Here is a 57,997-nt window from a genome sequence, read left to right as displayed (position 1 = left end):
ATTTACAGTTGCTGTACCAAACCTAAGTAAAGAAAGTTGAGTAGGAAAAACACACAATACAGAAATGGTGGAGGTTGAATTTACACTAGACCATGAATATCATGAATACTGACGACTCCAATGGGACACTTGAGAAAAAAAAACAAATAATACTGCACAGAATGACATGATAAGTAAGTAAGTTTCTAGAGATATAGACAGTGGAGGGAGCACAGCAGCAGTGCTAGGATAAGCTGATGTTAAAGAGTCTGACTGCTCAAAGGACCTCTGGTGGCACCATAAAAACAACCGATGTTGAAGTCAGACTCAAATTGTTGACTAAAAGTTAAATGAACTTGTTTCAGTTTCAACTGACAACATTAAGAGCTTCACAAACTGTTACACTCTACATGTGCATCAAATATCCCGGTAACCCTGTGTGAGAGGTTTTAATCTACTTGCACAACTACAGCGATAAAGAGGTTTCCATTGTTGTTGCCGGATCACAGCAGCCAATACAAATTGTGTTTCTGTATATTTTGCAGCCAGTAACCACTCCAAAGATGTACACGTATGCCATGTACTCAGCGTACTACTGATTTGCAAAGAAATAATGTTGTCAACCAGCCATGGCATTCTGGTTAAGTGGCACAGACAAGGCGCGAATAGAACTCCATTTAGCATCAATCCGCCATGAGCACAGAGAGGACTGACTTTGTCTTGTGTATAGCTTTCAGATTACATAAAAGAAGTGTGTTTCCCTTGTGAGACGTTCCCGCTCTTTATTGCAGTAGGCTCCATCTTTTTGACTGCTATAACTACATCACTCCAACCCTTCTCCACCTGCCAAGAGCCTGCAGAGCAGAGCCGAGATGAATGTGGAAGAGTGGAAGACCATGACGTTGACGTAAGAAGGGCAACAGCCTGAAACAAAAGAGCTTCCACAACAAAGCCGAGGGTTAAAAGGCCTTGTTGGTGCTGGAAGGGGATCAGCTGCTGCTGGCAAAGAGCCACAGCAATATCTTCGCTCTCATGCAAACACTGCTACTGGCACCCAGAAGCAGTGACTGTCACACTACACTGACAAACTTGTTCTTAGCACGGTGGGATGTCACCACAGCAATTAGCTCTGGCATTTATTGCTATAAAAATGTTCTCCCCAGGCAACTGCCGAGTAACGCAATCACAAAACCGGCTCACGCAGCCACATTCAGCGATGTTTTCAAGTGTCTTTGTCACTTCTGTAGCATAACAGGAACATGTGAGGATGTGTTTACTGCTCATTAACGAAGCTGCATATAAAGAAAAGAGAGCGCAGACGGAAAAGGTGTTCTCGCATCACGAGGCCGCGTCCTAGCTTTGTGTAGACGCGACTTCAATAGCACAAATACCCAAAATAACTCCACGCTGCTCGGGCATACCAGACCACACAGATAGAGACGTTTATCAGGATGATAAGATGTGTCCCAAAGTGGCTGCCTCAGCATGTGTCACAGCTTGTGTGTGTGGTAGCAATATGTGGCGATGAGTGTGTATTACCGGCCCACTGGTGCTGGATTGTTGATGTCAGTATTATGGTTCTATGGATGTCAAAGTCCAGATTAAAATATCTATACAATGTTAATTTGGTTTCATGGTCTCCAGAGACTGAATCTCACTAAACCTGGGTGATTATTCGCCAGACCCCACGCACACATTTTCTTTGGTCTGGAATCCCATCCACTGGGAACTGATTATGATCCAGCAAAGATCTGCTGAGCCAATCATATAGTATGGGTGGACTTTATGTGAAGATGGACAAGAGTATTGGATGGGGGATTCAAAGTAGAGCGACAAAAGCTATAGCTCGGTCAGCATTGCCAGCAACATTGTCGCCGTTGGAGTCACTCTAACACACCATAACAACAGCGTTGTTATACATCTGAGCACAAATGAGTTGAATTTAAACAACAAAATAGCTCAGAGTGGTTGTGGGATTATCCAGTTGCATGCAGAGGTATTTTTTCCTCTTTATTGGTTGAAACACGCCCCACAATAAAATCCAAATGACGTGTTACCAAACTCATATTCTGATAAGAGCTGAGTCTGGCTACCCAGGCTAGGTGATTACTGGTCTTTCCTATTACACCAACTTGTAGTGGACGTTTGGTACAATTACAGACACTATTATTCTGTTAATAATCAGACAAAAAAAAAAAAAAAAGCCTCATGTAACCCCCCCAATCCGAACAGACTGGCCTGATCATAAGGAGTTCTCGATCAGATAAGATGAATCAGATCAGAGGGGTGGAGTAAACCTTTGAGAATCCATTCAACAGGAGGATCTGGTCTCTAATAACCATGTAAACATCTGATCTGATGGTTTCTCTCTGGTTGGAATAAATCCATTCTTTCTGAGCATGTTTGCTCCACGTGGGGTAAACATTAAGTGATGAGTTTTCGGGAGGAACACAAACATGTGGGAAGCAAAACAACCAGCTGTAGGCAGAAGTGTCGCAATGTTGGAAATGTGGAAAACATCTTGGTCATCTTCTTCTACAGAACTCGCTCAGTGTTAAGTTGGAATCTCTGATCGGAATGATTTATTTTATGGTTTGCCGTTGGTACAAATATTTATGGTCCCTAAAGGATGTATTCTAATTACTTGGTTGAGTCGCTGACTTTTCATCTGAGTGGACTGCTAAACCAGTGTGCCTTCATGTGCTGCAATTTCTTGTCACATATCAGCCAGTGTCAGCATCAGCATCTGTTCAATAAATAAATATAAACGCATCTACGGGAAACTCTATGCAATTTCCGTTATGTGACTCTCTCTGTGCGCGTGTGTGCTCTATAAACTTCTCTGACCTTAACGGTATGTCAGAGTATCATCCTCCCATCATGCCTCTGGACCACTTAATTCCACACAAGCAAATCCGTGCTGAGCTCAAGTGTAAGGCAGGAGCCAGGCTGGAAGATGTGGACTCGTTGAAAAGATCCAAACCCCAGTAGCAGATGGGTATTTGATGGCAACCGCAGTGGAAAGCACAACCAACAACCATCCATGGTCTGCCCGTGCCCAAAATATCAAGCTTAAACCGAATGCCCTCCCAGTCCTCAAAATAAACTCACACAACACAGCCAGTAAATTATAGCTGGGCTGCTACCTCTCGGGATAAATGTAGCAGTGAACATCTTTTAGTTTGCCCCTAATTAAATTTTCATTTTTTTCATTTTGCATATTACATGGTGGCTGCTTTTCCATTCACCTTTTCGCGAGGAAAGGCACACACTCATGCGACAACTAAAATAAGCCGTCAGGAGCTGACTCACAGCTCAAGTACACCCAGTCGTGAGTGCTGAGAACAGCCACACTGGCCTCACTTGAGCATTTGTGGAACAAAGGAAAAAATAAAAAAAATGACTCACTCAAATGTCAGTTAGGAAATAATTTGTCCGACAGTTTTAATAATCCATATGATGGGATGGAATGGAGGACGAGTCATTTTCACATCAGCAACAGGGACAAGTCTTCAATTTAACTTCCCAGCAATATTTTCCACAGAAATCAAGATAAGAAGTCAGACATGTTAATGCAGCAAGGCATTCTTGCAAAGCCGGCACGTCTAGACCGATGGATTTTGCAATTCCAAAATGAAGGTTGAAATTTGGGTGAGACGGCAGCATTTCTAACATGTCTTCACAGTCTCTTCACTTTTAACACAGAGCTGTTGGTAACCATGCCTACATCTGGAAGCAGGGGCTGAGAGATTAAAGAACAGTGACGAAGCTGAGCCATGACTTGCGACAGATGACTGTAAAGACGATGGCCTAATATGACTAAGATGTGCTGCCGTATTAGCACACAGCCGCTACAGAATAAAGCAATTATCATTCTGTAATTCAATGAAAAAACAAAGAGCTCCACAGAACTCGTGTGTCACCCTGTTTTTCATGTTAGATTTCCATTCAAAGGAGTCTAAAAAACGATTCATAAACAGGGAGAGTGCAAACAAGGGAAAGAAAAAAAAACACAGCTCAAAAAAGGCTTGGGGGGCTCGAATGTCCCAGATAGCAAGAAAAGACATTGTAAGTCTGTTATTCCCACCGAGGAAGCGGGACTTTAAAACTAAAGTTTTATTTGTGCTCGGAAAGAAAAGACAGAAACATGAATTCTTATGATGGAACAAATTGGAACTCTGATTATTTCATCATGCTCGTCTGAACGGGCTTTGAATATTCATGCCGAGTTTACAGCTCAGTTTATGTTTCCCCTCTCCCTCTCCTCGTGGAATTGTTTCCATAATAACATGAACGTCAACATAATTCATTGACTACCGGAGATAGCGTATGTCAATAGACAAAAATTACTTACAGTTTCGGAGGAAAGCCAGGACCCTGTTCAAGAGAAGAAGGCAAAAGAGCAGACTGCTTGGTGGGGCAGAGAATGTGGGCCCAGCCACTAACTGCAGCGAACCCCGCCTAAACTACTATATTTGAAGAAACCTATAAAACAGACAGACGACATACTTTCAAACCATGAAAGGGCAAATGATCTAACTACAAAAAGTCAGGTTGGAAAAACTGCCTTTGGATGGGAGTCATGTCTTTCCACATGGAGCCACAATTGGACTAAATATACTCACATGTCTAATATGGTCAGTTTAGCCAGGGAGGTTCACAAATGACAATAAAGCTTTACAAATTCTTCTAAGCTGTTCCCCGGCGAGCCAACAGAAAGGTCAGAGTAGTGAAATAAACTGTAAGACGAGCTCATTCACAAGCTTTGGCAGGGGGTCTTTGAAAAGCCACAAAGACGGGAGTTTTTGAATCGGCAGCCAAAACTGTGGCATTTCCCAACCACACACCAGGCCGACGCATTGCAACGGACCGATCCACCCTTCTGCGTTTGACCAGCAGGTACACGTCCTCCTTGGTACCATGTCAAATTAAAGGCTGATGCAATGTGCAAAGGCACACAAGTTGTGCACTCACATTTGTCACTTTTTTTTACAATTTGAACACTGCTTCAAAGGTACAGGTTCCCACATGAAGTTTGAATCTGGCTAACAGCATTTTTTTATGTGAATTACAAAGGAACATCAGACAGCTGACAAACTTCCAAGCTTCAACCAAACTGGAGGGGCAAAAAACCTTTAAAATTACATTCAGGAATAATCTGTGGCAAGCAGAGATAAACTGCAGAAGTTGAGGAAGAGCGTTGCTGACTTTAAATAGCAAGGATTAGTATATGTCTATTTTCACAGGTGACTGCAGACACACCAAACCAACATCAAGGAACTACAGCCCGACTGTGGCGTCATTTCACATCACATCACCTGTATCTGGGTCAAAACGTTGCACTTTAGCACACCACAAATACTACAGCCAATAGGCAGTTGGTCCATACGTTCTGCAGCTTCCGAACGTTACTTCCGGAAGAGCTACTATTAGCTGGGAGGCTAGGCTTCAGGCTAGGCTTCAGTGAGTGTGCGTCCTTGTCTGTACTTGTGTTCTTGTGAAAAGTCATCAGTCTCTGTCCAAGTGCTGCTCCAATTCAAAGTACCATCTGACCAAATACCAGGCTGGGTTCTTGCCCTTGATGATATCTAGCATTTCGCAGATGCCATCATGTACGCCGCTGTTCCAGTTGCAGAATGGATCATGCTGATCAATTGGTCTACCCTTTATTTATAGTAGATGATCGCGTTGTTGTGATCATATTTGCGGATTTCAATTTTCAGATGAGAAGAAGATAAAAATCAGAGATTGTTTACTTTTATTGGTTCCTGTTTCTTTTCCCACACTCCTGTTCTCCAAGCTGATAAGCCTATCTGAGAGATCTCTCTAACCGACCACCGAATCAACATGCTGGATCCTCTGGAAACCCGGCAAAAGAAGCCGGACTAATGCTGCCAACAGGGTCGACATACGCTCATCGATGGCCCGTTGGCCTTGGTTGCTTTGGCAGAGAAAGACAGTATTGAATTATAACTTTTTAGGCAATTTCCCTGACTATCTAGTAATCTCATAAAGAAACTACCAAGTATCTCCATCTCTCTTTCTTGTCATCCGTTCTCTCTCACATCACACTCATCAGACCAGGCTAAAATGGCAGGACAGATGCTTGGAACAACCTGTTCAGATAATTTTCCCACAAAAAAAAACAAAACTACAGCCATCGTAGTCCAGGCCACACATGATGTCCACACATGCTCCATCTCTCGACTCATTTCTGACTGATGTAATTGTAATCGTCAAGCTGTTCAGAAGAATTCCAGGAGGAGCTTCAGGCCACGTTCAAACACTCCAACATGAGTTTTCAACCAGAGAACTACCAGGAGACATCTTTGTTAAAACAGAGCTGTTGTAATACATTTAAGACTTCTGCGAGACACTAATAAAACCTTCTGTAATCACAAACAACATCTGGCACTGAAGACATGAAAACAACCTCCAGCGTGCGTGTGAGGTCTCGGTAATAACAGCGCGAGGGCGACAGTATCCACCTCTTTTGTCAACCCCTTGTGTCATCCGTGCAACACAGATGCACAGAGTTTCGCAAACTGAACTTCAAGCACATCGACTTTACAGACGTCACTAAAGCCCGTGACTCACCTTCTTCTTCTTCTCTTCCTCACACTCCCACCAAGACATTGACTTCCAGATACTCATCAAACTAAACAATGACTGAGCCACAACCCCAAAAAAAGCCACCCACGTAAACCCCCTGTCTTCCCCAGCTGGAGGTGAAAACGGGACCCTTTGCACTGAGATCTCACTCCGTGTTTGATAGGCCAGTAAATATCTGAGTGGGGAACAGCTCTCTGAAGAGATGTTTTATGGTACCAAATAACAACAACGGCCTCCAGTCTGGGCCTTTGCGCAGCACAGTAGTCTCTAGAAAATGAAATGTTATGGGACTGGGACTTGTAGTGGAAACAGAAGCTTAAAGTAAACATGGTTATGCCAAACCCAGCTTTTTTTCTTTTATCACCTCTTCCTCCTGCTGCCAGACAAGCGTGTGTGTGTGTCTAAGATGTATGTTTGCGACTCAGCGGTCGAGCTTTCCATACGGTCCGATGAGCACTTCCCTTTGACAAAAGCCCCGAGTCTCATTCTCCCCCTCCTCTCACGGGATAAGCATTTCCAGCTGGTTTCACAAACATTACAAATGGGATTCAGTGGTTGCCACAGATTGTGTCTTTCTCTGCTTCCCTCGCTCTCTCCCTCCTTTTTCTTCTCACAGTGACTAGCCTTGTCTCTTGAGACCTGGGTAGCTAAGGAAACAAGGCCACAGACCAGCCTGCTGAGACAGAAGAGCTCAAAGCACAGTACAGCTCAGCTCTGAGAGCTCCTGTTACACCTTCGCTGTACATACACCGATCAGCCACAACATTAAAACCACTGACAGATGGCAAGTGAATAACATTGACCATCTTGTGACAATGTTCTGCTGGGAAACTTTTGGACCTGGCATTTGTGTGGATGTTACTTAGACATGTACCACCCACCTAGACCAGACCAGGCACCCCCACCCCATAGCAATAACACTCCTTGATGGCAGCAGCCATCCCCAGCAGGATGCAGCCTGACACAGACACACACACAAAAACAGTTTAGAAACAACAAAAAAAAAACATGAAAAACAGCGCAAGGTGTTGACCTGGCCTCCAAATTCACTAGATCCCAAGCTGATTAAGTATCTGTGGGATGATCCACAGAGGCCCCTCCCCTCAACCCGTGGGACCCAAAGGCCCCCACTAACAACATTCTGTTGTCAGACACTACAGTACACCCTCAGAAGGCCCATGTCCATTATCTGATAAGTCAGAACTATTTTGGAGGCACAAGGGAGACCCACACAATATTAGGAAGGTGGTCATAATGTTATGCCTGATCGATGTAGATTAGCCAGCTGCTGCTCCACTATAGAGCTGGACTCATGTGGGAAGCTTACATCATGAACTACTAATAACTACTAATACGTATACATTGTATGAGCAACAGCAGGCCACTAATTCAACGCCTCAAAGCAGTCCTGACTGTGGGTGCATCAAGTCACCTGCTACGAATAATTATTTGTTATTAGTCTTATTAAACAGTAGTTAGAAGTACACTTATTCCCTTTCTTGCTGAGAGTGAGATTTAGAGATAGATCTTATGACCATAAGTATGGAGCTAAAGCATGAGGCAATTAGCTTCAGTTTTTATATGCTAATTAGCATAAACCTGGAGGCAGCCAGGCTCTGTACAAAAGATGAGTTATGGAAACCTCATCTTAGCATTTTTACTTGTGTATGCTTTTACAGTTAATAGGTTACAGTGATGGTGCGTTTTTACTCTCAAGATTATATTTGAATGCTGGACAGAGCCAGGCTAGCATTTTCCTAGCCCTTAGGCTAAGCTAAGCTAAGCTATACTCACTCCCTCCATATCTAGGGTGTTGTTTCTTTATCTAGCTATTGCTTTGATCACTAAACATGGGTAAGAGTCACTGTTTTAAAAGGTACACTCACATGCCACTCCATTAGGTACACTAGTGTAAATGAATGCATTCTAATATAACAGTCCTGAACTAAATCTCTATTCATGATTGTTAAAATGTTCAATTGATGGTGAAACTGTGTCGGAAAAGGTTCATTTTGTAGGATGTAGTTTGTGGTGCTCTTTAGCCTAGCCCGCTGAGTAAAACACAATACAATTCAATATCACTACAGCAGCCTCCAAACTGAACATCGCGGTACATACCTCCGGCTTCATATTAAGGGGGGGGGGGAGACCTCAATTACAAATATATATATAAGGTACACTGTCTCTGTCAGTGGAGATATCTGTGGTTAAATGATCCAGATATTTATTTCAAATTTTAATATCTTCAGCTATTTTTCTTTCAATCAACTTGAAACAGACTGAAATCCATTTGCAATGCAGCCTGTCTTTCTAAAACAATCCTTCTTTCTCTGAACAAAATACAAAGTCACATATTTTTCAACTGACTACTTATTTGGAAGCCATTTGTGATCAGTAGATAATGTGGAGTAAGAGGACATGTTTTTACGTCAATTGAACAGATAAGCAGAACTTTTATTCCCCCGTAGTCTTTCTCCAAACTACCTGTTGGGCTCTACTGTAATATAAGAACATCAATACTCACATCCAAAAAATGCCTTTAACCACTGTGCAGTGAAAAAGACACAAGGAAAAGACTTCAGCAAATACTGTTTTTACTGTCTTGGTTTGACAAATATCTCAAACCCAGAATAAATGGGGTGCTGGAATGTTATAAATTCTTGCTGTGACTGACAACATGACTGACAACACGTTGGGTCCCGGCCATTCATAGCTTGCCAGCTTTGTTATCAGGTAGTAGGTGCCAACGAGCAACAACTCGAAGAAAGAATGGGAACAAACAGCGGTGTGAAGGATACTGTGATGTATTTGGTGGGAAAAAAGAGAAAAAGAAACCAAACCCGAGATCTCCACGTGTGTTGTCTGTCCCTTAGCTTGTCTTTTACTTTCCTGTGCAGGAAGAATTCTTTGAGGTAGAAGATAAAAATAATCCTGACATAGTCTTTTGTTGGGACGTTGTGAAGCGTTCAAGACGCAGCATCTGTTGACATATATTATAGAAAACTGAACTAAAACCACTGATTATCATGACCTACAGTCATCGTGGTCGGCTAGTTTTACGTTCGTATAGGGTAGTGGGAACCCTGTATAACCGTGACATCAAAGTACCCAATGGATTCAAATCTGAATCATTTCAAAATCTTGTTGTTTCGTTGAATATTTCTAATTAGTTCTCCGGTAGCTCTAGGGTAAGAATAAACCTTACCTAACAGATCCTTTAAGCACACACCTCAACAGGCTCTAAATTACAAACAATAAATTGTGTATTTATGATTTTTAAAACAGGTAAATCATGTCTGACAAAGGTGTACATGTGGTGAGAGCACAGACAATTCCTCCATACGAAAGAGACTAAGTGTGCTAATTGTGTCCACGTATCATTTAGGGTCCCAAGGGTCTGCAGGAAGCGGATTACATATGAACAAGATCGTGTTCTACTCATGGTGGTCATTTATTATGACTTGTTTATGAGCCCGAAATAGGATCTGAACCCGGGACATGAAATGCCTCAAAACAGACTCTCACTCTCACTTATAACAAGTGTGGTATTGATGGCTGGGGCCACAGGAGGCAGGGTTCAGGAAGGTAATAACAATATAATCACTGGGGCCTTTCATGAGTTTTTGTTTGGTCCAGAATGTGAAAGAATAAAGTGACCTAGCCTGGCGTAGCCGCGCTTGGCCCTTTTGGAATATGAGTCACACTCCATTTGGATTTCACCATGGGCGTGTTTCAGCTGTACCTCTGCGTGCAATTGGATAGTCCTACAAGAAATCAGAGCCCTTTTGTTGTAAACCGGCACTACGTTGCCGTTATTCTTCAATATCTGCATAAAGCCTATCCAAACATTTTGATCTTTGCCAGAGCATAATTGGTTCCCAACGGAACAACTCCAGACCAACTTTCCTTCACGAAATATTTGTGGGCAGCAAAGTTGGTTTGGTTCCCTGGCTAAAAGTGACCTAAAAGTGAGGCTAAAAGTAAGATACAAGAAAATATTTTAAACCCAGAAAGGAGTATGTAACAGATTAAAGGATAACAGTTAATGATTTACACTTCTAAAGGCATCAGAAAACAGGCATCCATGTCCACTTACAGTTAGTTATATTTTTGTACACTGACACAATTTGCGAAAGGTTTGCAATAAGTATACAGTATACTTATTAGGTGGTCTAAGTCCAGACTCTAAACCTTAATTCAAGGGATTGAACACAAATATCTGAAATGGATTCCACTGCTTAACTAATATCCAACATCTCTCTATGAACCCACTGTTGAGTCAAGAGTCTAAGTACATGTGGTCCCTTGAAAAAGGCGGCTGTAAATTTAAGAGCTGTCATTTCTAACTCTTTCCTCCAATCTGAATGTCAATACACTTCATATAAAGCCCGTATCTACATAATATAACTGCAACTTAAATAGTTGTAAACAGCTAGCCTGGAAGCCAACTTCCCCGCCTACAATTTCTTTGCAGTGGAAGGTCTGGTCTGGAGTTATTCCGTTGAGAGTCGATTATGCTCCGGCTGAGACCTTAAGTTCTTTTAGAACTGAATAAGACACTTGGATGAGTAGTGCTTGTTTTTTTGTTTTTTCTTTCTTGGATACTCCGTGTCCTGGATGACTGAGAACCCTCACAGACTTTAGTTAATTAAAATAATTGAACATACTGTAGATTAAATTAACTGCAGCAGATCTTCATATTTTATTAGCTGGAGCCATTAAACATTTTCCTCTTTTAGCTTTCTCTCAGCCTAGATAGCCAGTTACATCTGGCCTTGTTGCTGCCTACACACCACGCAGAATGGTTGCAGTGACTCAACCTGAGTCTGGGAGCCGGAAGGCAAACACAACTGGAGCAAATATGGAAATAGAATAATTTTGAAGGATTGATTTTCATCTGCACTTAATGCTTTTATCAGGACGACCGCTCTAAGCAATCTATAATAGACTACTGTTATTGATAAGTAATGACTGAGGGGTTCACACGTCATAAAAGGGCTATTTTACATTATTCCTATATAGATAAAAAATTTGCATTTGGAGGCTATTGGCCATATCTCACCCACACATGACACAACCGGTTTGTCGCACGTTGGCCATATCGGGCTCGGATACATCAACCTGAAACTGGTTTATTGCACATGGGCCATATTTGGCCCACATACAAGAACCCAAAACTAAAGTTAAAACTGGACTGAATATGACTTTTGCCATTGCCAGAACGGAGTCACAGCTGGCCCAGATAAGGTCTGTTGGGTATTTCAATCAAGAACAAAACATTTCATCCATCAGTGACCAGTAACTTAATTAAAACAGATTGAAGTGCTCTTAGTTTAGCCACATCTGCAACAAACACGCTTTATCATGTCACGTATCAAGTTATATTAATGTCAGGAGGTCAGAATGATGATGATGATGATGGTATTAAGGTAATGCAAAAATAAATAAATTAAGTAACACAAGTCCAGTAGCCCTTGTTCTTTGAATGTACCCTGACCTGGATGAGGGTGAGACAGCTCACCTGTGCTGATGATCTTTAATATTAGTGAGCAGGTATCTGTCTGAATGCAACTCGGGACTAGCCTAGCAATAATCCCAGGTCCTAAATGCTGGGTTCAGGTGTCACGCTGTGACTGTGAACAGGCCACAGAGACACAGCTCACACATCTGAACGGGACGAGGTGGGAAGAAGGTGACACGCATGAAGCCGAAGAGGGCTGTCTACTCACGTAGTGTTTAGACGGATTCCGCCTCTTCTCCACGTCCACGACTTTCACGTCCAGCACAGTCCGAAACTGCATCTTGACCCTGCAAAGGCTCTGCATAAAAGCGGCAGGCAGGCAGGCAGGCAGACAGCTGCTGGGGCTCCAGATAAGCTATCTTTGTATCACAGGAGAGAAATCACAGCGTTCATGGCTTGACAATTCAGCGGTCCATTTGGAGATCTGGCAGGCGCAGACTCCACGGCCGCTGACCCAGCGACCACCGATCTGATCAGGAAACTTATCGATAGTCCGTGTGTTAAGCGTGTGCTCGGCGCAGAATAACCGCGCTAGGAGAGATTTCCCTGCAGCCTCGCCACGGGCTGGCCGGCGGCGCACGCAGCGCAGATGAAGGCGGTCACCTTAAAATAGAAAAAAAAAAGTAAAGCGAGTTCCTTTGTGTCTGCAGAGATGCCTACAAAGGAGGCATCCACATACCTGGAGCTCCCAGACGCTGGCTAAATGTATGGCAGCCGGCAGATCCAGCGCCGAGCGGCTCAGCGGCTCAGCAGGCGCAGAGAATTTAGGAAGGAGTGGGATGGGCTTCACGCACGTCCTCAGGGCTATTTGGAATAAAGCACTCCAGAAAAAAATGCCTCGGCTGTGCCTTCATCGACAAGACCCGCGCTGTCCTGAGACACAATTACGAAGCAGTCTTCACTCAATCATTCGTCCTCCTACAGGGGCCCCATAACTTTTCCTACAGGGTTCAGATAATACGACATAATATGGGACAAACATCTGGCATCTGGACTATGCAGATGTGCGTTTTGGAAACGGCACCTCGTTAGTTTGAGGTCCTGGTCTGTGCAGTGACCTGAAGCGAAATAAAGACCCCCTCGTCGGTGCGATCACGAGTCAGGAGCTGCTATAGTTTCTGGCCGGAGACACGAGCAGCTGAAAGTATGGATACAGATGTTTCACGGGCGACCAATCAGCAGCAGGCAGCTTTACGCGAAGGAGCCAATTAACGACCAAACACTGCCCCCCTGTGCATACAGCGACACCTTATACAGTCCATGAGCGGCAAACACGCGACGATCTCCAGGCTTCTTTATTTCTTTATATACATAAAGTAGATACCTGAAATGACTGGCATAAAAATATCTTTATGACCTTTCTAAAAGCCAGCTTCGGATTTCCTGTGTAACTGCTTCTTGGTGCATGGTAATTTAATTGAATATGCAAAGCTGGATTAAGGGTGGCCAAACTAAGCAACTGCCCCTTAAGTGTCCCTGAGCCCCTGGGGGCCCCACACGGCCCCACGGTGTGGCAATTCGTTTTCGTCAATACACTTAATTAACGCAAGCTACAACAAAAAGTGTTTTCGTTCAAATCATGCATTTCTAATTACACCTGATCAATAACTTTACGTTTTAGGTGGATTGTACAGTGTACCTGAAACTTTGAGCTGTAAACCAGGACATTAGTCAACCGAATACTGTCAATAAGTTGCACTGTGGGAAACGTAGGGCCCAGCATTTTTGGAGCACCGCTGAGCACTAAGTGAAAATACCTTTGCCTCTGCAGCATCAATCTTGACCACTTGACTTTAAATCTCTTAAAAACTAAATCCTGCTCTTAAAAATGTTCCCAATATCCTCAGTGAAGTGTAAATGAATAGTGTCTTGTTCTTGACCGCTGTAGCAGACTGATTATTATGAGCTGTTTTGTATGTAAATCCAGGATGTGTATGTACAGCCCAGCACAATGTATGTGACCATTTGCGACTCTGGCGCCCTCTAGCGGTGACACCATGAATGACACTGCAGTAGACGTCATAACTATAACAATTGTAGTTTGTCATGATGCTTAATTACCACAGCAAGTTTGCATTCAGTGTATTTTTTTACACAGCCTACCGTATATAGTATATACTATACATATATTTGTAAATAGAGATATAGATTATATATAGTATAACGTGATATGCATGGGATCGTTTACTTGCAATAAGTACATGTCATTATAACGTGTAGATGTGAATATTATCATCATGAAATGTGCTCCTAACTGTTATACACTGACTTGCCAGTTTATTAGGTTCTGATATAGCAGCCCCGTACTAAATATCCCTTCAAGACTGTTCTAATGTTCATTTGATGTTGAAACTGCATCAGAAAGGTGGTAATCTCAACTGGATGATCATTTTGGAGGATGTAGTTTGTGGTGCTGTCGAGCTGGATTGAATTAAACGCCAACATTATTTAGCCTAGCCCGCTGACCAAATGCCGTTGTCAAAATACTAGGAACAACACACAGTTCAGCAGACTCAGTAGAAAAAAAAACTCAGTTGAATCAACAGCTCTGTCAGTTATTTGATACAATACTCAATACTATAACCTTCATAAAGATTAGACTAAATGCAGGACTCTTGAATTAGATTTACCTTGCATGTGTAACTTATATACAGTAAATGCATTTTTTGTCAGGTCTTAAACAGTCTTAATAGGAATTCAGAAGACTTTTTTTCCCAATTAGGCATGCTTGCAGGCAGATCCACCCAAAAGCCGCGTCATTGTTCTGTTGTTTATTGTAGTATTTACAACAGCAGAGTGCACAATAATCCTAAAGCTTTACTAAAGTCCTTTTCAAGTCGTATAAAATACATTTATGTTAAATATAACATTTCAATATCGCTCACTTATATACAATAGTAATGTATAAAATTGACAAATGTAGAGTAAGTAAGGACGCAAAGGATTGCAGAGGGCATGATTTACGTAAACACGCTGGAAGCTCAATCAGTGGAGCAGTGAGTGTGTTAAAATGCAGTGTAATGGTTGTCGCTGGTGCTGACGATGTCGCTATTGCACTCCAGTGACTTGAGGACCAGATCCAGAGCTGCTTTGCTCACGTTGAGGCTGTACCGCTGCCTGACTGCAGACAGGATATGCAGGACGTGGCAACCCTTCTCTGCATCTACAGGAGGAGGAAACGAGAGTCACGCTTTACAATTGCCTGTTTTCTGTGATGGGCAGAAGTGTAACATCAAAGTAGTCAGCAGTGGGGGTGAATTAGTTTATGTCTCTGATTGGTTGTAAGGGCAAACCAATTTTATGTAGAGGTATTTTATTCTCTGCATCGGTTGAAACATGTCCCATATGATATCCAGATGGCGTGTTACCAGAAAGAACAACAAGTCTACGTACACTTGTCTCTTTTGGAGTCCTCCCTGATAATGTCTTTGACGGCCATGAAGAGATCTTTGTCCTGTGGAGTCACCTGGTGAAGAACAACAGCGTTACCCACGACACACGGAACATTCTGCCACAACGAGAACTCATAGAAGATTTCTCTGCCGTTTCTTACATGATAGACTTCATCCTGGGATTTGACCTTGCGGTATACAATACCCTGATCCTGTAAGATCTGCAGGGCCTCCTTGAGAAGCTGCCGTAGCTGCTGGACACCAGACGGACCTGCAACAGGCTTCAGAAAGAAGCACCGTCTTTAATTTAACCGACTCTAATGTAAATGTTTTCAACAAAGCCATTAACTATATTAAACTCTTTCTTCAAGATTTCCGTCTCACTTCAACTAAATCTTAAATAAGAATCAAGTTTGCTTTGTTTCATATAAAATCTCAGTTATATTTTAGTTTCACTTTAGCTGGACTCTTCAAACAAAGTCTGAAGTTGGATATTTGTTTCATCCACCCACTGCAGATCTTCAAAAAGAAAATGGTTCCACAGCATTATTCTGCTCTACCTGATCTGAAGAGTCTGTCTGAGGCTGGCTGGAGATCAGAGGCTGCAAGAGGTCCTGGACATCATATGGTCTGAACCTGGTCACCGAATTCTGCTGAAAGAAATCCTTGATGATATCTGTTGCCTTTTTGAGGGAACTGACAGGCGAGTCACTGAGAGACAGACACAAAAAGAAATGAAACATTAGTACAAATTGCAGTACAGCTAAAAGAATCTTTAATAATTCTACGTTGATAAGGCATAACATTATGACCACTGACAGGAGAAGTGAATAACATTAACCATCTTGTGACTATTCAATATTCTGCTGGGAAACTTTTGGACCTGGCATTCATCTGGATGTTACTGACATGTACCACCCACCTAGACCAGACCACGCACCCCCACCCCATAGCAATGACACTCCTTGATGGCAGCAGCCATCCCCAGCAGGATGCAGCCTGACACAGACACGAACACAAAAATGTTTAGGAACAATTCAACATGAAAAACTGCACAAAGCCTCCAAATTCACTAGATCACAAACTGATCAAGTATCTGTGGGATGATCCACAGAGGCCCCTCCCCTCAGCCCATAGGACCCAAAGCCCCCCCCCCCCCCCCCCCCCCCCCCCCACCACCTCACACACACTAACAACATTCTGTTTCCAGACACAACAGGACACCCTCAGAAGGCCCATGTCCATTCTCTGATGAGTCACAACTGTTCTGGAGGCACAAGGGAGACCTACACAATATTAGGAAGGTGGTCATAATGTTATGCCTGATCAGTGCATTTTGTATTCAACAGCTGATCCCATGAGTGACTCTTCTCAGATTATATCCTGAGGAAGTCTACAGTCTCCCGTAGAGTTATAAAACTGTTTAGTTAGTTCACAGCTACAAGGGCGAAATATTTTAAAAGGCTCTCATTACTAATGATCAGATATCCTTTACAGTGTTTTTTTTTCTTCCAATATAGTTAAAAAGAAGTAAAACTCTCTTATGCATGAGCACCTGTGCTGAGTAGGCCAACCCAAGACGCGGTGTGTGTTCACACTACCAAATGAATGTGGTCCAAATGACCACCTCCAAATATGGTCTGAGACTGGATCACAATCAGACTGCCTGGGATTTTATCGCATGGTCTGAACAGGGCAGGATGTTCACATCTGGTGATTTGAGTGATCCAATCACCGTGAGTACACTGTGTGTGATTCCGTCATTAAAAAAACATCTCAACAACTGGTGATGCGTTCATGCCGATGAACAAGGAGCTGTCTGTAGTTAAGTCACCCATTTTCTCAATAATCACTGCTATATCTATTTAACTTAATTACTGGGGCAATGTCTCTGCTGTGCTGTTTGCAGCACTGACATTAATCTGTGCATGGAAGCTTCCAGTTGTAATTTAGTTATTTTAGGCAGTAAAATAACTGTGAGGCCGGAGATCAATAAATAGATAACCGAGGGAATGTGTGTGATCTGATCTTGGAAAACGCATTAAAATAACCAGGTCTGTACCGTCCCCAAACTACTTATCAGGAAAGAAACAAGAACAAACCCTTGGGCTGGACAACGATGGAGCTGCATTTCACAGTGGATGGTGGAGAGCATGCGTCCCAGTTAGAGATTAGTGGCGATAACAGAGGGGTGTGTGTAAAGAGACACACAGAAGAGAGAATGATACCACAGTGCATCAAACCCACAGTGGAAAATGCATCAAACTGGAGTTCAACACCTGCTGTGAATCATATTAGAGTTTTAGTTTCACTGCTTCTAAACATCGTTCCAGTAGTACGAGAGCATTTTGGGTTGAACACTTGACTCTGTCTTTGCTTGTGTCTCTCAGTTTACTCTGAAGGGGTGGGGATGGATGTCTGTACCCCTCTGTGTTGGGCTGCAGCAGTTTATCATAGCACTGTCTGTAGAGCTGAGGAACCTCCATCATCCACGCTATCTGCGCCGCCATCACTGGGTCGTTCACTTTATCTGGGAACACACACAAACACATGGATGATGCATTGGCTGAAGACAACAATGGCTTATACTGTCATATAAAACATGTGCTGGATGCGGTTGTGTGTGAGAAACTAAGACAGTAAGGCTCTGTGAGCAAGCGCATGTTTGTGTGTGAGCACCTATTGACGCCACCTTAATTTACACATTGGTGTTTATTCTAACATTTAAAACTGTAGCTTGTAATTCAGTGAAAGCGCATGGTGGATGGTGAACTGCGACTCTGAGACGCAAATGACAGCCTTCTACACTTACAGTAGGTGGAGGCCATGATCTCTCTCTGCTGCCTTGACGTCTTGACCGGGCCTCTGACTCGGAGCAGCTCGCCAAGCTCCAGGTGGCAGTGTTCCTGCTGGGCTTGTCTCAGCTTCATCAGCTCAGCCTCTAGGTTGAAGCCTCCCTGAGCTCCATCACTGTGCTTCCCCGCTGCTGGAGACGATAAAATAATAGGGGATGTTACAGAGATGTTTGCAGGGCTGTCGATAGAATAAAGCATTTAATCATGATTAATCCATAATGAATTTAAAATGCAATTAATGCAAATTAATCACACTTTTTTTATATATCTGTTTTAAATGTACCTGGAAGAGATAAAGAGGGATAAAGACCCTTGTCTTAAATTGAGTTTCTTCTCATACTGGCATATATTTTTATTAGAGCTGTAAGTTAACTTTTCAATAACAATTTAATTAACAAAAAGATTTAATTAAGATAATAAGACAACTTTGTATAGTGCTTTAAAGCTGCACTAATCAATAGGTAAACAATGGATCAAATGACTTTGGCTCTGTTGTTGCTCTACACTCAGTGGTCACATCACATTCTTTCAGCAGCATGAGTCAGTGTGTGTTTCACTACAATCTAAATGATTCCTATCAAATATACACTTACTTGCCAGTTCATTAGGTACACGAGTGAATGCACTCTAATATAACTGTGGTCCACTAAATCCTCCTTCATGACTGTTACAATGTTCAGTTTTAGTTGAGTGTCAGAGAGGCGGTAATTCAACTGGATGATTATTTTAGAGGATGAAGTTTGTGGTGCGCCTGGCTCTCTGACTACAATAAGGTTGACAAAATAAAAGAAATATGTGACGCTACAACACAATACAATTCAGCAGTACTACAAAGCAAATCAACTGCCCTCTTAGTTCATTTAAACATATCCTGAATACAATAACCTTCATGAAGATACGATATATAACAGGACTGTTCAATTAGAATGTATTCGCTTACGCTAGTGTACCTATTGAACTATGCTGATGGATACCCATTCTGTAGCAATAGAACAGAAATGTTAGTCTGATACTGTTAGACAAATACACAAATGTGAATTATTCCCCAACCTCTGCATTCAATTTTGAGTTCCAAGTGTTATCAGCAGGCGTAGGCAAATATGCCACTGGACGCAACTGGATGGATTATAACCAATCAGAGCAACAGAACATGTTGCAAAGCCATACTGGTTGTTTAAGAATGCTTGTCAGTGGTGCTTCTCTATATGGTCATAATATACAACCTGTCACATACTGATTCAACTTTTATAATAATAAAACTAACTGTTTAAATATATTTTTTTTTACATATGCAGCTGAGCAGGAAGGATGTGAAAAGGCTCATAAAAACTTCTTTATATGTAAAAGAGTGTCTGAGAGCCTCTCTCCTCTCAGTGTGTAGTGACTCAATATATTCCTGCTTCTTTTGGAGCTTAATACAGAGTTTAACATGAAGTACAACCATGCTAACACTGAGATACAAACTCACATTTATTGGGATCCTCCTCCTTTTTCAGTAGGTCGCTTTTCCAGCAGAGGCAGTTTATAACACCTGTACTATCATCCACTGTGAACAAGAGCAATGGTACGAAGAAGATGTGGATGTCAAAGAATGCTTTTAAACAGCAAGACAGTGTGGGTATCAGCTTGTAAGTGGAAACCAACTGATCGTAATGTAACCATGATGTGTAATTACTATACACGTTGCATGCTACAAGTGATGACTAGGATCTCCAAAAGGTATGCAGAAAAAAATTACTGTAATGATTGCACACAGCGTCACTACCTCCATAAACGAAGAAGTCTTCTCTTTCCCGCTTGTAAACCACTGTTCCCAGTACGTCAACTTTGTAGATCGGATGCGAGTTGTAGAAGTAAATACCTTATACAAAACAATAAATAATTCATTAATAAAAATAGTATTAACCTAAATTGAATGACATTTCTGGACTTCATGTGAACAAACCAACTGTTTGACCAGCTGGATAACAACTACAGCATAAGTATCTATAATTGCAATGAACACAAGGAGAATTCATGACCTCACATTGGCAGTCTGTTAAATAATGCTTCATTTCACAGTCAAATACTGATTTTCAATTAATCCAAAGTTAGCATGATCTTGGCTAGTGATCTGTGCTAAGTTAGCTCAAGCTCTAAACTTACTGTACTGGTTATTTAGGCATATCATAATGCATAGTAGTTAATTAGCTACTGGGACAAATTCCTACCCACAATGTTTGCTAACCTTACACTAAGCATCTTGTGTGCTGCAGGTGTTGTTACCTGGTACCTGCGTTGACTCTGTCATCTCCAGGATGTCTCTGACATACAGCCGAGCGAAGGCAGAAAAGACCGGGTCCAGTCCCCACAACATCGACGGGGCCTCTTCCGTTGGATCCATCGTAGCTGACTGCATTTCATCATGAAAGCAAACCGATAATTTACCCTTTTTCCTTGTTTCCCTCCCGCTGACGACAAACAGTCTGTGTCAAGCAGGTAAGAAGCATGGGTACAAGAACGTAAACGAGTTTCTTCTTCTTCTTCTGGGATTTTTGTCGGAAATGGGCGTAATACCGCCCTCTGCAGGATAGGATTAGTCACAAAGCTCGTGTATATATAATAATATATTTATATATTAAATGTGCTAGATATAAAATGTGTTAGAATGATCACGCTGGTGGAATATATATTTTTTTATATTCAAAACGAAATTAAAAAATTGACACTTTCCCGGCTGTGCACAATGTGTCGCAATGGCTTATGGGGCGTGTAGTTTCAGGGGACACAAAGAGACACAAACTGTTGTGTTTATTATGGCAACCAATGGACCGTAATGGACACGCAGTAACACGTTAAAGAACAGGTAGTTTACCGCAGACATGTTGCTGTTCTTGATAAGAATAAGTTAACGGAAAGTAGTTTAAGCGTGTGTAAGGCAGTCTATGGTCTGCCGGACAGATGAGGGCAGCAGAAGACCAACTGTCAAAGCACGAGGAGCGAAAAAAAAAGACCCTCGCGCGCGCTCGTGAACGCGCAGCGACACTAAATCCGCTAGATTACTAAACGCTTCTCACACCAAGGAAAGATGACCGTTTGTACCGTTTTAGCGAATATAAATGCGCTGAGTAACTGTACACGCCCTTATCCTAAAGGAAACGAGTGAAGTATTGTGTGGAAGACAAACCGTTTATTTGGAAGTAGCCTTTTCTTCTGTGTTTTTTTGTCTTTTTGGTTGAAGAAAGAGATCCACACAGGGTTGACGGGCCAGCGGGTCGCCAGGAGTTGGAACAACGACGAGCTTCTCGTAACTACTTTGCATGAAAAAAGTCTTCTTTTTGGTCAATTTCAAACGCTAGAACACGTCTCGGTTAATCTTTAGTTATTAGTTTAAGGTTTAGCAATGACCCATGAAGGACTATTCGCTGGACTGACTGGTCAAAACAGTGTCAAAAGCTAAGTAAGCTAGGTTTGGATCTTAACTGATTCTGTGTGGATATCTGTATCTAACGGGACACATGTGTAAAACCAAAGACTGAACCGACACTACTGTTACGTCCCTTTTTTTGAACTTTCCAACTGAATGATCCAGGATTCACTATGTCGTTTTTTAATTTCCGTAAAATATTTAAATTGGGATCGGAGAAGAAGAAGAAACAATACGAAAACGTCCGCAGAGACGAGAATCCGGAGGAAATATGGGATATAATTGGTGAATTGGGAGATGGAGCCTTTGGGAAAGTGTTTAAGGTGGGTGTTTTCTTCTTCTCAGCACCTTATTCACATCTTCCACACTCCATGTGTTATACTGGAAAATACTTTTTTTTATATATATACGAAAATAAACAAAAAGTGAGTCATTTTTGTCATCCCTACTCCAAATGAATCATGTGAGCGAAGACAGCTTTCCAGCAGTGTCACTTGAGGCTTGTATTGCTTTGACCCACCCACTAACTCCAGACCAGAACAGGGCTGGTGTCACATATGACTGCTGGGCTCCTTCTCCAGAGGGATCCAATACGTTACTAACATGCTTGCACACAGAAGACCTGGAGACATTTATTGACTAGGTGCACACAAAACATTGTCTAGCAAAGCGGACATTTAGGATGCACAAGCTGAGCTAGTGTCATAGCAACACGCTTGTTATGAGTTTAAGGAAAGGCTTTGTTTGCTTTGTACCTAATTCATAGCTGGGAGCCAGGAGCTTAATTTGCATGAGTGAACGTACATTTTATCACACCTGAAAGTCTGTGTATTCTGTTTCGTTCTTTGTTGCCAAACACTATTTTTGGACTCTTTAAAATGGTTGGATTTACCCAAGATTTCCTGCCAATTCTGCATACTTCAGAGAAGTCTAATCTTCTTGCACATTTAGTCACAGGTTGACAGTTTCACGCTATTTCAGCACCGAGGATTGTTTGAACTAAACTCACCGTTCTCATCAGGAAAGGACCAAAAACAGACCTTTTAACAATTATTGTATTGCAGATTGATTAGCTGATATTTTTCCTGGTTTATTGTTTGGTCTGCTAAGTATCAACAGTTTCTGGAAAATACCTGTTTGAATTTGTCACCTTTTTTAGTTGCTGTACTAGTTAAGTTTGTTTCACCCCACCAAATGTCCATAACCAAAATATAAGTTCACTCTCAGACATCGAGTATCAATCAGGGAATTTGTTTGGCATTAGTTATGTCTGAAAAATTAGTAGAATATACATAAAATATAAATGCCAGGTAATTTTCTTTTGAGCGACTGACAAATGTTCATGAACTGAGGCAGATCAACAAATACAGTGTATATTAGTACTTTGTTTGGACAGTATACCTTCACTTTGGCTCATCCAGTTTGTAATGTGCCACTGCAGTACCCACACTCTATTGATATGTTTAGTAGATTATGTGGGCCTTGTGTGTTTTTCGAACAGCCTGTATGGCTGACTGCAGAATACAGGCAGATCACCAGGAAGTGGCTGCATCCCATATCACAGAGTGAACCTCACTGAGAAGCCAAAACGAACTGGAGGAATGTGTTCTGCTGACATATTCCGATCTGCTGCGAGTGTGTGTTTGTTTGTTGCTTTTAAAAGAAGCACTTGACAGCTATGTGAGATGTTTGTAGCAAGAGAGGTCAAGACCACCTCAAGCTCAACGTAGGCCCTTGTTCGTCCTGAGCCATACGGTGCTAAAAAAAATCTACATTGCCTGAACTAGATATGACCACGAATGTAGCATGACTTGAGAATGTGAGCTGAATTACCGAGTCCTCCAGCTGTTCTCACAACTTTATAACCTACAGGCTCAGAACAAGCAGACGGGTATCCTAGCTGCAGCCAAAGTTATTGACACAAAGACTGAGGAGGAGTTGGAGGACTACATGGTGGAGATTGACATCTTGGCCTCCTGCGACCACCAAAACATTGTCAAACTGCTCGACGCTTTCTACTACGAGAGCAAACTGTGGGTGAGTAAGCTAAAGAGCTGTCTGTGTGGCCTTTGTTTCACCATTCAAGATGGTAAAATACAGATATAACCATAAATTTGACCAAAATCTACAATATTTGTGCAGTTAATGTAGTATTAATGCAAAGCTGTTGATGTATATGTACGTTTCCTTACTGCTGTACTGTTCTTATTGAAATTTGTGATCAAAGTTCACACGAGCAGCAGAACAAAGGAATTTAAAGAGCTGTTAATCATCATACCAGTTAATAATCCATCCGCTCTGGACATGAGCTCATTTTTGCATGCCTTTGTTTTCAAGCAACAAAAGCAATTAATGTTTTATAAAGTTTTTCTAATCTATTTCTTTAAAAAAAAAAAAGTGTATTATGGCACCATTTGAGCATGTCTTATGAGTTTAGTGCATGTAAATAAGACGCAGCAGACAGATCTGTGTGAGTAGATATGGATTTTAGCAATAAACACAGAGCAAGTGTTCTTAAATAAATTAACAGTGTGTGAGGGGGAACTCTGTGACACAGGTGGATTGCAGGTTGGTTCCAGTATTTCAGGGCTTTTCTCTCTCCTATCATGCACCGAATCCAAACATGCCGAACAAATAACATGTTCAGTGTGGACGACAGAAGGCCTATAAACCCAGGGATGGAAATATAACGCGTCAACTCACAGCTCACCTAAGACAGTCAGGTTATTGTAAAGTCTTGTGATCACCCAGGTATTTAATTTCAGGGCACTGCATGGAACACTCTGCCCTTTTCCTCTCCATTGTCCTCTGAACAATGACCACAGCCTGATGGTGGTTGGTTTTTATCTGTGTGGCACCTGTTTATGCAGAAATGAGAGTCTTCAGGAAGTTTCCTCCTGGAGATGAATTCCTTTATTCTTGTAAACCTTGAGGTGACTTCACTTGATAGCAGCACAGTAAAAAGTTGTCACCCACTGACCTTTGTTTCCCCCTTCACTGTAACTTCAGTTGCACAATAACTGTTCTGAGGCTCTCCTTTCACTTCTGTGCTGTTGCTGGTGTAGGTGAGATTACGTACAGTCACGTTCTCACTATATCTGCCACATGAATGGATGAGAATATGTGGGTGCAAAGTTCGACATGCACTTGTTCGTGTGTGTCAAATAAACAAGTGGGAGAGGAAGCCACAGCCCCGGCCCGTGGTTCCTCTCTGTCCGCTGCCACTCTGAAAAAACCACTGTGGGGGCCATTGTACAACAGCAGAGCCACTAAAACAACAGCACGCCTACAGAGAAACACTAGAACCGTGTGCATGTTGAATAGCCAAGATTGTTCTGAGACTTGACGCATTGTGTATCTTGTGAGGGCTTTGTTGTTGGAAATGGAAACAGTCTTGAAAACCTCGGCTGAATCAAGGCTTGCCACAATCACGTTTTTATTATTTGTAAAAGATTGTGTCACTTTCTGTTTTAAAATATTGGCTGACCCTTAGAGAAATGCTTGGGACTTAACCAATGTATCAACCACTATTAGTTTCTCAATGGTTTAACAGTTGCAGAAGTGCAGCTTTACTTCCTCTACCTTAAGAGTGACGTTTAACTAACTGTTACCCAAATCTCTGCAGAAGGGTTGTTTAGCATCATGCTGTAAGGGGAACATTGCATTTAAGTACAGACACTTGATGCCTTGCCTTACTTACTGCGCATTTCTATACTCACCGATGTCTGGTGTGTCCATAGATACTCTAATCCTATTTACAGAAAAAGGCTAAGGTCTGGCAGTATAAGTTGCAAGCTAACTAGCAGCTGTGTGAAACCCTTTCCACAATGTGGCCCCAACTGGGCCAATCCTCTTACATCAGCAGCCATACTGAAAGCTCCTAAATGCCTTTAAGAGCTCAGAGTGTTCCATTGATGTAGGTTGGGTAGAGGTTCATTCTCAAATTCCCTTTGCCCAGTGAGTAGTCTAGATGCATAATGAGTATGGTGATGAGGAGAACATCCTACAGACAGGTCTTTCATGTATTCCAGCATACTAAATGCATAGCTGGGAGTATTTTTTCGAGGGCCTTTCAAACCTTCATAATAGATTTTAAAAGTCACGGGGTTCAACCAGAGCATTACTGCATCATGAATACCGGCACCCACCTCTGTTTGAATGCGTTCTCTAGCACAGGTCACTGCAAATCATCATGTAATAAAGACAAGTGTTATGTGTTTTATGTGCAAAAACGCTGACGCTTTTCTCTCTTTCCTCTTGCCGGCAGATTCTCATTGAGTTCTGTGCAGGAGGGGCTGTGGACGCTGTCATGCTTGGTGAGTCCGGATTTCCACTTTCCACACACATTGTAACATTGAAGAGGAAACTGGTCGGGTTAAAGCACCAACCAGCAAAGTGAACAAAAGACATCAGAGGACTAGGAGGAGAAGTTTTATTAGTGTATTTCTGGGTGGGGGAATTCAAAGCTTGTATTTGTGTGACCTTTGATTCTGCCCTGCAGAACTGGAGAGACCCCTGACAGAGCCTCAGATCAAGGTGGTGTGCAGGCAAACTCTGCAGGCGCTCGTGTACCTCCACGAAAACAAAATCATCCACAGAGACTTGAAGGCAGGAAACATCCTCCTCACACTGAACGGTGATGTAAAGCTGGGTAAGTTAACGACGGACAATACATGATTTCCAGCCTGAAAGACTTCTGATTATTTCAGTCAACCTCTAATATTAACGTCAATTTCCGTGATTCAGACCTTCATCCATAAATGCTTAAATTAGTATCGTCTTTCCTTACAAAGGGAAAAAACATAAGTGAGGTCACAGTCTGACTCTGTAGACAAGGTTGCGATTATCAATGGATTGTTCCGTCATGATTTAACTGCTAAAAATGGCACAGTCCAGTGACACACTAAATTCACATGTGCAACCCAAATACATTGTTCAGTTACTGAGGTTAGCAGCTTGTTTACATTATTCACACACAGTCCTACCAAAAGAAAAAAACAGCTTTTAGTCACAGTGTCATGTGGTATCATGTTGATCAGAAATACAGCTTGCCACTTGGAGGTTTTCTGCGCTTACTTTTAGCCTGTTTAAAGCTTAAACGTTCACATGATCCCTCTTGTGACAGTTCGCTCCGTGCATTTTAAACAGTCATTTGAAAGAATGTGTGCTGTGCTCAGGGCTGTGATGCTTGTTATTTCAGAAGATTTACAGAAAAGGAACAATTAACTGTGCTAAAATAACTGGATCAGCAGAGCCTAAAATATCCCATATTTTAATACAACTAGATCCAACATTTGCAGTTCAGTAGCGTCACTTGTTCATCAGTATTTAATACTTCTTAACTCCCAGTGCAACTTTACCTACTTTACTTAGCCTTCATGCTAATGTTTCTAACAGTATATCTGATATTTCACCAGGTCAGTATTTGTATATATTTGTTTTTTGTTTTGACTTTAGTTTTTATCTAATCTACTTTTTCTCTGGTTTATTTGGATACCATTCTCGGAGTTCAGAAACTTTTGTTGTGTGAGTCGGAGCAGATTACATGTACAGTAATGAGGAGCTGCACGTTGTCTTTCGAACTTGTAGTCTTGTCAGTTTGTCTTTAAAAACATGAATTAGTGGCCTTTAATTGCAGCAGCATCGGTTGGTTATGTGTGCACCAGCACATCTAGAGCAGATGCACCAGAGCAGCTGACTTAGAGAGGTATGAGTCACTGGTGAAATAACACAGCAAGCATTTTATCAAGTGACATAACAACACACACTGCAGTGCCTGTATGTCTGCCTGCTGGAACACTGATGAGCTGTTACTTACACATGACAGCAACAAAGAATGACGCCATCATGCAAATCTAAGAAGTCTTACAACAACGGAAGGCTGTTAATTTCATGCACTGATGCAGTTAGCCATCGAGTAGATTCTGTTTTTCTTATGTGTGGCTGCATTTGGAAAAGAAACATTGACTGTTGTGTTCCTCTGGCTAATTGGTATTTCTTGAATCATATGCCTTCCAGCTGACTTTGGTGTGTCTGCCAAAAACACCAAGACGCTGCAGAGGAGAGACTCGTTCATTGGAACGCCTTACTGGTGAGTGGAATATAAAGCTAAACCAAATCCTCTTTCAGTGTTGCTCCGACTTCTCTTTAATCAATTAATTCATTTATTTTTTTTTAATGAAATGCGTATTTTTTTCAGGATGGCTCCAGAGGTGGTGATGTGCGAGACATCCAAGGACCGTCCATACGACTACAAGGCTGACATCTGGTCTCTCGGAGTCACCTTGATTGAGCTGGCACAGATTGAGCCGCCCAATCACGAGATGAACCCCATGAGAGTCCTGCTGAAAATAGCCAAGGCCGATCCTCCTACCCTAATGCAGCCGTCACGTTGGTAAATCGCAATGTGGAGCTCTGACGTCCAGTTCAGGATGTTGCTTTGTTTTTTTTGTAATTCTCTGGGGCTCATTAGATATTTTCCTATATCTCGTTCAGTTTTCATGACTTCTTGCTTGGAAATATTGTTAAAGACCAAACTAACGTTATTCTCAACTCTTAACTTTCAGGTCCCCGGAATTTAGCGATTTCCTAAAGCGATGCCTGGACAAAAACGTGGACAACAGATGGAATGCTGCACAACTTCTACAGGTAACATTATCTCAAACATCTGTAAAGCTCAGTACCCCTGTTTTACTATCTATCCATTACCTCAGCTCCCCATCTGGCCAGCCACCTAAATCATATAACCCTCTTTCCTCCAACCCATACCCGCACACCACCTGTTATTAGAGCATAAGCAGTAGACGACATCTGTTTACCTGCACCGTGTCAGGTACTGAACCGTCTGTCCTGGCAAGTCTGACACTCATCCCTCTGTGCTTGAGCTGACATCAGCAGAGCAGGCTTTTCTTTTTCCATGGGGTTTAAGGTGCTGGGCCAAGTCAGAGCCACTTACTTACCGAGAAGCAGCGAGAACACATTCATACGCGCACACACACGGGAAATACTGTTCCACGCTGCAGCTAAAGGATTGTTCTGTGCCTAGGAAGACTTGATGGGCTTGAAAATACAAAATAGCGATTTGCCACCAATGAAGGTTTTGATATCGAAGAAGCTGCATATTTTCAGGCCTGCGATAGACTATGTGCAGCAGATCTCTAAGCTGAAGAAGGTGAGGTTGTAGACATAGTGTTTGTAGTCTCAGTTTGGTTTGCATTGAAGAAAAATATTTTTTAAGTGCACTCTGAGAAAAGATGCAGAAGAACTTGAAATATTTTGCCATAATTGTTAAAATTTGTTTTTGTTGCCTGTACTTTGACGCTAGAAGAGTCTGTTAGCAATTTTGTATCCGAAACTCTGTGGGATTAGTCGCCAGCGGGGTGTCAAGCGCCGACTGCTAATTATCTTGAAGTGCTTTGACTGCAGAAGTTGATTTGTTCAGACAGCACAGTCTGATCACACATTATCTGTTAGCATTTAAATGAAACCTTAATATGAAACTTTTGTCTTTGTCTTGTTCACAGCATTCGTTTGTGTCCAACGTGACAGGCAGCAAGCCACTGAGGGAGCTGATAGCTGAGGCGAAGGCTGAGGTCACTGAGGAGATTGAAGAGCACAAAGAAGAAGAAGAGGAGGACGAGACAGAAGCACACCTGGTGAGTGGATATTATCTGAAATCGAACCGCAGACGATTTTCACTGTTGTGTGAAAATGTTGGGGACTGACTATTTAAAATACTGGCCTTTAAAGAAAATGTCTCTTGTCATTTGCTCTACAGTTCTGTATAGTTGTAGGTTGTCTGTGTAATGAATACAAAAAAGTAATTTTATATTCATTAAAATGACTTTGCAAATGTTTTGTATCTACATTCATGACTGAAGAGCTTATCTTTTTCTATTTTATGCAAAGAAAATATAGTTGTACTTTACTATTATTATACCATTGAATTTCCTAAATGATTAATCAAATCTTTGGTTAACTTTTGCTATCAGTAAAAGTGAATGATACATTTTCAACTTTGATGCAAGTACCTTGCTTATGGGTGGACAATAAGGATGGGATTATCTGCGGTTTGCCTTTTAACTATACTCAGCAGAAACTTAACTGGAGCTGTAGTCTGTTGGACAAACCAAATGAGTATCTTCCGGAGTCAGTCTTTTTATTTTTCATCCCTCTGGTGGAAGCACTGGAAGAATAGAGAGGAAATTTCGTATTAATATCCTCGAAAAGCTTCCTGTTTGACTGCTTGTTAAACACGTTGATTTCATAACATCCATAAGGGATCATTGCATCAGTGAATACAATTTTTTGTTTTTCTTCAGGGACACAAACGTGCCCCGTCTGATGTCAGTGTTGCCAGCTCAGAGGATGAGAAGATCCCCCTCTCTCCCTCCATCTTGGAATCAGTCCCTGAAAAGGTCGAGCCAGTTCTGCCGGTCCCCGCCCCCACCGAGCTCCCTGTGGCAAACCACGTGTTGGACACCAGCGTCATAGAGGAGCCTACTGCTGCTGCTGCAGAACAGCTTCCAGAGGAGGCTTCAGACACTCTGGTTAATGATGAAACAGTAGAAGAGACACCAGTAGAGGAACATGTTCCAGAAGCAGAGGCAGATGTCGCCTCACCCGAGCCAGAAACTGAACCAGAGGCACCTGCTAAGGAAATGCAGCAGCTGGAAATAGCCACCGAGGATGAAAAGGAAGTGGACACAGCTGAAGATGCAGAGCACTCAGAGGTCACTGAAGCTCCCCAGGAAGAAAAGATGCCTGAGCAGGAGGAATCAAACACTCCAGCAGTGGAGGTGGAGGAGGAGGAGGAGAACGACGAAGAGCGGTACAAACATCTAAAAGTGACTTTGACGCTACCAGAGCAAGACAAAGTTGTCCTAAAAGAGCAAAATGAAGAGAAAACCACAGAAAATGATAAAATGTATCCTGAGGATGAGAAGATGGTGCCAGACAAACCTAAGGACGATAAAGAGAAAGACTTAGATTCAGGAAGTGGCTCAGCTGCAGATAACAGCAGTGTAGACCTCAATCTGTCTATCTCAAGCTTTTTGTCCAAAACAAAAGAGCCTGGATCTGTCTCTATACAGGTAAGACACACTTCTCACTGCAAAATATCAGAAATCATGTCAAAGACGCATCTAAAAACTCCTCTTTATGGTTTTCTCAGGACACCAGGCGTCAGAAGAAGACTCTGAAAAAGACTCGCAAATTCATTGTGGATGGAGTGGAAGTTAGTGTTACTACATCGAAGATCGTCACTGACAATGACACCAAGAACGAGGAGATGAGATTCCTGAGGTAGTGTGTCTTCATTTACTTACGCAGCGGGCGGCCATTTTATGAAAATACTTTGTAAATGAGTTTCCCAGGAAGGTAGTCCACAACTTTACTGTGTGGAGTTAATTAAATGCTGAAGCTTCTTTCTACTATTGAACTGTATACAAAACAATACATTGATCAATATCCTTTTTTCCCCCTTCTTTTTTCCTTCTTCCAATCCACCTCCTCTGCAGGCGGCAGGAGCTGAGGGAGCTGCGTCTCCTGCAGAAGGAGGAGCAGAGGGCCCAGCAGCAGCTCAGCAACAAGCTGCAGCAGCAAAAAGAACAGATCTTCCGCCGTTTCGAACAGGAAACCACCGTGAGTCACTTCACTAAATACTATGGTTGTGTCCCCAGTTCAGAGAGTTTGAATTCCCTTCGTTTTCGCTGGATCCTATTTTGTCCGTTATGGCGGTGTTTGTCTCAGGTTTTCTTTCACACTTCCACAGCAATTGGCAGGCAGAAAAATTAGTCAGAATCAATTCAAGAAGTATCCGTTACATTTGATTCTTTATATCTGTGAAGGTTCTCAGTCATCCAGGTCATAGTATATCAAACAGACAAAAAGATAAAACAAAGGTAACTGGACTCATTGGGTTTTCTTGAAGACATTTCACCACTCATGCAAGTAGCTTCTTCAGATTTTCAGATGACTGTTGTGAACGCCTTGAGTCTGGAGTTTCTGGCGATTAATGCGTCCTCCCCTTTTGGGGGAAAACGGTATCAGTACCAGTTTCCACAATCACGGGTAAGTATCGGGTCGTTACAGATCCTAGTCGTGTGAGTTTCAGCTGGGCTCCACCCGCAGATGTTCCTTATAAACTAACCCAACTCCCCACAAGTCATTTAGAATTTAAGAAGCCACTGAGATTAACTGCTTCAAGAAAACTCAACAAGTCCTTTGTTTTAGCTTTGCCTTTGGATTTGCTCCTTAAAATCCTATGGCAAAATTCTAGTTAACTGCTGCAGCCCTTGTTAGATGTAATGTAATTCACTTGCCTCAGCTTAATTTATCACAACTTGTGTAACCACAAGCCTTAATTTCACATTCAACCAAGAACCTGCTGACTTAAACTTGTCTCTCGCTATTCCCTTTTAAATTTCCATGAATTCTTGGCTGCCGAAGCACCTCACAGAAATCAGTGTGGCCCTTCCAAAACTGTTCATGAGGTGCATCTGGACACGTTGTTATATGAATCTTTGTTTTGACCTTCTCCAAACATAAATCCTTCCAGATGCAACGTGTAAAAGAACATGACTCATCTGACTGTTACTTTCTTCAGCTGTGCAGAGATCCAAATTTTGTTGTTCTGACTGCTTCCTTGTGAGTTTGCCACAAATGGAAGCAGTTTCTGCACCAGACGGTGTGAGGGACTTAATTCTGGTGTGTTGTCAATATTGTGGTTGTTCATAGGAAAGAGGTAACAATACAGAACTTGATACCAAGCTTGTTTCCTTTTGTGAGGTCTGTTTTTATATATAATACTACCTGAATTAAACTGGTCATGGCTTCAGTTGTTACCAGTGCTCTACGAAGAGCTTCATCCAAGTGTTGCAACTAAAAACGTGATCAGCACATTAGTGGAATAAGAGAGGACTATAACTGGGAAAGGTCTAGATGTATGGCAGTATAATGTAATCACACCGTGACTCATATGAACAATAAATGTCATCCATAAAGTTAATCATTGAAACGGGTGTACTTAGTTTTACTCTTATTCGTACAGCTGCTGTTTCTAAATCTGTTTCACTGTGAATGAAGCCAAATTACATCCATTCTGCTCAGTTTTTGTAAAAGTAATGATCAAACTAAGATATAGGCGGAAACACTGAAAGAATCTCAGACTTGTTTAGCTAAAGGTGAAAATGTGCTTGTCTAAAGCTGTATGCAAACATCTCACACATACAGGTTGAAATCTCCCAAAGAAGAAAGCAACATGGAGCAGACCCCTAGTGGACATGTCCTGTTCCCTTAAAACATAAAACATAAAACGAACACACAATCTCTGACATCTCTGATTTCACTAATGTACATCTGGTTTCCAGCTTTACTCAGGCTTCAGCAGAAATCTTAATAGCTTCAGATAACCGTACTGATTTTAATAATAATTGTGAATTTTGCCACTCATCATCACTTCCATTGAAAGAACAATAGAAATATGTAATGATCTCAATGAAATTATAACAAGGAAACCTATTTAAATGTACTAAATTGCATCTGATTATTTTTTTTACATTAAATTAACAGTAAGCAAACATTTTTAATATCTTTGGCTTTCTCTTACAGATGTAAAATTCCAAGTTTAAAGGTCTGCTCTGAGTTATGAGCAAATCAAAATGCGCCACTGAACTTCATTCCCTTGAAGCCTCAGATCCTCCATCAATACGTCACATTCAATAATTAGTATATGACGTTGTTTGGGATAATCAGCAGTTCATCCACTCTTTGGATTCTCTTTGGATGCTTCATTTTTCTCACAGAGTCTTTTCATTTTCTGTGAAAAGTAACTGATCTGACTCTTTCTGTCCTCCAGAGTAAGAAGCGTCAGTACGACCAAGAGGTGGAGAACCTGGAGCGACAGCAGAAGCAGACCATCGAGAGGCTGGAGCAGGAGCACACTAACCGGCTCAGGGACGAGGCCAAACGCATCAAAGCTGAGCAGGACAAAGAACTCTCCAAGTACCAGAACATGCTGAAGAACCGCAAGAAAGAGGTTAGCCGCATGACTCTGCCACCTCTCATTTTCTTTCACCTCCTGCACCCACACGTTCCTATTTATAGTAGGTTGTTGTGACACACACACACAAACAAACCTCAGATCTGATCTGAAGTGTTAAATAACCTCTGTTTAGCCGGGCGGGGCTAAATCAGTCCATACTGCCACTTCTAATCTATTTTCTCATGTAGACCTAATCTGTCTGCAGCTTTTGTCTCATTTTATCTTCATCTGTTGCTAGTGGCTGTACTGGTGCAGGGCAGACAGGAAGTGGGACTTTCTCCAAAGCATGTGACAAACGCTATCATGAAACATATTAAAGAGGACATTATCCAAGCTCCGCTAGAGGAGGTAACGAGGACTCAGTTTGCTGTGGATTCTGAACTTTGACACACACTGCCTGTTCCTCTCAGCTCCATACAACTTTACTTAAGCGCAATACTGGTGGAAAACTTATTGTTGTGATGTTTGGTGCAGTTTTAACTGCAGTTATGACTTTTCCTCCTCTACCTGAGTTTGCAGTGGCCACTTTAGGTTTCAGAGTCTGTGTGTGTGTACGTGCAGCGTGTAGGAGGGTAATGTACTGTGATCCACAGGGAGTGGCCCATGTTATGATAAAGTCCTTTCAGTTGTCGTCATGCACGCTGTGCAGCGCTCCCATTCAGGATGTAAGTGAAACCTCTGTGTGTGTTTTGATGCCTCTTCAGATTTGAATCTGGCCTCTTTCTTGTGTCTCTTTAAGCGTGACTCACCGTTTCAGTTCTTCACAGGCTCTTTTCTGTTCAAATCTCCAGTGTGCTGAACATGAGTGGTCATAGCTAAAAATGGGATCACATTAGCATCTTTGTTGCATATTGGCACAGATGGAGCAAAACGAACAACATACTCCGGTTATATTTAGAATATTTATCATTTATAGACATTAACATTAGGGCTGGGTTTAAAAAAAAATAGATTTTCTGGTACAAATCAATTTTGAAAGATACAATGTTGATTCATAAAATCCTTGGACTGATCCTTTGAATATATGTCATTTCCTGCATCCTCTCATTACAAATCTCACTGCGGTCTTACAAGACTGGTTTCTCATGACAAGCCTCGTGAGATCCAAAACATGACAGAAACTACAACACTATGAGCTCCGTCAGGCCTGCGAGCTTACGTGTGGCGGCATGGATTTAAACATTGTGTGTGAATCTCTTTAATAACTTTATTATATTCATAAAATACAAAAAGTAAAATTGCTTCAAAACTAAAATATCTTTAAATGAATCAAATCGGGATCTTGTGAATCAGAATCAAACCAAATCAGTAGTACCCAGTACCTGAGTACCTCATTAGTGCGTGAAATGTCAGGCTCTTCTCTATTAGCTTAGCCAAGTTGACTGACGAGCAGGTGTAACAGTCTTTATTGCCCGTTCTAGCTGTCTGGTTCATTGTCTCACACTGTGCTTAGCCTGAAATAAAGTTGGCAGAAATCCTGTAGGCAACACACACACTCATCTGGCCTCAGATGACCTGTCCCAAGGCTAATACCCTGGTGACATTTTATGTGGCAGGATGTAATGCTTCGTGTCTGCTCAGTGTGGAAATACATGCTCTGCCTTACTTACTCGCCAAAGCTGTGTCAGTAATAAATTTTGAGTTTGCTATAAATTTCTTAATCTCCGTTCTCTTCATCCAGGAACAAGAGTTCCTTCAGAAGCAACAGCAGGATCTGGATAGCGCTCTGAAGAAAATAATCCAGCAGCACAAACTTGAGCTTGCCACCATTGAGAGGGACTGCCTCAACCACAAGCAGCAGCTTCTCCGAGGTAACAACACAATTTAGAGGTCATGACAGGGAACGAGCAAACTCACGCAGAAAATCCATCACTTTCCTACAACATCACTGAGGTTTATAGCCTCGTTTAGCTCAGTGTTTTCATTTTACAGTCCGTAAAGTCATTTACCCAGTTTACCCAGTTTATGGCAATTAAACTTCTTTGAATAAAAACGGTGCACTGCCTCTTAGAGGTCGCAGGCACCATATATTTTCTAATTCATGGGATGGTCAAAAATACGGTTGTTAATATTATTCACCCATCATTATATGTTGTTATTTTCATGATTTTTTTATTTTTTTACTAGGGAGCAGGTTTTGCTACATAAGTGTAGATCCCATGCTTTAAGTCATTCAAATTACATTAAAATAACTTCCACTGTCCTGTGCAGTGAAGCCCATATCATTTTTATTTTGTCATTCACATCTTGATCCGAATGTAAAAATTCCATCGACAGTGACTCTGAGCAACAAACAGCAAGTTGAGCAAACAAACTCTGAGACTCTCTCAGACGCTGTTAACTGCAGCCCGCTGGCAGTTAGCTCGGCCCGGGGCTTAATCCCAGGCTTAATATGGCAGGAGCTGCACAAACAACACGTCTCAGAAATGCAAGTCACGAGAGATTGTAACTGTGTAAAGAGATTTCACCGGAAACAGAAATTGTGAGATAGTTCAAAGCTGGAACCTCATTAGTGGTGCTGATCTCAGGCACTGAACCATTGGTTGTTAATGAGGTAACCTCATCATACAACACGCCATCTAGTTCCTCTCCTCTACAGAGCATGTAGTAAACAGGAGTCACAGTGTTGATCAGAGAATTGTTGCAGTTGTTGTTATTGTTATTTTGTTCACTTGTGTGTCTGCCGACAGCACGTGAGGCTGCCATGTGGGAGCTGGAAGAGCGCCATCTGCAGGAGAAACACCAGCTCTTCAAACAGCAGCTCAAAGACCAGTACTTCATGCAGAGACATCAGTTGCTGAAGCGACATGAGAAGGTACAGGCTGCATGAAGCTCTTACAGTCACTGATCAATCTTGCAACCTCACAAAAGTATCTTATAAAATCCTTCACCATGAAGAAGAAAATGTCTCAATTCAAGCAATTTCCCTTGTGGATGAATAAAGTTTATCTAAGTCTAAGTCTGTGATCTCTGCTGACCAGAGTACTGATTTCCTCTTTTGAAGAAAATGCGTTTTCTTTTAGTCAAATTAGAAAAAATAAAATAAAATGGCTCATTCTTCTACCATTGAAGGGAATGGTAGAGGAATGTAGTCCAGAGAATTAACAACCAGGACAAACCGATGATGAGATGTTACTTTTTGTTTGTTTCGTTTTTTTGTCTTGTTTTGATCTGTATGAGGGAATATTTTTCTTCATATTTATGTTGAACACATTAACCATTGCTGGCTTGTGCCCTGTGCAGGAAATGGAGCAGATGCAGCGCTATAACCAGCGTCTCATCGAAGAGATGAAGAACAAGCAAACACAGGAGAGAACCAGACTGCCCAAGATCCAGCGCAGCGAGGCTAAGACTCGCATGGCCATGTTCAAGAAGAGCCTCCGCATCACCGGAGCCGTCATCACCCCCGAGCAGGAGAGGGAGAAAGTCAAACAGGTGAGATGCGTCCTTCATATCGGCTGATCCAAAGTCTTTCAAAGAGGGATCAGTTAAGTATAATTGCGTGTTTCTGTTCAGTTTGCGGCCCAGGAAGACAAGAGGCAGAAGAACGAGCGGCTCCATCAGCACCAGAAGCATGAAAACCAGATGAGAGACCTGCAGCTACAGTGTGACACCAACGTCCGGGAGCTCCAGCAGCTGCAGGTCAAGATTTGTACAGGCTGCGAACACACTTAACTCACTAACCAACTTAATGCTGAAATGTAAATAAAAGAAACTGGACTACAGTAACATTGCAACATTACCTTCCTGTCTGTGTTTCAGAACGAGAAGTGCCACCTGCTGATCGAACATGAGACCCAGAAGCTGAAGGAGCTGGATGAAGAGCACAGCCTGGAGCTAAAGGAGTGGAGGGAGAAACTGCGACCCAGGAAGAAGGTAAAACTACCTGTTAGACCTGGATGATGATGTCAGCCTGCAGTGGGCTACTGAGTCCACTCCTCACAGATAATAATAAGATTAGTTATCAACAATTATAACAACACTGTACATCAATAATAACACAAACCCACTCAGTTAATCTATGGATTCATTATATGATGGAGTTGTGTGTTCACGTGTGTGTCCTGCAGGCCCTGGAGGAGGAGTTTGCCAGGAAGCTGCAGGAACAGGAAGTGTTTTTCAAGATGAGCGGTGAGTCGGAGTGCCTTAACCCCTCCACCCAGAGCCGCATCTCCAAGTTCTACCCAATCCCCACCGTCCACTCCACCGGTTTCTAGGAGAAGCCGTCATACATATGAAGACAGTAAAGACTGGGCCTGTGCTGCCTTTGCCTTCATCCCCTGGCTGATGTCGGAGGAGTCTGCAAGATTCAAGTTCATGTTGTCGTCAGGTCCAGTGTTTCATTTACCACCTCAAAACCATAGAATTGAAGTCCAGACTTCTCTTTGTGATTGAAGTGTTTTTTATAAATATAATGCAGTGCCTGTAGAATCTCATATCTTTCAAATCTGATCTTATTTGCTGCTCGATATTTCTTTCATGTAGACTTTTGCACTAAAGGAAAGGATAGCATTTTTATAACAGGTAGATGTGTTAAACATGAAACGGTAATGACCATAAGTGATTATAAAGTAGAATGTATTTCTCATAAAAGAAAACATTTTATTGCGACTCCTGTTAAAGGATTTACCATACAGTATATTTTTATGAAATCATACATACTTGTTTGCGTTAGACTTTTAGGTTGTGATACATTCAGATAATCTCATGCATGACTTTTAATGTGACGTTTAGGGGCTTTTCTTCAGAATGACTGTTAGTTAGGACTGAGTGGTGTCAACTGGACTGTAAGATAGAAAGCATTTTGTGTTGTATTTTTAGCCAACACCACTGTCAAACGTCCTGTTTCTGTCTGAAACATCATTCAAGGCCAAAAAAAAGAATTCAGATTTTTTCCACTGATGTCTGTTACTTCTGGATGTCATATTTTTAAGGCCTGAATGTTGTGGAATTTACAAACTTCTTTCAGTCCCAAAATCTACCAGATAAAGATGTGTGCTCTGTAATTTGGCCACCAGATGCTTCATGGGAAGTCCTGCTAGGCTTTTTTTATTCAAACAATACTAGTTTACATTTACCTGCTAGCTAATAGCCTTAACACTTCAAAACTAGATTTACTGTAAACTTGTTACTGCTGCCTTTATAGATGTTTTCTGAAGCTCTATGCTGTGTTAAACATCACTCCACAGATGTCAAAGAAATTAAAGCGGAACATGAGGTCTTGGATTTTTCTTTTATTCAGGTTGATTTATTGTGAATGATGCAAAAAAAAAAAAAAAAAAAAAAAAATGGACCTGACTGGTTTGGGCCATCTTAACCTCTGATTGGTTCATTTTTATCATCTCATTTTTTTTATGATTGGCGACTTTGAGTTACAGTTGGTCAACGGTATTTTATAACTGAGCTGAGTTATGTACAAAGATAGCATATGAAGGCGTGCTGTGCACCTTTTACAAGACGGTAGCTATTTATATGTAAGCTTATCTCCCAGTTATACCCTCTCTGGTTACAAATCAGTTCTTCCTCTTTAATTCTACAATAATAAAAATAAATCATTATGCATTTTTCTAAAAAAAAAAAGTACATGTATAGTTTTTAGAAAGACTGTAATGTTGATTCTTATTCTGCTGTAAATAAACGGTTTACTCTCTAATGCAGCTGTATAGTTCTTGAATTGATCCCATTTGAAAAATAAAAAGAAAACCTACAAATACTGAATCTGATTAAAAAAAACACCCACAAGTAGGAAATAACATGACAGCTCTAATTCCCCTCGCTACAGTGTATCACACAGGAAGATTCAATTGCACACACGATCCCTGATTTCATAATGTTTCCTGGATAATGTTCACAAATGCAAAAATACTATTACACAACATCAGACTTCAGTTCATTCACAACACACCAGAGAGGCTGCACGTGGACCGGGATTTCACTGTCAAACACCAGCATCTCTCCTTCTTCTTTTACTTATCAGTGAGAAGTCTCCTGAAACAGCAGGAACATTTTGATTACATATTTTATACAACCTCTCTGGATGACTTGAGATGGATTAAGCACTCAAACTTTACTCAACAGCCAACAGTGGTAAAATAGCATAGATTAGCCTGTACCTCCTGTTGTCTTATTTTAAATCAAAGAGACTAGTATCATCTCTCAACATAATCATAACCATATAATTGTAAAGTCCAGGCAGGCCACAGTGAGCACTTTATTGTGAACAACTATGCACTTGTTTTTTTATGTATTTATTGATTGATGACCCTCACGTGATCACTGACGTCTGCTCTGATTCATCTTTTTTTTTTTTTTATCTAGAGCTGCTGCTGCCATTCTTAAAACAAATCCTGATAAATATGAAGCAAACTTTGTTTAAGTAACAGTCTAACAGGACTCAGGACAATAACTGACCTCTGTCCCCTTTTGGTCCTCTGTGTCCTTCGGGTCCAGGGAAGCCTTGTTCACCTGCATCCACACAGAAAGAACAGTTTTTACTGTCTTTATAGATTTAGTGGTAGTATTAGACATGCAAATAGAAATGTTTGAATTTCATTAATGGAGGGTTAGTTAAAGATCTATTGAAAAACCACCGATGGCAAGGGTGTACCCACTTCTTCCAGAGAATTATTATTGGTATGTTTGTCGTACTAATGCTTAAAAAACAATCTGTCCGTTAAGTGTTTTCCAGGAGACTTTTATCATTTTACCTCTCTCTCCTCTTGGTCCTGGGATTCCCATTTCCCCTTTCTGTCCTGGTCTCCCAGGTGGTCCTACAATGGCTCCATGTGCTGTGAAAGACATGCCCAGATGTTACACAGGCGTCCACATCCACACTGATCTCTTAGCCACTTCATTTTATTCTCCTTCGCTGTAACATTTTGTTGGTAAATGTCCTTTACTTTTGAAATATTCCACTAAATCAGTGATGTTCGCGTGGGAACCAAACAGTCGGCTGTATCCGGGTGGACCTGGAGGACCAGGTGGCCCCTGGGGTCCCTGGATGACACGCTCGTTGAAGTTCCGTTCGATTTCACGAAGGAGACCACGGGCTTCAAGAGAGACACAAGGAAAGGAGTGTTAATCAGCCGCCCCATCAAATCTCTTTCATCTTAGATCCAGATTCGATTTCTAGCTTCGTGGTGCACTTGCTCACATTTGATGTATTCAGTCAGATCTGTGGTGTTTCCATGGGAACCAAATCCATGGCTGTAACCTTGGGGACCTGGTGGCCCAGGTGGTCCTGGAGGTCCTTGGAAAACACGACTGTTGTACTCCCTCACAATCTCATCCAGCACACCATGGGCTACAAATGAAAGAAGACCTAATTTTCAGTTCTGAACAGATGGTTGGAAATGACACACGGAGATATGCCGCCAATATTCACTGGGCACTTCAGATTGAATTATAATGATTCCCAAAGCTCATATCGACTTACATTTGATGTATTCCACCACATCCACGAGATTTTCGCGAGAACTAACCCATCGGCTTTGTCCAGGTATTCCTGGAAGGCCAGGAGGTCCTGGAGGTCCTTGAACAACACGTTCAGAGTCTCTTACAACATCACGTAGCAGGCCGTGGGCTGCGTAATGAAAAGTACACCAAAGTCAAACCGAGAGTCAAGCTCCAGCCAGTGAACTCTGCTATAAAGTCTTAATGCCTCTTACATTTGATGTAATCAGTTACTTTGACAGCCATACTGGAGTAGTCACCAGAGTCCAGACTCCGCTCTCTGGTCCCAGGTGTACCTGGTTCTCCCTTGTGTCCTGGCGGCCCAGGAGGTCCGGGCAGACCAGGAAGTCCAAACATAGATCCACTAACACCATCAGCTGGAGAAAAACGTACAGAATAGTGACTGAAGATATAGTCATTTGGTTTTTGTCAAAGTGTATGTCTGTGATGATGAAAGTTTAGTTGCATTAATCAAACAACTAAAATAAAACTGCTGGATGGTTATTAAAGGTTACTCTTGTGTACATCCCTTCAGTCTAAGATCAACTTCAGTGCAATAAAAAACATGTAATTCCAAGAACACAGTCTTTATTATATGTAGTGTTTCTTGTTAAGTGTAGCAGCCATTTCAATATACGCACTTAGGCTGATATCGTTTCCCCACAGCCTACTCCTGCCTTGATTTACTCTAGGACTCGGGAATATCACAGTTTTAAATCAGTGAAACAGTTGTTTAACTCACTCTTGATGTATTCTTGTCGTTCAGCTGTGTGTGTCCCTCTGTTTGTATGATCAGTAAAGGAAACCAGTCTACTGATTGGACCAGGTGGGCCCTCTGGGCCAGGGGGACCAGGGGGGCCTGGAAGGCCTCTGAACGCTACACCTGTAGGAGGGCAATGGAGAGGAGCATAAAATATGAAGTATGTATGAAGGATACGACAGACTTTGTTTATTCTGCCTTTTAATTTTTCTTGTTTCACTGTATTAACTAAATCTAATGTTCCTCAAACTCACTTTGGAGGTAGTCGCGGATATCTGCACTGATATAGTTCCCAAATCCTGGTGGTCCAGGTGGTCCTGCTGGTCCAGGCAGACCAGGTGGACCAGGGTTACCAGGAGGCCCCTGAGGGCCCACTAGAGTGGGAAGACCACCTAGTTGGACAATGAAAATGAACAGCTGTTGGCTTAAGAATGTTACACAATTATTTCAGGCATAAATCTGTTGTCAGTGTGTTTTTTACCTGATAACAAGTTTCCAGGAGGCCCAGGAGGTCCAGGAGGTCCAGGAGGTCCAGACACACCTACTTCCCCCCTCTCTAAGACAGACAGGATCCACAGTCAGACACAGCCGAACACCTTTTTGGTAGGACTCGCTGTAAGACTCACCATTCATAAGACTGAGGACACGTTCAGCCACATCCTGGGGGTTAAAGCTGTAACTGCCAAGACCTGGATCTCCAGGAGGTCCCGGTGGGCCCGGGGGTCCAGCAACATATTTTCTCACGTCCTCTCCTGGACACAAATAATTGACAGTCAAAAACCAGATTTGAAGAAATCCGTTAAGTTCAAGCTTAGGAAGCAGATGTCAGGAGGACATCACAGTTATTTCTCTTTGTTTAACTCCATTAGGAGGGTAAACTGTCTGCACAAGAGTTGCACAAGGAAAGCCAGAACCAGTCCACAGCTTTGGGTTCAACTACACATTCATTCAAGGCAGAAGACTAAGGTCAATGTATTGACGGTTTTTACAAGTGTAGGTGTATTACATTTACACCTCACTTAACTTTACCAGCATTAATCAAGTTGGCATGATTCCCCCAACACAGGTCCATCACGTCAAACAAACCACAATGCAATTCTGAATTTTGTGAGCTTTTGTGATCACAAACCTGACCAAATTCAACACTTCATAGACGAACACTCCTCACACTCTATTCTTTCAAGTAAACATCTGTACCTTCCATCCAAGTTCTGAAACTCTGCTACTCCAGTATTTGCCATCTGTAAGAAAACTGTGATTTTAACCATCTTCAATTTGACTTACGTTGTAATAGGTTGATGATGTCATTGACAGAGATGGAGCCTGGTGGACCTGGAGGTCCAGGAGGGCCAGGAGTCCCATCATATCCCCTTCCTGAACCTAAATAGGTAATAAATTTGATCAGGGTTACAGGTTACAGTAGATACATACAGAGATATTTTGTAATAACAGAATCAACTTTTTAAGTAAACATACTCTGAATGTAGGCGATGACTCGGCTGGCAACATCATCCACCAGCGTGTCCCCTGCAGGTCCAGGGGTGCCTGGTGCACCTGGAGGACCTGGAGGTCCAGGAGATCCATTGTTTCCTCTACCTGAACCTGAATAGGTAAAAGTTATGAGGTATTTCTATTCTGTTCAAAATGCTGAAGGTGTTTATATACAGATGTCTTGTGTAATAATAGATGCTACTTTACTTAGTAAATTGTCATACTTTGAATGTAGGCAATGACTCTGTTGGCAACATCATCCACCAGTCTGTCTCCTGCAGGCCCAGCAGTGCCAGGTGCCCCTGGAGGACCTGGAGGGCCAGGAGGTCCCGCCAGGTACTCTCTGATGCCACCCCCTGCGTGCCAGAGCAGATCACTCAACTTACTGTAGATCTTTTTTCCATTGTAGGCAGTGTTCCATTAACTAATTAATATTATTTGCTTACGCTGAAGGTACTCTGCAATGTACTGGCCCACATCAGCTGATCCAGATGCACTTCCGTCTCTTCCAGGTGGACCAGGTTGTCCAGGAGGGCCTGGGGGGCCAGGACTAAATGAGCTACCTGGAAAGACATCATGAATCCCAAAATGATCATCAAATAACAACTACACAAGTTTTACTAATATATGCCTGAATAATAATGATGGTTTTACCTGTGGAGACTCCTGCATCACCTACAAGGAAAATGTTCAAGTATGAGATACAAATCTTTGATGAGTTTGTTATAATTTCAAAAAAATCTAAAAATTTCTGTTAATAATTTACTAAACAACCATTCATATGACATGCACACACTTGTCATGTGTTTAACTTCAGTTTACCTTTTGGTCCTTGTGGCCCCTCTGGCCCTTCTGGTCCTGGAGGTCCCCTAGGTCCAGGTGGACCTGGGAATCCTGACACGAAAATAAGCAACCTTACCTCAGAGCTTGTATGTCCATTAGTTCTAGTTCTAGAGATAATAATGTCTGAAATATGATAAACATCCAATTGTTGTTTACACACCAGCTCCTGGTTCTCCTGGGCTTCCTGGAAGACCTGGTTGTCCCGGTTCACCTGAAATCACCAATGCGTTTAGTCACAGACTGCCTGTGTAAACCTGCACAACTTGAACTGTTATACAACTTTCTCACCTTGGTACCCCCTTGGTCCTTGATCACCTAAAAAGGATGAATTAGAGAACATGAGAGATCGTGAGAAAATTATATTTTAGTTTCAAACGTGGCTTAAGAATCTTATTTGCTGAGCCTACCTGCAAAACCTGGAGGGCCTGGAAGTCCTGGAGGTCCTGGTGGTCCAGCAAAGAAGGTTTCTGACATAAAATAAGGAACATTCATCAAAATGCCATGTTTAATAATATTACCCTGCAGTTGATCTGAAATTAGCTTTCTATCACCAACCTGATGTAGGCACGAAGCTGCCAGGCTCTCCTTTCTCCCCTGGAGGTCCAGGTCTACCAATCCCTGTGTTGACACCAACAGATTTATTTAAAACACCTTTGTATCCTGACACTACTTAAATTATCCTGTATGCTGATGATCTATATTTTTATGGTTGCCTATAAATCAGGATACTTGTTTACCTGGCTCTCCTGGAGGACCTCTGCGTCCTGGTGGACCCTGTTTTGTCTCACCTTAACAACAGTAACAAAAGGATTTGTATAATCATTAGTTTGATTTAAGTTCCTGATTTTTGGAGGTGGCCTTGTTATCTTACATAGTTCAAATAAATCTGAACATACCAGGAGGACCTTCAGGACCAGGCGCTCCAGGAGCCCCTGGAGGTCCTGGTGGACCAGGGCGTCCAGCAACTGGGAAAAGTTATGTTAGTATGACATGCATATTACTCTCACATGGTGCTTTTCTTGATACTACCACTGGATCCCACCAAGAAATACAGAAGTACTCACTCTCGGTTCCACTGCCACTGACATCACTACGTTTTCCTTGATCCCCTTTCTCCCCGGTTTCTCCCTTTTCTCCTTTCTCCCCTCGATCTCCCTTGGGACCTAGTGTGAATTATTAAATCAGCATATTATTCATCATTAATAGAAGAAAACAAGAACAACCCCAGATTTCTTTTCAGTACTGTAGCCAGGCTGACAAAGAGCCACAGCACTGTTGAGCCATCTATTCCTTTAGCCCTCAGTAGTAATGACTTCATGAGCTTCTTTACTAATAAAATTGTTGGCATTAGAGAAAACATTCAAGGCATCCTTCCAACAGCTGTCAAAGATGTAAGTACAGTGACATTAGAAATTTCTGTAAGACCTTATCAATATCTGGAATCCTTCTCCCCAGTAGATCTTCTTGAGCTCTCTTCAACAATTACAGCTTCTAAACCATCAACCTGTCTTCTAGATCCAATCCCAACTAAATTGCTCAAAGAAGTTTTTCCATTAATTAACACCTCCATATTGAACCAGATAAATTTATCTTTATTAACAGGATATGTGCCTCAGTCTTTTAAGATTGCTGTAGTTAAGCCCTTACTCAAGAAAGCCACTCTAGATCCAGATGTTTTAGCCAACTATAGACCAATCTCCAATCTTCCTTTTATTTCCAAAATTCTAGAAAAAGTTGCTGCTAATCAGTTGTGTGACCACTTGAACAAGAATGGTCTGTTTGAAGAGTTTCAGTCAGGTTTTAGAGTTCATCACAGTACAGAAACAGCTCTGGTTAAAGTTACCAATGATCTCCTCATGGCTTCAGACAGTGGACTTGTCTCTATACTTGTTCTGCTAGATCTTAGTGCTGCATTTTACACTATTGATCATAATATTTTACTACAGAGACTTGAAAGTGAGATCAAGATTAAAGGAACTGCACTAGACTGGTTTGAATCCTATCTGTCTGACAGATTCCAGTTTGTTCATGTCAACAATGATTCCTCTACTTATACAAAAGTAAGTTACGGAGTTCCTCAGGGTTCTGTGCGAGGACCAATACTCTTCACGTTATACATGTTGCCATTAGGCAAGATTATTAGAAAACATAGCATAAACTTTCATTGCTATGCAGACGACACCCAGCTATATTTATCCATGAAACCAGATGAAACTAATCAGCTGGTTAAACTCCAAGCATGCCTTAAAGACATAAAGGCTTGGATGACCTGTAATTTCCTACTCTTAAACTTAGACAAAACAGAAGTTATTGTATTCGGTCCTAAGCATCTCAGAGATTCATTATCTAATCACGTGGTTTCTTCGGATGGCATTACCTTGGCCTCCAGTACTACTGTGAAAAACATTGGTGTTATATTTGACGAGGATATGTCCTTTAAATGTCACATAAAGCAAGTGACCAGGACTGCCTTCTTTCACCTGCGTAATATCGTCAAAATTAGGAACATCCTGTCTCAGAGTGATGCTGAAAAACTAGTTCATGCATTTGTGTCGTCCAGACTGGATTACTGTAATTCATTACTGTCTGGCTGTCCAGATAGCTATTTAAAAAGCCTCCAATTGATTCAAAATGCCGCAGCAAGAGCATTGACAGGAATTAGCAAGAGAGATCATATTACTCCAGTTTTAGCTCCTCTTCACTGGCTCCCTTTAAAGTCTAGAATAGAATTTAAAATCCTCTTCCTTACATACAAGGCCCTTAAAGGCCTCACTCCATCGTATCTTAAAGACCTCATTGTACCATATCATCCCAACAGATCACTTCGGTCTGAAAGTGCAGGCCTACTTGTGGTTCCTAGAATTTCAAAAAGTAGAATGGGAGGCAGAGCTTTCAGCTATAAGGCTCCTCTACTGTGGAACCAGCTCCCAGTTTGGGTTCGGGAGGCAGACACTCAATCTATTTTTAAGGTCAGGGTTAAGACTTTCCTTTTTGATCAAGCTTATAGTTAGGGCTGGACTAAACCATCCCTTAGTTATGCTGCTATAGGCCTAGGCTGCTGGGGGACGATGCACCAAACACATTTCCTCCTTCTTTCTTCTCTCTCCTCTCTCGCATCCTCCACTTTCTTTTCTCTGGCACAGAGCTCTTGCCCTCTAATTTCCTATCTACTACTAGTCATGCAATTCTGTGCTATTACTTAGAATGTTTACTGCTGTGTGTACCCGGCTGGACTTAGGCAGATGGGTCCCTCCACATGAGCTGGGTTCTGCTCAAGGTTTCTTCCTGTTAAAAGGGAGTTTTTCCTTGCCACCGTCGCCTTCAGGCTTGCTCTGGGGGTTTCAGGCCGGGTTTTTGTAAAGCGTCTTGAGACGATTTGTATTGTTATTGACGCTATATAAATAAAATTGAATTGAAATTGAATTGAAAATCAAAACACAATCTGTCCTTGTTTTTGATAGACCCCGATGCCTAACATAGGTCAAGAGATTGGCTTTACCTGGTTGTCCTGGGAGACCAGCAGGACCAATGGGACCAGATAGACCAGGGGCTCCAGCCGGACCTGGAGGTCCAGCCGGCCCCGGAGGTCCAGGGATGGCTACAGTATCAGAGCCAACTAAAAACAAAAGGAGGAAAATTCACTTTGATATTCTACATGTCCTTCATTATATTTGTAATAGTTTCTTCTTTTCTTACGTGGAGCGATGACTTTACCAGGAGACCCTGGCTCACCTGAAAGACACAGTTATGTTAGACATTTACATGAATTTACATGAATACCTTTAATGATCCCCTGACCTTTCTCCTCTCACTACCATCAGGTCAACAATACTATTTAACCTTCAATTTGGCTTCTAGAACAAAAACATGCCAAACTTATTCCCAACAGCCACAACTTTACTTTTGTGCAGTGCTGGCTGTGAAATGCAATAATAAAGTCCTATGCACCCCCTCTCATTATAAACACAGAATCCAATACAAGGCATCGCTACTTTTAATTACTAAGCTACGTTTCACTAGGAACTTTAGCCCATTACTTGGTACAGAACTACTTCAGTCCTGAGATGTTGCTGGGTTTCCTCACATGAACTGTTTGCTTTAGGTCCTTCCACAACATTTCTATTGAGTTGATGTCAGGACTTTGACTTGGTCATTCCAAATCATTCATTTTGTTCTTCCTCAACCATTCTTTTGTAGAACAACTTGTGTTCTTGTGCTCTTTGTCTTCCTGCGTGACCCAGTTTCTCTCAAGATTAATAGAAGACAGATCTCCTGACATTTTTTTTAGACTTTGCTGGTATAATTCATAATTCATTGATCTATCAATGATGACAAGCCGTCCTGGCACAGATGCAGCAAAACAGGCCCAAGCAAGGACCATACCACTCCCATGTTTCATAGACGAGATGAGATTCTGATGGTTGAATGCATCTCCTTGCTTCATCTCCTGACATGATGTCTCTCATTTAAAACAAATAATTCTACTTTGGTTTCATCCATCCACAAAACGTTTTTTTTCCTATAGTCTTCTGGCTTGCCCACGTGGTGTTGATCAAACTGCAGATGGTCAGAAATGTTCTGTTTGGAGAGCAGTGGCTTTGTCCTTGCCACTCAGTCATGGTATGGAATATTTTGTGTGGTAATCTTGTGTTTCTGGTACCTCTCTTGTAATCCAGTTTGATTACAGTTTGCAGTCAGTTTGTTTCCTGTTTTTATTTTGTAAAGTTTCTTGTCTTGTTTAACTTCCTGCGTTTCCCCCTCTTTGATTGTTGGATTGGTTTCTTCCTGTATGCTCCGCCCTCATTCCCTGCACCTGTGTCTCATTAACCCCTCTGCCCATGTGTATATATAGTCCTGCCTTTCACTTTGTTCTTTGTCAAGTTGTCTGTGATATTTTCCTGTGTAGTCACCTCACCTTTCCTAGTGTTTCAGTTCAGTGAGGTTTTTGTCTGGCTTTTGGTTTTTGGTCTTGATCTGTGTTTTTGGACGTGAGAGAGGCCTTAAGCTGCTTAGAAGTTACCCTGGGTGACCTCTCAGACTAGTATCCGTCTTTGGAGTGATCTTTGTCAGTCAACCACTTCTTTGGAGGGTAACTGTCATATTAAATCTCCATTTGGTTACAATCTTCAGATTTGGTTTTGTAGTGGCACTGGAAAAACATTTGAGTAAACTGAAAAAAGAGGTGCTGCGTGAATTACACAGTAAATTGCGTTAAGGTTGATTTTGAGTTTTTTTTATAATTTTTTTTTTTATTATTCAGAAAGGAAACGTGGCATTACCTTTACCACCAGGTGCTCCTGGGGTTCCTGCAATACCTGCGATAATGAACCAAAAACAAATATCAAAATAGACAAAATCTAATCTATAAGGTCAGTAAAATAATGAATTCTGATACGTATTCTCATACCTGGGGGTCCTTGTAGACCTGGAGGGCCTGAGGAGAAGGAGGAGTGGACAAATGTTTAATGATTACAGTAGTTTGTGTATGCTGACAACTGCACAGAATTTTGGTACCTTGGGGACCAACATCTCCAGAAAGTCCAGGTGGTCCTCTCACACCAGGAAGTCCCATTGAACCTGTGTCACCTACAAACAGAAGTCCACTGGATGTCACGCACTGATAAATATTCTGTTATCGACCACGTTAACCCAACTCTCTCCTCACCTGCGATTCCTTTAGAGCCCTTTGGTCCAGCAGGGCCTTGTAATCCAGGTTGTCCTGGTTCACCTTTACAAAAACCAAAATCACTGAGTTGTTTTTATTATAAACAAAAAAAAAACTGGATTACCAGCCAGACCCAGGGGCCACACCCCAAAAGTCCCAAACTTACTCCATAATCATCTGGTAGTTTCGTTTTTCGTTTTTTTTAAGGTTGTTTCAATAGTAATGCTGTTGGATAGCATCAACAGTTATTGCCCCTATCAAGACATCTGATCATTTTCTTGAATAAATGATTGGTTTTGTTTTTAGTATGTAGATTTCAGGAAATTTTTAAAATGGACATAAACAAATATCTGTTTTTGAATATTTTACTATTTTACTATCACTAGCTCGGAAGCCAGAGAAACTTCACTGCATAAAACCTTATTTTTTTGCTTAAAGTTGGTCTGAAACTTATGCTCCAGCATAGATCTGGAAATACTTCATTGCTCTTATTGATTTTGGGACTATCCTGTTGTCCACTTCGACAAGAATGCCTGTGCTTTCCAGCCTTCTATTGTCTAATTTTTGAGACACACCTGCGGGTCCACGTGGTCCCCTCTCTCCGTTATCTCCTTTGATTCCTGGCAGCCCTGGTGTTCCTCTGTCACCTGCAGAGTCCAGAAAGTTGGACTAAACTGGTGAATGTTTACTTTCTTCAAGCACCACCTAGAACTACTGGTTAACAAGCCAGTGATCGACTAAGTAACAGTGCACAGTAAGCTAATCATTGTTTATTTGTCACACAAATTCTCTTCAACCGTTTTAGATTCTAAAGTACAGTCAAATATTAAAGCCTCTCTACCTTTGCCTCCTGGAGCTCCTGCGTCACCCTGGAAACCCTTTAGACCAGGAGCACCTGCATACAGTTAATACAGACTGAATAGAGGAACACACTGTCAATTAGTAGCAACTGATACAATAATCATAAAAGTGCATCTTTACCAGGGCTTCCTGGGGCGCCCTGCTCTCCCATGGGACCTAAACCAAACAAGAAACAAATATTTGTTTATTAGCATTTAGTGATTTGTGGTTTCTGGTTAAAGACTAGCAAAATCACTCTTCTGGTCCTTAAATCAGAACTTGTCTCGCTCGTCTATAATTCCATCATGACCCTCGATCTTACCTTTTGGACCCACAGGTCCAATAGCACCAACAAGACCAGGACGTCCAGGCTCACCTTGAGATCCTGTCAAAACAAATATCAAAATCAATACACATTTTCATGTATTCGACTTGGGTGTCTAAAATGTCTACACTTTCAACCTTTATCTCCTTTCTCTCCAAAACCAGCTGGTCCAACTTCTCCTCTGGGGCCCATCAATCCTTCCCGGCCCCTCTGGCCTGTTGGTCCCTCTGGGCCTGGTTCACCTTTGCAGAAAGGAGCAGCGACTCAGCTCTTGTTTTGTCTTTCCTACCGTTTATGCAAAACGTACTTCATGAAAATCATCTAAACTGAAAAATACCTGCACTTCCCTTTGGTCCTCGTGGTCCATCCAATCCTGGGTGCCCTGTCTGCCCTGGAGGTCCTTGAGAAATAAGACATATGAGAAGACTGAGTTTGTCACTTCTCAGGAAAGGAAGCTGCAACACAATTGCTCTGGGTCTTACCGGGCAGGCCAGGAAAACCGCTGTCACCTGTAAAAGATACATTTTTAACAACTGGTTCCACTTACATTACACAAAATATTAATACTTGCAGACCCCCAATCCAGACATTCCTCACCTTTTTGTCCTAAAGCCCCTTGATCACCTGCAGAGACACAATTGTGTTAATGATGGACATCGATAAAATATAGATTTCAACATTATTTTATGATCAGTGCAAACATACCTTTAGGCCCTGGCTCTCCTCTTTCCCCTTTCAGTGAGTATGCCAGAGTTTCTAAACACAAACAAATGTTCTTTTACTGCCAAATGAGGAGAAATGGTTTGTTTCTTGATGATGACCAGTGGATTACATTTCCACACCTCTTACAGAACTTGAGCGAAGCTCAGCCCTGACCATCTGCTCAACAGCTCTTTGCAGGGCAGCACTGTCTTGGCCCGGACCTGCGCCTCCTCCTGGCCCAGCAGCCCCCAAGTTGATCACATTATCAGAGCGGGTCAGCGTAGAACCAGAGGAGCTCCTCTCAATGTATGCTGAGTCCAATGGGTCGATGATGTTGATGCCAGAAGAGGCTGACAAGCGGCTGGATTTGACTGACCCCGTGCCAGTGATGGTCTCCAGAGCTTCAACTCGGCTCTTAAGGCGTTTCACTTCTTCACCTGAAAGACAAGAGGGAACATGTGCTGATGATCTTCAATGACCCCCATGATGCTAAACAACATGTGAGTTAATAATACTTTCTCTTACCCAAAGCAATGAGTCCAAACAGGAGGCCGAGGAGGAGCAGCAAGGAGAGCAGGAGGCCCAGGAGCCACTTCCACCAGCTGCAGCAGGAGCAGAAGCCGAAACCTGATTCATCCTTACGGATCTCTGAAACAAATACATTGGTTTAAGTTTGGTTTTAGTTCCATGTTAATAAAAACTCAAGTGGCAACGTGAGAGAAACATCTGATCAAACAAGTGGCCTGTGTGACCTGCTGTTTGCTCCTTCTTGTTAATTGGTTCAGTTTGTATTGTGATCAAAGTCCCTTATCGTTTTATACCTGTTATATTATGACATTTTTGCCACATTTTTCTTTTCCAGAAGCCGTTAAGTTGGATGAGAAGACTGATGTCAAAACTTCTAAAGTGTAATATTTACACACCAGTTTTTGTAAGGGTTAACTAGATGAGATATGATAAAACAATCACTAGACTTTAGAAGTGAAACTAGGCAGATATTGTTACTTTCATGTAGGCTCAGGCTAGCTGTTCCATCTTTTATGAACTAAACTAAACTTAATGGGCATCTGTCAGGATTTGACTCAACTGATTTAAGAAAAGAACCATTTATAATAGAAAAATTTAAAATAAAATGGCACCTGCATAGGTGGCTTTGTCTTTTGTGGCAACCTTCAGGGTTGAAGCTACAAAAAGGGGGAAGCAAAGCATTTACATAAATTACATGCCAAACAGGAATATATGTGATTTCTTAAAAAAAGGTTAAGTTGAATATCAGTCTACATTTAGGATCAGTTCCTTCCTCCACTGAGCTAGATGATAGTTTCTGTTTCTCTCTCTTCAGTGAGTCGTCAGTGTAGGTAGCTGCAAGACAGAGTAATAACAACACATTACATCACGTCCCTACCTTTGTAGGGCATAGTATGTGTGTACTCATGCAGCAGTAGTATAATTTAGTCATACCAAAAGTACTCAAAGGTGCAGGAGCAGACATGAACTGCTTCCCAGTGTCTTTGGCTATTACCAGCCGCTCTGTCTCCTTCTTCACAGGAATGTTCTCCTTCTCGATCAACACGAACTTAAAGTCTTTTCCTGAGGCCTCATCATTAATGGGACTGCTGGGTCTCACTATGACACACAAACTCAAATGTATGATATAGCATCCAGCCCTGGTAAATAAAAGCTGTCGTCATTTATACTTCATTTCCTGCATTTTATCCATACATCATGCTGTATCCTGGTTAAATATAACCCAAAGGTTTTTCACTGTAGTACTGGAGGCAATGATATTGCCATCCAGAGAAACTATATGATTCGATAGTGAAGCTCTGAGGTGTTTGCAAATTGAATGGGAATTTTTGCACATTATAATAATGTTGCCTAAGGAAGCATGTGTAACATAAAATGTATTGGTCCGAGCACAGAACCGTGCGGAACTCCATGACTGACTTTTGTATAAGTGGAAGAATCATATTGTTGACATGGACAAACAGGAATCTGGCTGACAGCTAGGATTCAGATTTTCATATTTTGCAAATGACAGAGGATATTTTTTCCTCTCCTGTCACCTCACCTGTGGTTGAGACATTTTTCTGCACACCATAAACTGTGACAAGACAAAAAAAAAATAAAAATCTTAGAACACTATTTGTATTAGGACATCTAGAGAGCTGCAGAGTTTTATAAAAGAAATGGATAATGTTAACTGGTTTAATACTGGCTTAGTTAAGGAAATGTGAGCGCGTGTTCAGGTGTTACAGTACCTATGTGTGTGTTGGCTCCAGAGGGAGAGAGGACAGTGGGGCTGGTAGTGATCAGGTTATTCTGCACACCATACACAGGAACTGACAGACAGATAAAAACAACATGATTATTCAGAGACAGCAACAGGCTGAGGATCTGACAGGAAGAGGCTCACCAGAGCTGCTGGAAGACAGTCCAGTGTATGCAGAGGGAGAGCTGGGTGTCAGGTTGTTCTGGACTCCAGAACCTGACAGAACAGAACTGAATTATTTGTCCGTCTGTCACAGGTGTCACTGAAAAGACTGTCTACGACATCTACAACTGCTGCACAACAACAAAAAACAATCCTTTTCTGCAGATCTTGCGTGTGTCATGTCACCGACCTGACTGGTAAAGGGTGGAGGTAGGGGACAGGTTGCTGTGGTTGGAGTTGTAACTGTAGCCGCTGGGGACACCTCCACTCCAAATGCTACCGTACTGCTCTGAAAGAGACCACACAGAAATAAACATTATATCCATACCTTCTCATTCACTTTATTCAATGAATAACATCTGAATATTACACAGCTGACTGGTTGAACCTGTGCTGGAGCTCTCAGACATGGTCCTGGCTTCCACGCTGGCCTTCCTGGGGATGGGCAGCGTGTTGTTGGGGGACTGAGTGGGGCTGGTGCTGGTGGAGCTGTTTCCTCTCAGGAGGCGTTTCACGTCGTCCAGCTCCGTCCCTGCACAGCACAAGCATATCAACGTATCAGTGCATGGGAACACTTTTAAATTCTGAGGGTTTAAGTATTTGGATGGACACGGCTACGATGGGTCGCACTCACAACTTGCAGGAGGTGAAGCGCTCTGAAGCCTGGTTCGGATCTCACTCTCTAAAAACAAATTAAACGTTGCCTCGGTTACTTGAACTCACTGATTTGTAGTTTAAGTGTCAATATCAAGAGCTTTCAGTCTACCTCGGCTCTGACTTCTCCCTCTACTGGCAAAACTTGCACCTGCAAAAAAATGAATAAATAAAGAAAAACTCCAAAATGACTGATTATTGATCAGCATGTTCATGTTCCGGGAATTACTCTGAAGTAAAACTTACCATACTCCTTTCTGCTGTACTCAGGAGAAGAGTTTGTACTTGAGCTCTCTGAAACATGAAAATAGAGATTATGAAACTACCAGAACCTCTTTTAAGCTCCAAAGAGTGAAAGGTTTGACTTATGGCTAACCGTCAAAGACTTCTGACAGAGCTGCTGCCTTGGTGCTCACGCTTTTCCTCTCCTTTGGAGCGGGTGAATATGTGATGGCAGAGGATGATGACCCCCTCTTGGCTTCTCCGGATCCTCCTGAACTGTAGCTGGTCTTGGAAATTGTGGAAACTGTCACGGCACCGAGACCCCCTTCCATTTTTCGTTCTCTGCCACCGCTTGACGAACCATAGGACATGGTAGAGGACCCTCCTCTAGCAGCGGTGACCTCTTCCCCTGCCCCTGAAGCCCCGGAAGCCCCTGACGCCAAGCTCCCTCCACCTGCAGCAGAGAAACCTCCTGCAGTGGTGAAGCCTTTGCCGGCTCCAGAGCTGCTGGATGTGATCAGAACTGAGCTGCTTGTGCTGGCGGAGCCTCCTGATGCAGCTCTTCCACCTGACCCACCTGCACTCAGAGAAACATCACCTAGAGGGACAGAAATTGAAAGCAGATCTTAAAGGTCTCGTCAAATCCTCTGATGACAGTGCCTGCTGGGGCCAGGACTGACTAACGTCTGATTGCCTAAATCCAGTTGCAGCTGCAAGACAGAGCTGGTAAAGTTAATGTTTGACCTATTTCAGATGTTTTTGTCATGAAATAACATTCCTCGGGTAACCCCCTTCTCCCTGATACTGTCTCAGCATGCCTTATTATTCTATAAAATCCCTTCACCCGACATAACTGCTGCTGGTGCTGCCTGGGGTAATGATATTTCATGTCTAATAAAAATGAGTAGCTGTCATCAGTCTGCCAACTAGCTGCCTCTGGTAGGTATGTATGACATGAACACCTGTATCACTGGAGCAGCATTAATCTTTCCATTCAATCAATTATCGATCAGTTATCTCCTGACAGTTTTAGCATCATTGGGGTCACTGTTTTGGTTTTATGAACCACGGAGAAATACTACATAGAATATTTAGCTGTGAGGTCACCAGAAACACAACTCGGAGTGAACTCTAGTGTTGCCACGTAGACGCTGAATGCGTAAAACCCACCACAGCAACTACATGAGGAGAAGAAAAACGACAACTTTATATTTATAGTCCGTTGAAATGATCAGTATAGCTTTTAGGTCACCACTGAACGTTGCTATGGAGCTCCTGCATGTGTAGAAGCAACATCTTTATTAGGAGAGAAAATCACAATTTTGTCTCTAAATGGATATTTAAAATATCCTGTGAACGTAGTGGGGCAGTTTAACAGCCATTTGTTTCCTTAAGCTGTTGGTGAAGACCAATGTACGATAAAGACCAAACCAGAGAAAATACAAACAAGCAAATGAATGCTATTGTTGCTTTATCATACTACAATGTTTCCAGCTATGTCAACTTTATTGTCCAGACTCAGAATATGAGTCTAGTAACACTCATTATTATTTGGATTTCATCTCATTATGATGTTTCAACCAATACAGAGAAGACAAGAAAACTCAACTGATCCATCCTCCATCAGAGATTTTGGTTGTAAATAAATTCAACTCCATGGTGTTGAATTACGTCGCTGTTACTCTTCTGCAATTTGATTGGCCCGTCAGATCTTTGCTGGGGCATAATCAACCCCCAACGGAGCGACTCCAGACCAACTTTTCCCTTTTTATGATGAAGGGGGAAGTTCGGACTGTCTTCCGCGCTACAACTTTATTTGCGTTATGAAATGCAGCACTTTGTTTTTAGTTTCTTCTGCTGCCTCCTTGTTACCAAACCTGAATGAATTAATCCAACTTTAAATCTTTAATCCAACCATACAACAACAGATAGAACAAGAGCAAGAACATAAAATCTTCAGTGTGCATGTTTATTGTACAGAAGCCATTCAACTTACTCTGTGATGTCAGTCGGGTAGTCGTTACTGATTTTGTGACCACTGTAAAGAAATATTCAGTGATTAAATGTGTACATGAAACATCTTAGTGTAATTACCTGCAGTTTCAAATTCTGCAGTCACATCTGGGTCTCTCTGATCTTACCTTTGCTGCTTCCTCCAGCCCCTCCACCAGAACTGAACGACTTGACTGTCGTTAGATTGTCCATCCAGCATGAGCTGCAAAAACAGAGCATGCACTGACTTTTGTGTGAAAGATGAAAGACCAAAACGGGTTTTTCATTACACTCAGCTGCAGGGTTATGATACCCAGAGGCTGGCATATTTTTCAGTGGTCATATTTCTCTCTATTGTAACTTTGTCTCCTGTGGAAAAGGCTATATAGAGTTCTTTAAAGTGTTCACCTGAAGCTCTATAGGAGTATAGGAGGGGCGTAGCTCTTTGTTCAGTTGATAAATGTGGCTTTCCTTTCAACTAAAAGGACCTACAGTATAAAGGCAAACCCGCACAGAAGCTCGACTGGAGCAGGTCTGAAGTTTCACTCATGTCTGGAGGAAATGGCTGCAGTCGTACTGATTTACTCAAAGTAGCTTATTCTTTCAGGCATGTATAGACTCCATGAAGCAAAGGAATAAGCTTACAAGCTTGCTTTTTTAAAAAAAATGATTATTATATTATAATGTAAAATTAAAAAAAAAACACAACTCTAACTTTGAAGATAACAAGTGAAGTAATATCATCATTTATAACCTTCTATAAGTTTGTATGTTTTGTATTATTTCAGCATCCTTGGGTTTGATATGTC

At 41.9% G+C, this 57,997-nt stretch overlaps 3 protein-coding genes across 3 annotated transcripts; 1 reads left to right on the top strand and 2 right to left on the bottom strand.

Annotated features, from left to right (window-relative positions):
* Positions 1 to 14,620: 14,620 nt before the first annotated feature.
* On the bottom strand, positions 14,621 to 20,924 carry stn1 (STN1 subunit of CST complex). The gene is made up of 9 exons (XM_084557655.1): positions 20,625 to 20,924; positions 20,125 to 20,220; positions 19,828 to 19,905; positions 18,317 to 18,490; positions 17,929 to 18,034; positions 16,065 to 16,215; positions 15,666 to 15,785; positions 15,506 to 15,578; positions 14,621 to 15,275 (listed from the first exon to the last, which is right to left on the bottom strand). The coding sequence occupies exons 1-9, from the start codon at positions 20,755 to 20,757 to the stop codon at positions 15,118 to 15,120; spliced, it is 1,089 nt and encodes a 362-aa protein (XP_084413781.1). The 5' UTR covers positions 20,758 to 20,924; the 3' UTR covers positions 14,621 to 15,117.
* A 112-nt stretch (positions 20,925 to 21,036) lies between these two features.
* On the top strand, positions 21,037 to 39,729 carry LOC311498172 (STE20-like serine/threonine-protein kinase). Its single transcript, XM_084558641.1, has 18 exons — positions 21,037 to 22,088; positions 23,638 to 23,802; positions 26,033 to 26,081; positions 26,267 to 26,416; positions 27,784 to 27,856; positions 27,965 to 28,159; positions 28,332 to 28,413; positions 29,289 to 29,420; positions 30,087 to 30,857; positions 30,938 to 31,068; positions 31,284 to 31,407; positions 33,623 to 33,802; positions 35,490 to 35,619; positions 36,499 to 36,623; positions 37,052 to 37,243; positions 37,325 to 37,450; positions 37,571 to 37,684; positions 37,879 to 39,729. Exons 1-18 carry the CDS (start codon positions 21,939 to 21,941, stop codon positions 38,023 to 38,025), a joined length of 3,036 nt encoding a protein of 1,011 aa, XP_084414767.1. The 5' UTR covers positions 21,037 to 21,938; the 3' UTR covers positions 38,026 to 39,729.
* On the bottom strand, positions 39,679 to 57,605 carry LOC311498164 (uncharacterized protein). Its single transcript, XM_084558628.1, has 55 exons — positions 57,338 to 57,605; positions 57,193 to 57,234; positions 55,351 to 55,794; positions 55,221 to 55,268; positions 55,087 to 55,125; positions 54,955 to 55,002; positions 54,709 to 54,852; positions 54,511 to 54,609; positions 54,303 to 54,374; positions 54,148 to 54,228; positions 53,958 to 53,990; positions 53,348 to 53,512; positions 53,168 to 53,248; positions 53,026 to 53,070; positions 52,412 to 52,534; positions 52,027 to 52,323; positions 51,890 to 51,940; positions 51,782 to 51,808; positions 51,667 to 51,693; positions 51,522 to 51,584; positions 51,322 to 51,426; positions 51,182 to 51,244; positions 51,001 to 51,036; positions 50,861 to 50,914; positions 50,595 to 50,666; positions 50,020 to 50,082; positions 49,869 to 49,940; positions 49,762 to 49,788; positions 49,634 to 49,669; positions 48,051 to 48,086; positions 47,854 to 47,970; positions 45,419 to 45,517; positions 45,251 to 45,319; positions 45,092 to 45,142; positions 44,910 to 44,972; positions 44,762 to 44,821; positions 44,643 to 44,669; positions 44,515 to 44,565; positions 44,334 to 44,405; positions 44,166 to 44,186; positions 43,958 to 44,074; positions 43,736 to 43,867; positions 43,497 to 43,622; positions 43,305 to 43,400; positions 42,647 to 42,772; positions 42,502 to 42,576; positions 42,275 to 42,412; positions 42,003 to 42,143; positions 41,476 to 41,637; positions 41,244 to 41,390; positions 40,962 to 41,111; positions 40,708 to 40,857; positions 40,516 to 40,596; positions 40,220 to 40,273; positions 39,679 to 39,796 (listed from the first exon to the last, which is right to left on the bottom strand). The coding sequence occupies exons 1-55, from the start codon at positions 57,513 to 57,515 to the stop codon at positions 39,747 to 39,749; spliced, it is 5,046 nt and encodes a 1,681-aa protein (XP_084414754.1). The 5' UTR covers positions 57,516 to 57,605; the 3' UTR covers positions 39,679 to 39,746.
* Positions 57,606 to 57,997: the final 392 nt, after the last annotated feature.

Source organism: Chelon labrosus, assembly GCF_963514085.1.
Source record: "Chelon labrosus genome assembly, chromosome: 2".
NCBI classification, from domain to species: Eukaryota; Metazoa; Chordata; class Actinopteri; order Mugiliformes; family Mugilidae; genus Chelon; species Chelon labrosus.
This window is presented reverse-complemented; position numbering and strand designations above follow the sequence as displayed.

What these genes read in the sequence shown, in the direction of transcription:
- stn1 (XM_084557655.1), bottom strand. Translation starts at nt 20,757, where the DNA reads ATGCAGTCAGCTACGATGGATCCAACGGAAGAGGCCCCGTCGATGTTG. An exon ending in AGAGTCAACGCAGGTACCAG is followed by an intron (nt 20,221 to 20,624) that starts GTAACAACACCT and finishes GTTTTGTATAAG; the next exon opens with GTATTTACTTCTACAACTCG. An exon ending in CTGCAGCCCAACACAGAGGG is followed by an intron (nt 16,216 to 17,928) that starts GTACAGACATCC and finishes TCTGTCTCTCAG; the next exon opens with TGACTCGCCTGTCAGTTCCC.
- LOC311498172 (XM_084558641.1), top strand. Translation starts at nt 21,939, where the DNA reads ATGTCGTTTTTTAATTTCCGTAAAATATTTAAATTGGGATCGGAGAAG. An exon ending in TTCATTGGAACGCCTTACTG is followed by an intron (nt 27,857 to 27,964) that starts GTGAGTGGAATA and finishes TATTTTTTTCAG; the next exon opens with GATGGCTCCAGAGGTGGTGA. An exon ending in AGAGGGAGAAAGTCAAACAG is followed by an intron (nt 37,244 to 37,324) that starts GTGAGATGCGTC and finishes GTTTCTGTTCAG; the next exon opens with TTTGCGGCCCAGGAAGACAA.
- LOC311498164 (XM_084558628.1), bottom strand. Translation starts at nt 57,515, where the DNA reads ATGCCAGCCTCTGGGTATCATAACCCTGCAGCTGAGTGTAATGAAAAA. An exon ending in CTCCACCCTTTACCAGTCAG is followed by an intron (nt 54,375 to 54,510) that starts GTCGGTGACATG and finishes CTGTTCTGTCAG; the next exon opens with GTTCTGGAGTCCAGAACAAC. An exon ending in CAGTGGCAGTGGAACCGAGA is followed by an intron (nt 45,320 to 45,418) that starts GTGAGTACTTCT and finishes AACTTTTCCCAG; the next exon opens with TTGCTGGACGCCCTGGTCCA.